This window comes from Saccostrea echinata, unplaced genomic scaffold, assembly GCF_033153115.1.
Source record: "Saccostrea echinata isolate AGI-Se365-2 ecotype Australia unplaced genomic scaffold, CSIRO_AGI_Sech_v1 ptg000008l, whole genome shotgun sequence".
NCBI lineage: Eukaryota > Metazoa > Mollusca > Bivalvia > Ostreida > Ostreidae > Saccostrea > Saccostrea echinata.
This window is the reverse complement of record NW_026889757.1, coordinates 4,379,860-4,451,948: the sequence shown is the minus strand read 5'-3', so window position 1 is coordinate 4,451,948 and position 72,089 is coordinate 4,379,860. Positions and strand designations below refer to the sequence as shown.

The following is a 72,089-nucleotide window of genomic DNA, read 5'->3' as shown; positions in this document are numbered from 1 at the left end:
TTCTGAGATATGACTGGGACAAAATATTTTTGAAAAAAACGGAAATCGGACATATCTGACGACCGGAAGTGAATTTTGATAAAAGGAAAAAACGCCTGGGGGTATTTTCATTTTCTATCATCCCTGAAAATTTCAAGAAAATCCGTCCAGCCATCTCTGAGAAATCGCCCCGAAAAGAAAAGGGAAAAAAAATAATAATAAAGAAGAAACAGAAGAATCACTATAAGGTCGTCCGTCTAAAACGGAAGACCTTAATAAAAAGAAAAAAACAGTAGAATCACTAAAAGGTCTTCCGACTGAAACGGAAGACCTTAATAACAGAATGCGGTGTAAGGTTCACGTCAAAACATGGCTGACGCAAAACAATTCCTGAATTTTCCCCTTCAATTCGAGCTTTTCTGCATTGGACAGGGCTGATGGTTGTTTATGAGATGAAAATCTATGTGTAAACTTTCTTAGTTTAGCGGAATCATGAACATTTTCGGCGTGATGAATAATTTGTTTACAGTAGTGATGAGGCTTTCGCGCACCTGCAGGAGCGGATCCAAGGATTTACAAATGAATAAAATTTAATAGAAATGAAGTTTTAATACTTTAAAATATTATTTAATGAACTTATTAATATGCAAGTAATAGATATACAAGAAAACGGCTAATGAATGCAGCTGACAATCACTACTTTCTAAAGATAAATTAATTCTAAATAAAATAATTATAAATTCTATTGACAAAACAGAAGAAGAATGAATGGTAGCAAAATATCAAACCACATCAGGGGAACTGAATTTTATTAGTGAACCTCTTAAGAAGTTCCTTATAAGTTGTATATTTTATATCTGCCTATTCCACCTGGCTGCTTCGAGTGGGGGGGGGGGGGTGTCTTAAACATAAACATGTAAATTACCAATTTTTTGTACAAAGAATGAAGCCTTATCATTTTTGAAAACTTCAAGAAGAGTTGCTTGTGATATGAAGGTCAAGGTCATTTTGTTTAGAATCCAAAACATAAAAGCGAAATTTAAATTCATTACAATAAAAGAGAAGGGGGTGGGGGGTGGGGGGTGGGGGGTCTGTAAAGATGACAATGTCTTCTACAGTTGACAAACTAAAAGAGGGGCAAATAAAATGCACACACATGATATATATCATATACAACCATTTTTATTTAATATAAACTCGTTTCCATGGCAACAGGAAGGTTTTTCTGGCCTATCCCAATCACCAGGTAGGTGTTACCTCTACACCTCCTCCTAGGTGAATGAGCACTGAGCTGTCCCCGCAAACTATATATATGGGAAAAAAAATCAATATTTTGTAGTGTTTAAGAAACGTTGGTCCTACGTTTTCGGAAATTCTAAGATGTTAAAAGATATTTGATTCCTTCTTATTCCTATCAAGAAACTGGTAATACGTAAAATCTTCAAAGAGGGGCCTTTACATACCCTATGAATATTACAGAAAAAAGAAGTTAGAAAGACGAAGAAATTGAAAAAATCGACTTTTTAATCCACTTTCTGTGACGACCGGAAGTATTAACGACGGAAAGAATATTCATGGTGACATCTACAAGTCATTATCTATGATATCTGACAAAGTTAACTTTCATATCTTAAGCTGTTCTGGAGAAATGGAGCGGACATAGTCCTTTACCAAACTTCGTCTATACAATAATATTAAGAATACTAGAAACTCATTACTAGTAATGAGAAGGTCTTCCGTTATACTACTTCCTGTTTGCATAAACATGTCTTTTCCAACGTCGGTATAAGCCTAAAACTGATGTAGAAACAAAATAACTTAAAAAAATACTTTTTTCTTCATTTCCTGTCACGACCGGAAGCAATGACGACAGACGATTTTTACACGATGCAAATGAACTAATGACTGACTATAAGTCCTGAAAGTTTTAGACTTCAGTCTTTTACTCTTACCGAGCAATTGTGAGAACACATTCTAATTTTGGGGACAGGAAAACACACGACCGGAAGTGAATTGAATAAAAATCTCTGAATTTTCTCATGACATTTGTAGTATCTACAGCATATGTATAAAAAAAAAACAATTCAAATACTTATCTGTAAGTGATATTTATGAGAAAGCTAAACATCGAAATAACGTAGTTTATCTCTTTAAACCGGAAGTTTACAGTTTTTGTTTCCGGTGGAATCTAACATATTTCAAAACACGAAAGAGATGCAACAAAGTGATGCAAGTTTTAATTTTATAAAGAAAAGTTGAAATTTTCGATTTTTTGATCACTTCCTGTGACGACCGGAAGTGAAGGCTGACGCTCTGAACCCTATGTGTTTTGCATACTCCTCAAGTTCTATTACTCATTTAAGTTTGGTGTCTTAATCTCATGCCGTTTCCGAGATCTCGCTCAGATAACTTTTCATTTTGAGGACAGGAAAAACACGCGACCGGAAGTGAGTTTTACTAAGATTTTTGACGTTACTCTAGACATTTGCAGTCTGAATAACATATCTAAAAATCATTTCAAATACTTTATCTATAAAAGATATTTAAGGGAAAGTAAATTACTCAAATTATGTAGTTTTCCTCTTCTAACCGGAAGTTGTCGTTTTTGTTTCCGGTGGAACTGACATATTTCGAAACTACACATAAGATGCAATAATGTGATGCAAAAAAAATTCCAAAAAGAAAAGTTGAAATTTTCGATTTCTTTGATCACTTCCTGTGACGACCGGAAGTGACGGCTGACACGCTTAACCCAAATGGGCTCGCCTACTCCTCATGATCTATTACTCGTATAAGTTTGGTGTCTTAATCTCTTACCGTTTCTGAGATCTCACTCGGAAAAAATATTTTTGAAAAAAACGGAAATCGGACATTTCTGACGACCGGAAGTGAATTTTGAAAAAATGAAAAAAACGCCTCGGGGTATTTTCATTCTCTATCAACCCTGAAAATTTCAGGAAAATCCATCCAGTCATCTCTGAGAAATCCTGCCGACAAAAAAAGGGGAAAAAAATAATAATAATAATAATAATAATAAACAGTACAATCACTATAAGGTCTTCCGTCTGGAACGGAAGACCTTAATAATAATAATAATAAGAAGAAACAGTAGAATCACTATAAGGTCTTCCGTGAAGACGGAAGACCTTAATAATAATAAGAAACAGAGTAAAAACAATATGTTCCCAAACTTCGTTTGGGGAACATAATAAGGGAAGTTGAAGAGGGTTGAAATAATCACACTTATCACATAGTTAATTTTTGGCCAAAAATGGCTTTCTCCAGTTATGAAACAGATGTGTGAGACTAACTGGTCTCCTTATGAAAGACACAATAAATACCCATGGAAATTCAAACAAATTCCTAGAAGATCTAGTCATCAAAGTCTCCATAGATTTGTCAATGGGGAACTCAAGCATCTTTTTAATATCATGCAACTTCAGAGTACCTGTGTATGGAATCATAATATGCTTTAACAAAAAAGATTGTAGACTTATGATCAATCACGATTTTTGTTGAAGAAAGCAGTTGTCTGTGATGCAAAAAAGCCTGGTCTCTAATTTATCATGAAGAATGTCTGCATAAAATGTTGAAAAGTCATATATAACGTATTGATGATATATAATGTATTGAAATATTGATGGTAATCAAGAATAGGCTCGTCATTTTTTCGACTTATTTTTGAAATAAGAATACTTTAAATATTTTGATATCATTCAGTTTAACAATGTTTTAAATTGTAAAAGACTTTTATTCAATATATATAAACCTCTTAATTTTCCTGTTACAATCAAATAATGCAATAAAAATGGGATTTTATTTTCAAAACTGAGGGAGATTTACAAAAGGACATTTTTAATGTTAAATTCGTGACTTCAAAATCTTTAAATGTCTTAACATAATTCAAATAAATCACTTCCCTATTTAAGTGCCTTTTCATACTGTTCAATTGTTTGATCAATTCTTAAGGAGGAAATACTTAATTGCTCCATGCTCATATTTGTAATTTTATCTACAACATTGTTTCTAGAAGAAAACTGACCAAGTGGGCATGAATAATTTTGGATTTAAGGTTTCCAACGATAAAGATTCTTTGACTTTCAAGTATTATTTCCATTTTGGTGATTCTGAAAATTTCAAATCTCATCTCCCAAGATGATAAAGTGAATTTAAAATACAGTTTTGTAATATCGTAAGTCCTAGCCATTTATCAGGTTTGTGGAAGTAACACAATGTTTGAGCATAAGGACAATGTTTGCTGATTACGCGTCGAAATTCTTGATGATTTTTTGTGAGAATATATGAGTTTCAAAAAAACCTGGACCAAATGTTTATTCACATCCCATTTAAAAATATTACACAAATGTAAGCCATATCACTTCAAAGCCTGTGTTTTGTTAACATATAAACTCCTTGTTCAATCTAACAATGTTAACTGTAAATTTTAACTTTAAAAAATCCTCACAACATGGAAAGTCCAATTTCTCTTCCCTTTCATTCATGGAGCACACCTGCGTTGTGAATATTATGAGCTGTGGCAGATAAGGAAGAAATGCAATATACATGTATGGTGCTCTGTAAGGAAACAAACTGGCTTACTTTAAATTAATCACAATGCGCATGATTTTGAGTAAGACTTTCCTAAAATCCCACACTTCTTATATTTTTAGCGACTTTGCAAAAATTACGCATATTACGCATATTTTTCTAGCTTTTAAGTTTTAAAATGTAGTAACTGTACAATGGAACAAGTCAAAATATATTCTTTATTTGTGTTATAACTTGAGCAGACCCATGCATGGCTTAAATAAAATTAATAAAATTAAAGGTTTATAAAATATAAAATGGGCTGTTTGAGCTACTTAATTTGATGGAATGCTTTAAAACGTAGATAAAACAGTAATCAGTGTATTTTTATATATTTTTATCTATTTATCTAAATTATATCTAAACCCCTTCGAAAAAATTTTCTTTATCAAATACTTAATTAGTAGTAAACACATAAATAATGCAATGTGCGATACGGGTGACGTTACAGTACCCCATATAAACGACCGGTGTGCAAAAATGCATATCAAACCGGAAATAAAGTGTTCATAAAGTTTTAAAAAGTTAGTTAACTTGATTTATTGAAATATACGAGTAATGCAATTAATGCACTAAATCTAAAATTTGTTGACTTAATAGTTTTAATATAACCTAGAATTGGGTTTTTTTTTAGATTTTAAAGAAAAAGGTCATGCATGCACAAAACATTATGAATTCACAAATTAAATATTTTAAAATAAACAAATGATAATTAGAACAGCTTATACTTAAATCCATATCATATGTCATATCAGACCCCGGGCATTTGGACCTTGGACTGATATGGGCCATATGGGCTGATATGATATGAGATGTGGATTTTAGTATGTAATATTCTCTGTATACGAGATTGTCTTAAAATTTCTCCGTATTTAACCATGTTTAATCTGAGACCTGGTAACATTTTCGCTTCTCCGAGTGCAAAGCTGCATGTTTATTGTTCATAAGCAGTCATAGAGAAATTTTTGTGAGAGAAATAAAATGTTTCAAGGAGGAAATTTTGACACTATAAAAGTTACCTTCATTCATATGTACATTCGATGTATCTCAGTGAACTTGAAATAAAAGACACCACAGAATATATCACATTTGTTTCATTTTTGGATGTTTAGTGACTATAACCGATAATTGTCAAATAACAACTAAACTGAATGACAAATGGGATGACTTCATTTTGACTTTACTGTTAATTCCTTTATTTATGTATAGTAATATTCCACTTTCATCTGCATATGGTATTTATATTTCCAAACTTATTCAGGAGCATGCTCTGTGACGTGTATGATCAGGTTTTAAACCCAGGAAGACTACTGAGAAATAAGTTGAGGTCACAGGGATTTCAACAATCTCACTTAGTTAAAGTTAGCGATTTTAGTTCTATGACCTTATTTGCATGTAAAACATATCGTTTTTTGACTGACGTTTTATGCCATTTGTTAGGTTATTTTTAATTCTAGAATTGGCGAGGAATTAATTTACCTGATCAAAACAACGGGCTCCCGGCAGAGGATTCTTACTCCTCCTTGGCACCTGATTCCACCTTTGGAGGTCCAAATGGTCCGTGTTTTATGACTTGTTTAGAATTTTGTATTGTTTATAAGATTTATTATATCGATCACTGTTCGTTATCTTCAATTTTTTTAATTGACTTTGAGTTCGTCCTGTTTAATATTATTTCTATCTCAACCTTGTTAGAAAAATGCCATAATACTGAACAGGTGTAAAATACTTTTTTTTGCATTTGCACTCTCATTAATTTTGCACATTCAAGTACGTGTAAAAAAAAAATCATATGATTAAAGGTTACTATATATATGTTTATTATACTTCATAGTCTGATAAATTCAAACACCCGCTATAAGGTATCAAAGAAAATTACTCCAATTTATGCATCTGTATTATTAACCTTCTAAATGTGCATACAGTATTAGAAAAAATACAATTAAGTGATTGGAGGGTTGTCCCCTGAATAATCACGTCAAGGTTATTTTTACACATGAAGTTGAAACATGATACAATGATTAATCAAAATACGCAAAAACATGTTAATAAAATTATGTTCTCTCCTTCTGTATCCAATAGGACAAGGTATAGTAACGGCAAAATCTGGCCTCTTATTTGATGTAAAAATCAGAACACAGAAAAAATTGTGATAGTTTGTAGATAAGAACTTAAAATGATGCTTGTTTTAAAACCAGCACTTATTTTGATTCAAAGCTTACACGGAGGCCACAAGAGGGTGCAGAAGTAGGACATTTTCCCGAATTTCCTCAATTCTGGTGGAATTTCATCAAATTTGAGATACCTTTTCACTTCGGAAACATAGAGCACAAGCTTGCCTATCTAAGATTTTTATATATAAGATGCATCTGATACTAATGTATGAAATATATAAATTTGGTAGATAGGCAAGTTTGTGCTCTATGTTTTCTGAATCAAAATATACTGTAAAATCGATGAAAATTTTCATAAAAATGAGAAAATTCGGAAATGGACATATTTTTCTGACCATCCTGTGACTTCTGTGTATCCCAAAATTTAGATCCAATACTCATTTTGTGGCAGGGGTGACACAGGTTTCCATTGATAAACTGTTGCATCATTCTAAAAGACATCCCAAACCAGGGGCCAAAAAAATTTGTTTCTTTGAAAAACTGTTCTTGGATGACTATGGCCTTTTCCCTGTCACGATACTGTCTACAAACCACCTTGAAATGTTCATGAAGAACATGCAAAGAAAAATACTGTTAGCTTTCAATAATCTCATACGAACAGATCTCAGTTTAAACGTAGATCTACTAGTGTAGATTATAAACATCGTCTGTACCATAGGGGCAATTGTTTGAAGAATTTTATTCAGAAAACAACAGAAGGCCTAAAACCGATTTAGCAAGCATCAGTCCAGAAATGCATCCAAATGTTTCGTAAGCGACTGCCCCAGCAGTAAAACGATTAGCACGATCTGATTATTGGGTGCAGTACTTCTTTCCAGAACTTCCAATTCATAAACAATGCTTATTATTCTGAAAATCATTGCTGTGTTTGAAGTTTGCAGGTAATTAAATATAAAACCCGTTAAAAAAGGTAAAGAAAGTATCAAGCCAGTCCCGATCAGCGGAAAAAATGAAGTATGTCTGGTTTCCATATTCTTATTTTCCAAAGTATCATTTATCGACTATTCATTACCGTAGAATCTACCGGTATGTTCAATTCCTTCAGACAGTTTCTTTGCTTCACTGTCAGATATACCCAACATTTTGAGATCTATCGCGGTCGAAAGTAAACTGTATTCGATGATGAATGGTCTAATGTAAGGATGTATATTTCTTCCGATAGAAGAAATGTTGGATGTCAAGAAACAATCTTCCGGTAAAGTAACACTAGCATTCCATGGCTTACTATTGACATTCATAAAGGAATCTAAAATACATTTTATTGAGCATTTAATGATTTTAATATGTGGTTTACTTTTTTGTGAATGAAAGGAAAAAATTTCATCATTACTTTCTATTTCCATTACTGGAACTCTTCAAATTAGAGGCGCGTTTGGTCGTCTGACTGGGACATCAATGACGTAGCGGAGAATACAAAACATGCCGATCTCAATCCAATTTTGAATGTTAAATATATTTGTCATTCCAGTTAAAGAACAGAAGAACTAATAGGCATATGTGAGATTATGAAATCCCAGAATTTATCATCCATCGATAAACATTACGACGTTTCCGAGGCATGTACATTGTATTTAGAGACGAACCGACAATACTAAGTCTTAATTGTTAGCAATTTTCTGTGGTGAAAAAAATTGACATTGTTGTTTCTACTTCTGATGCATGTTAGGTTTACAACAATACAGTGTCTCGTTTTTTTTGTTAAGCTTTTTTTTCATCGACATTCAATATACTGTTTACATTTTGTTACGAGTGTCCCTGAAATCCCGCGAGATTTGTACATTTTCCGACTTTTTCACAAAAGAGCGCACTAAGAACTTTAACTCTTCCATGGTGAAAATAGAACGTATTGATAAAGTGCGATAAATTGCTCGTTAATTCTTCACGACAAGATCACGAATATAAAGAAAACTGGCTTCGTATCTTTTACATTGATGATAAACTTAATTTGATATGAATTGAAACCACAAACATCATCACGTGACAACATTGCAACTTTTACTACGTCCTAAGGTTGTTATAGCAGATAATATATACATCTTTTTGTGTTATGTACAGGTTTATTTTTCTCAAAATATTGTTAAGAATATACATTTAGAGATTTTGCAACAACTTATACTAACTAAAATACTACAAACCGTCTTTAATTTTCAGATTCCATATAATCATCCATGAATTATAGCGAAAAAAACTAATCTTTCTTTCAATCAGAGAGATGACTGTGGCTCGTACTTTCTTTTGAGTAAAATATTATTGTTTCATATCTTTTCTGCTTAAGGATACGGACGGAAGAGATGGAAAAAAAATTAAAATAAGACAAGAACATTGCAAACATTTATTTATACAAAATTACAAATGCATACATGTTGATTAATTCATGTGTTCCTTTGTCATAAAAATATCATTGATGCTTATTTTCTGTCACGTCTCTGGAATAATGTCAACAATAACAACACAATCTGCTATAACATTAAATTAGAAAAAATGACATCAAAGTTAGCCAAGAAGATTTTTTTTTCATTTTACAGTACTGATTTAGTTTGAGAAGAAAATAAATGCAGATGGTTGTTGTGGACGATAAATTTCTCTTAATTTTCTCTATTTAGCCAACAGTCATTTAAAGCTTACATACATGTGTAGCTGTCTGTCAATAGGAGTGAAATCATAATTTTATAATCTGAAATATGTACGAGGGTTGTTCGAAAAGTTCGTGGACAACGTCAATCCTCGTTATACTACTTTCAAGAAATATAATAAAAGCACATTATGAAATGTAAAAATATATATTTTGTTGATGTGTGAAGTTTCATTCCATTCGATTTGATAGAAATCAATTTACTTTATTTTAAAATCAACATGTTTGATCACCCCGGAGCAAACTAAACAACATTATAACGTCAAAAATACAGCGTCTTGAGGTTCTCAAAATATTCTCCCTATACATTTCACACAGTCTGGTCCAAAATCTGCCCAGTGAAAACGTGTCTCTATCAATTGAGATTCGTTTTGTTAACAATTGTTCCAGTAGCATAATTTTGATTGTCAATGTTTTCTTTTTTTTTACCGCTTAACTATACTTTCACAAGATCAGCAACCGTGAAACGCCTTTCTCTTTCCAAGACCTTACTAACTAAACGTATTTGGGCTGATTCTTTACAGATAATCCGTTTTCTCACAGATCGTCCTCGTCTGATACAGAGTCTCTATCATTCAAATACCGCCTGGGCCATTTACACACAAGTATGCATAAACCGCTTTTGAGATATTTCATGCTTCCTACAACATTTTCAGATTTTATTCTGACGTTTTCCAGACTACAACAGAAAATTGTATTGTAAACTTGCTGCTTCGTGACGTTCTACGACGTCACCTTTTTTGCCTTTTTCATTGAGGACTACCTATCTTCAGAAATTGATTTCTTTTCTATGACGCAAACTATTAAGTCATAATTTGAAAAATGAAACGATGTAACAATTCTTAATTTGATCGTCTAGATTTATTTTGGTTTTGAGCCATTTTACAGACGATATAACTACATATATTAATTAGTGTATTGTTTGTAAATTACTAAATTTTGACTTGCTCCGCGAACCAATTTTCGCAGTTTTTAACCCCTAATTAGTTTGAAATAAATCAAGATATTTTAAATTTTTTTAATACAAATCATTTGAAGCTTTTGTCAAAATATTTCTACCAGATTTGGATATAATATGACGTTAAATAAAAAAGATATGACAGAAGTCCACGAACTTTCCGAACAACCCTCGTATTGTGTATATATTTTTTAAACAAAAAAACCTTATCTGCACTTTTTATAAAATTATTCTAAAATTAGAATTGAAGAAAGAAATATATTGACAATTTGAAACATTTTTATCATGAAAGTTTCATTCCTGTTTTGCTCTCAGCATATTTCAAATGCAAAAATGAGCATTCGAAGAAATCTGGCACCAAGTACTTCTTTGTGGGCTAGGAACTTAAAAAAATGGAGATTCGAAAGAAGCAAAATAAATATATATGGCTGAGTATAATATATTCATGTCACATTTGCAGATTTCAACTTTACAACAAATTACAAATTACTATTCTAAAATATTAATAGTGCTACAAAACATGATTCACAATATTCAACAAAATCAATATGACAGCGATAATGTCCAAGGAAACAGTGTTACCTGACATGTGCAAACATTGACAACCACTCACCACATTACCACATGGATGAGGATAATTAGGATCCTACCTTCAATTAAAAAAATAATACTAGTATTACTAACAAATCATGAAGACACCTGAAGCAACAATGTTTGCAACTCGTGACAATATAACAATTATATTACTCTTTCTTAAGAAAGGGTTGACACAGATAAATGATATTTTCCATCAATTTAATGAATATACCAGAAATCGACGAAACTATCCAATTCGTTGAATTATCAATCTCTGGTTTGACAATCAATTTGTTCTAAGTATTCGCAGTTAGTCTTTTTTTCTGATATAAATTGTGTCAGATTATTCCAAGACATGTTTGCGTCCTTTAAACGTCTGAAAATTTTTATTTCCAAAATTTAAAATAAATGATGATTCCCTGTTATATAAATTTACCAGAAACATCCTGTTATATAAATTTACCAGAAACATTTTAATCGTTTTGCTCATAAAGTACATTTTGAATTTAAACTTACTTATAAAAGGTTTCACATCCACTGCATTGTTACTGTTTCCAGGGCTATAGTTCTGACCTAGGATAAAAAATATGGTTTTTATAATAATTTTATGCATACGGTTTTTTGTTTTAATCTACATTCCAAATAAAATACAATTCTGTTTATATTTTATAGATTAATGTTTATAATATTTCACAATCTTACGGATTGTGAACACTCTATTAACAAAAATCTTCTATAGATTTGAAAAAAATACGTTAGCGATAAAAAACAAAAACGTTACAAAATTTATATCATGCTGAATTGATTGTGATAACATTGTATTTTAATCTTCCATTCATTCCATTCATAGAGTGATCCAGCTTTAAAGCGGAATTCGTCAGCTGATCATTTGCTTCATTTGCTGATCACCAGGTTAAATAAAAGAACATTGAGCCTATACATATAAAGAATATCGTAGACATACAATTATTTTTTAGAAACAACTCACTACCCTCTGGTTCCCAGCATATTGGATATCCAGATGGTGTTTTTGGATAAAGATCCGGTGATTCATGGAGAACCATTCCCATACCATTTGTATTGTGAAGATCAATATGACAGTGAAAAAACCAAGCTCCTGGATTATCAGCCTTAAATCGTATTATGACATATCCTCCGGTAGGAACGATAATGGTGTCCTTCTCTGGTGGGTTTTCTTCTTTAATATCAGGAATCAGTTGAGGATTGGAAGTCCAGCTGCTATTTCTACAGTTTGCAGAATTACAATAACCTCTATTACCCTGACAAACAATGTCGTCTGTTTCCTTGATAAATTTGGCTGATGTTTTGTCATAAGAACCAAACCCTATTTTATAAACGAAAAAATAGTGACCATGAAGGTGAACTGGATGGGACCAACCTCTTCCATTTCCAATGTTAGTAAGTACAAACTGATAAACTTTTCCGGCCGATAAAGTTATTGAGTAAGTGCATTCACATATTGAATTAACTCCACATCTGGCACTTGAACATGGAACTTCAATACCGGAAGACTGGACTAAAACAGGGGTGATGGGAAATAGAAATTGATGCCCATTCACAGACCCAGGTGTTTGGCCAGGCTCTCCGGGAAACGCAAAATTAAAAAACATTGTTTCAGAGACACTTTCCACTGTTGAGTAATCAGAGTTCTGTTCATTGCTGTTTGCATAGTCGTATGGAAGACATTTTTTATTATCTGTTTCAGGATAAAACATATATGGACAGTTGAATGTTGTGCAAGGACATGGGTTAGGCGTAGCCTTGGTGTTCGGATAATTATATGGGATATTTTTATACTGAAGTATTGCTTCTGCAGCATGGTATTGATTGGAGGAAAGAACCTCAATGCTTTCTGCAACAATAAGGTAAGTTCCTGGTCTTTGCACTGCGTTCAAAATAAAATCGTATCTTTCCCCGGGATGAATAATGAAGGATTCAACAAAAATATCGTTTTTATCATTGCCGACACCCTGGGCGATTTCAAATCCGTCAGAAGCACGTATACTTATATTCGGATGGCCTTCAATGAAAACTCGAAATGGATATAATGTTGAAGCACTGATTACGCGAAACCGGTATGTTTTTCCGTGTTCTACTTCAAAAACATCAAGGGGAGCGCCATTATTTGTCCTAGCGTTGTCATAATATCTACCCTTACCGTTGATTAGACCTGAATGAAACTGGAATCGACTGAAATTAGCCCCATCCACTGATTGTGTAGGCTCTATTAAAACTCTACTTTGAACATTGTACACTCCATTAAGCATTCGCTGATATAACGTTTCTGGCTCGTCGTCGTGATTCCAGTCTTGTAAAAGAATAGTAAACCCCTTCTGTGGTTGTGAGACAGCTTGACTTCCTGGATAGATGACGAGACCTCCATATAATCCCATGCTGCGCTGGTCTCCAATATGTGCATGATAGAAACTGGACCCATGTGGACTTGCTATGAATCTGTAAGTAAATGTTTGTCCCGGTAAAATTGGACACTGACTTATGAAAGCTACTCCATCAGAATGTGGAGTTCCACGCTGATGCATTCCGTGCCAGTGAACAGTAGTTGAGTCTGTGTGCATCAAGTTACGAACGTGTATAATCATGTTCTGGTTTTCGTATGCTTCGATTGTTGGACCTGGAAATCTTCCGTTGACTGCTATGACAAGACGCGATCCGTATCCATCAGCGGTTATTACGTTTTGTGTAATTTCATCATTTATTTGAATGTTGTTACTGTAGTTATATAAACCTCCATTTTGTGGGAAAACAAGAGAGGCTGATGGAAGTGGCGTCATCATTGTCAGTCGGTGATCAATGGTAAGAGAACACTCTCTCTGCAGGTATTTGCCTTGCATGTTGGTCCTTCCTCGGGACTTTTCCAGTAACCTTGTCCTTCGCATACAAGTATCAATGATGTTAATATGATGATAAATCTGGAAAATAAATCCTTGTAAATTAGCTGAAAGTTACATTTACGAGCAATACTTATTCTGTTTAAGCAATGGAACATTTCAATTCACAAAAAAGACAATACAGCAATAAACCAAGATATCAAAAGGTAACAGGTAATATTCTATTCTCTCTTTATGTATTCAAATCACGTCTTTTTCTCATAATGCAGAAATCCACCCTGATCATTCTATGTTGTCACTATGTTAACGTCGTTAAAAAGCTGTGTTATGGTCTAAAAATAGATAAGCCTCGTTTTGAAGAAGCTTCCGCTTTTTTAAAAAAATATGGAAATCCTATAATATAGTTATTTTATTTGAAATTTCGGAGATTTTTCTGTTTTAAGGGTGTATTTCTGGTGTTCATCGTTTGTTTTCTTGTAGATAAGGAAATTACAAAAGCTATAGTCTAGAGGCCTTGGACAGTGTGCTTATGGAAAAGTGTTGTGTCTTTGATAGACTGGAGCCTGAAGACTTGAAGTTTAAGCCTTATATTGAGTTTGTTAGGTTGGGGCAATCTCAATGTGGACACTGGGTACACCTGTCCTACTGTGTCAAGGAGAAAGTTATCCGAAGAGACACACAAATGAAATGCCCTAAGGCTTATTGTGTTTGACATTCTTATTTCAGTCAGTAATTCCTGACTTGAACTTTTAATTCCATAAAGAGTTGAAGAAATTTTAATGTTATGGTTAATTATGATTAATTTGTTGTTAGGATCGGTAAAAAAAACCATATTAATTTTATTTAATTTTTTATGCCACTAACTGCGCGCCATACGTGCTTTCGAAAATAGGTGACGTCATTCAAAACAACTTGTATTATGGTGGATCCAAAGAAAGTCGAAATACTACTGAAATTCTTATGATTTCAAAAACTAAGGTAAAATATACTTATGTATTATTGACTAATAATACATAAATAATCAAGGTGAGAAAACCACCCATAAAGGTGAGATGCTCAGATTAAATTTGTGATAACGCAAGGATATACCAAGGTTCGAAACGTAATTTCCTCCTTTCTAATCTAGAAGACGAACAAATTAGTAGGTGAGTTCAAATGATAAAAAATTTTCCGTGTTGTGTCGTTATTTAAAGCTATGTATGGCGTATCTGAGCTAAAAATATAAATACGAGATTGAGTGTAGATAAACATGACATAATATGTTATTTTCGTGATTAAAATTTTCACCGATTTTGAACTTCATGTTTCCAAAGTTAAACTGATTTTAAACTGTGTCTGTTAATTAAAATTTCTAATATCTTTAAAACGTAACTGATTTAAATTGTGTAATTTACAGGAAAGTCCTATCTTTATATAAAGTAATAAAACAAATAGAAAAATCTTTTTAATTTTAGTTAGTCTGAACTTATAAAAATACGCCATATATGACTTAAAAAAATGTGTTTGATCTTGGCAGTGTCTACCCATATCATATAGAGAATGTTTGGCCATTATTACTTAAATATTTACTTCGATTGCGCATATTTTCATTGGATTGAATGTTATCTGGTAATAATTTTTAATTGATGCTGTTCGCTATATTTACATTTATTGCCTTGCGTTGTTAAACTGGATACGCAAGATATTATTATAAAAATATAATTATATTGTTTACAGTTCCTCGCATCTTGAAACAGCTTGTTGCAACGACAAATTTGAATTAGATTTTGTGACACGTGCATACAAAACAACGGGCACAATGCCAAAGGTGAACCCGATGTCAGGAAGGGTGGTCACGGATAAGTAGCTTTCCTAAGTTAAAAATGTTATAATTACGAAGGATGTTAGAGGATGAATTGCCCATATGTTCACAGGTGCATGTAACGACATGCATCCGTCTAACACTTGCATAAAGATAACAGCACTGCACAGGAATGCACATCATCCATTTCCATTTCTTAATGAACACCTTTGGTCCCTGGGAAACACACCAATTATAACTCAGATGGTCTCGCACTACTAGTATCTTTAAGACTACCTAAACGATCAGTCAGCTAGAGTTTTGGAATGGTTTTAAACTGGGCTTTAACTTGCTGTATGCAGGCCAAAAAACCCCTCTTTTTTCGAATAACTTGGTATCGGCAAATCAGCACGGGGATATTTTGCAGGCTGAAATAAAGTAAGAAATAGGTGAGGGTCGCATGGGGGTTCCATTTTTAGACCCACCAACGCGTAACCATCATTTATCTCCCATCGGAATTGTACCCAAAAGTGATGGCGTCTGGCTAATGATGTCGCACTTGTCCTACCCACCGCTCTCTAGCATTAATGCATACATAGACCCTAGGGGCACAACAGTTTTTAAAAATACACAATTTTTGACACAGCTGTGGATACCATAAGCAAGTTGGAAAGTGGGGCCCTCTTGGCTAAAGCAAACATTAAAAGTGCATTTTGGTTAATACCAGTACAACCAGGGGACTATGAGCTACTAGGACTTTATTTTAGGGGTGCCTACTTCATAGACAAAATGTTGCCATTTGGCGGTTCCATATAATGCAAAATTTTTGAAACATTCTCTACATTTCTGAAATGGTTGGTTAGAAAACAAGCAGGAGTAGATACATTACTATTTTGACGACTTTATTTTGCAGGAAAGGCAGGCACTAGTCATTGTAAAATCGTGGTCAACAAATTTCAAAGTTTGTGTGTTGAACGGGTATTCCCCTAAACCCCGATAAAGCCCGGGATCCACCACATGTTTGGTGTTTTTGGGATTTAGAAACAGACACAATGAAAACGCAAATTCGAATTCCAGCTTCGAAATGTTGTAGAAATCTCGCAAACCTTAGAGCACCATATCCAGAAAAGAACAATTACCTTAAAAGCCCTCCAGCGCATAGTGGGTAAACTAAATTTCTTTTCCAAGGCCATTCTGGGTAGCCGTGCATTTAACAGGCGTTTCTATAATGCTATGTATGAGGCGCCGTTTTGGTATTTACTGCCAAAAAGTGATATCACCTATTCGAATAAGTGATATCACCTATTCAAATAGGTGATATCACTTTTTGGCAGTAAATACCAAAATGGCGCCTCATAGCTATGCTAGGCAAGTACAAACCTTATCATCATGTGAACATTACTAATGCTATGAAACTAGACATGCAGATGTGGCTGGAATTTCTAGATAACTTCAATGGGGTTATATGAATTTCCCGGATACTGAATGGAGTTCTCCATAAACTCTACAGCTTTTCACCGACAGCTCGGGGCACCAAACTCTCCTTGACATTACATTTTAGCTCACCTGAGCTGAAAGCTCAAGTGAGCTTTTCTGATCACCCGTTGTCCGTCGTCCGTCCGTCTGTCCGTCCGTCTGTAAACTTTTCACATTTTCAAGTTCTTCTCAAGAACCACTGGGCCATTTTTAACCAAATTTGGTATAAAGCATCCTTAAGTGAAGGGGAGTTTAAATTGTGAAAATAAAGGGCCAAACCCCCTTACAAGGGGAGATAATCAAGAAAAGACAAAAATAGGGTGGGGTCATTAAAAAATCTTCTTCTCAAGAACCACTGAGCCAGAAAAGCTGAAACTTATGTGGAAGCATGCTGGGGTAGTGTAAATTCTAAATTGTTAAAATCATGACCCCCCGGGGAAGGGCGGGGCCACAATAGGGAATCCAACTTTTACATTGAAATATATAGAAAAAATCTTTAAAAATCTTCTTCTCAAGAACCACTGGGCCAGAAAAGCTGAAACTTTTGTGGAAGCATCCTGGGGTAGTGTAGATTCTAAATTGTTAAAATCATGACTCCCGGGGGAAGGACGGGGTCACAATAAGGAATCCAACTTTTACATTGAAATATATAGAAAAAATCTTTAAAAATCTTCTTCTCAAGAACCACTGGGCCAGAAAAGCTGAACCTTACGTGGAAGCATCCTGGGGTAGTGTAGATTCTAAATTATTAAAATCATGACCCCCGGGGGAAGGGCGGGGCCACAATAAGGAATCCAACTTTTACATTGAAATATATAGAAAAAATCTTTAAAAATCTTCTTTTCAAGAACCACTGAGCCAGAAAAGCTGAACCTTACGTGGAAGCATCCTGGGGTAGTGTAGATTCTAAATTGTTAAAATCATGACCCCCGGGGGAAGGGCAGGGCCACAATAGGGAATCCAACTTTTACATTGAAATATATAGAAAAAATCTTTAAAAATCTTCTTTTCAAGAACCACTGGGCCAGAAAAGCTGAAACTTATGTGGAAGCATCCTGGGGTAGTGTAGATTCTAAATTGTTAAAATCATAACCCCTGGGGGCAGGGTGCGGCCACAATAGGGAATCCAAGTTTTACATTGAAATATATAGAAAAAAATCTTTAAAAATCTTCTTCTTAAAAACCATTGGGCCAGAAAAGCTGAAACTTATGTGGAAGCATCCTGGGGTAGTGTAGATTCTAAATTGTTAAAATCATAACCCCTGGGGGCAGGGTGCGGTCACAATAGGGAATCCAATTTTTATATTGAAATATAAAGAAAGAAAAAAAATCTTCTTCTCAAGAACCACTTGGTCAGAAAAGCTAAGACTTTTGTAGAAGCATCCTGGGGCAGCGTAAATTCTAAATTGTTCAAATCTGTCAGGCTGAAACTTATATGGAAACATCCTGGGGTAGTGTTGATTTTAAATTGTTAAAATCATGACCCCCGTGGGTAGGGCGGGGCCACAATAGGTATTACAAAAAGATCGTCTGGTGAAGAACAGCAGGGCCAAAGTTATTCAGGTGAGCGTTGTGGCCCATGGGCCTCTTGTTAGAATTAATACCAATCATCCTGGCATTCACTATTTGGGCAGAAGCATTACAGAACAAAAAGATAATCTTGCATAATGATAACTTAGCTCTGGTTCACATAATAAATAAACAATCTTCATTATCTGAGAGTGTTATGTCACTCATTAGACTAAGTATGCTTGTCACATTAACAATGTATAGTTTAAAGGTACAGTCCTGGTAAACATAATGCCATAGTCGATGCTCGTCAACAGTGGGCCGATTTCGAGACTTAGCCCCAACAGAAGTTCACCAGCTTCGGGTAATTCAGCTTCTTTCTACAGTACACTTTTACAGATTAAATAGAGATGTGTATGTAGGGAAGGTAGAGTCTATAACATAACCCAGTCACGGTTTTCGGAAAAATTATTTCCGGTATGGTTTTTTGTAATATAAAGCATATTCGATCCCGATGCAATATAGTTTTGTAAACACTATGGTGTGTGGTAAATAATACGATCAATAGCCATAATCGGAGTCTTAATATTAAGACATTCAGGCGAATGAACGACTTTCACGAAGGTTAGGGTATTTAATAGTTATAACATGATAAATTAATAGATTGCGTTTAGCCACTGGTAGAACTAGTGACCTAGTTAGCATGTGTGTATGCCATCTAGTGTATGCACAGCAGAAAAGACTTGAATTTCTCAATAATTATTTCTTATGCTAATCTTCCGAGGGTAAAAGGAATCCCGCCCATAAAGACAATCACATACAGTGAAAAAACAAAAATCCCTAACTTGTTGACTTGCAGTTTTACAAGAAGTGATGATTCTTTAATATGACCCTGGTTTATAGCCATTAGGTCACAGAAAAAAATTCCCCAGTTACAAACCAATATAATCTAGTCTTTGAGCAACATAACCTAGTCTTTGAGCAACATAACCTAGTCACTGTGAAACTTTACTCAGTCACTGGAAAGCCTAACCTAGTCACTGTTCAACATATTATACCCAATCAATAACATAACCAATTCACTGTTCAACTGTGAGATAATGAACACACATAATTTAGTAGATATTTATGGTTTTCTATATTTATTTAAATCCCATTTTAGGTTTGAAATACACTGTAAAAGATGATAAAAAAACTTACTGACTATAAAACTTTCTGGCAAAATAAATGGGTTGTTATATTTTAATATTTTTTTTGGCAATCACTTCAATATGTTACAAGTGAATCCCTCAAAACTGCACTGTTGTAGCTTTTCCTTCTCTTTTTTTCTTTTTCATTCTCAATTGCGAGCTTATAAATGAAACAGCATAACCCAGTCACTGTTTAACAAAACCAAGTCACTGTTTAACAAAACCCAGTCACTGGACAACATAACCCAGTCACTGTACAACAAAACCCAGTCACTGTTTAACATAACACAGTCACTGAACAACATAACCCAGTCACTGTACAACAAAACCGAGTCACTGGGAAACCTAACCCAGTCACAGTTCAACATAACCCAGTCTCTCAACAGCATAACCCAGTCACTGAAAAATATAACCCAGTTACTGAGAACCAAATCCCAGTCCCTGCGCAACATAACCCAGTCACTGAAAATCATCACCCAGTCACCGAGCAACATAACCCTGTCTCTCAACAACATAACCCAGAGAGAAATATAACCCAGTCACTGTACAACATAACCCTGTCACTGAGAAACATAACTTAGTTTTTGAACAACATTACCCAGTCACTGAGAAACATAACCCAGTTACTGTTCAACAAAACCTAGTCACAGTTCAACATAACCTAGTCACAGAGAAACATAACCCAGTCACTGAACAACAAAACCCAGTCACTGTTCAACATAACCCAGTCACTGAGGAACATAACCCAGTCACTGAGGAACATAACACAGTCACTGTTTAACATAACCCAGTCACTGTAAAACATAACCCTGTCACTGAAGAACATAACCCAGTCACTGTTTAACATAACCCAGTCACTGTTTAACATAACCCAGTCACTATACAACATAACCCAGTCACTGTTTAAAATAACCCAGTCAACCTTCCACTTAACCCAGCCACTGTTAAACATAACCCAGTCACTGAACAACATAACCATGTCACTGTTTAACACAAGCCAGTCACTGAGGAACATAACCCAGTCATTGAACAACATAACCCAGTCACTGAACAACATAACCCAGTCACTGTTTAACATAACCCAGTCACTGAACAACATAACCCAGTCACTGTACAACAAAACCCAGTCACTGGGAAACCTAACCCAGTCACAGTTCAACATAACCCAGACTTAACAGCATAACCCAGTCACTGAAAAATATAACCCAGTTACTGAGAACCAAATCCCAGTCCCTGAATTACATAACCCAGTCACTGAAAATCATTACCCAGTCACCAAGCAACATAACCCAGTCTCTCAACAACATAACCCAGTCACTGTACAACATAACCCTGTCACTGAGAAAAATAACTTAGTTTTTGAACAACATTACCCAGTAACAGAGAAACATAATTCAGTCACGCAACAACAAAACCTAGTCACAGAGATATATATAACCCAGTCACTAAACAATATTACCCAGTCACTGAACAACATAACTCAGTCTCTGAGCAACATAAACCAGTCCCTGCGCAATATAACCCAGTCACAGAGGAACATAACCCAGTCTGAGAAACATAACCCAATTACTGTACAACAAAACCCATCATTGGGAAACCTAACCCAGTCACAGTTCAACATAACCCAGTCACAGAGAAACATAACCTAGTCACTGAACAACAAAACCCAGTCACTGTTTAACCTAACCTAGTCACTGAGGAACATAACCCAGTCACTGTTTAACATAACCCAGTCACTGTACAACATACCCATGTCACTGTTTAACATAACCCAGTCACTGAGGAACATAACCCAGTAACTCAACAACATAACCCAGTCACTGTTTAACATAACCCAGTCACTGTTTAACATAACCCAGTCACTGTCCATTATAATCCAGTCACTGTTCAACATAACCTAGTCACTGAACAACATAACCCAGTCACTGTTCAACATAACCCAGTCACTGAGGAACATAACCCAGTCACTGTTTAATATAACCCAGTCACTGAACAACATAACCCAGTCACTGAACAACATAACCCAGTCACTGTTCAACATAACCCAGTCACTGAGGACATAACCCAGTCACTGTTTAATATAATCCAGTCACTGAACAACATAACCCAGCCACTGTTTAACATAACCCAGTCACTGAACAACATACCCAGTCACTGTTTAAAATAACCCAGTCATTGTTAAACATAACCCAGTCACTGAACAACATACCCCAGTCACTGTTTAACATAACCCAGTCACTGTTTAACATAACCCAGTCACTATACAACATAACCCAGTCACTGTTTAAAATAACCCAGTCACCGTTCCACATACCCAGTCACTGTTAAACATAACCCAGTCACTGAACAACATAACCATGTCACTGTTTAACATAAGCCAGTCACTGAGGAACATAACCCAGTCACTGTACAACATAACCCAGTCACTGAACAACATAACCCAGTCACTGAACAACAAAACCGAGTCACTGGGAAACCTAACCCAGTCACAGTTCAACATAACCCAGTCTCTCAACAGCATAACCCAGTCACTGAAAAATATAACCCAGTTACTGAGAACCAAATCCCAGTCCCTGAATAACATAACCCAGTCACTGAAAATCATTACCCAGTGACCGAGCAACATAACCCTGTCTCTCAACAACATAACCCAGAGAGAAACATAACCCAGTCACTGTACAACATAACCCTGTCACTGAGAAAAATAACTTAGTTTTTGAACAACATTACCCGGTCACAGAGAAACATAATTCAGTCACTCAACAACAAAACCTAGTCACAGAGATATATAACCCAGTCACTGAACAATATTACCCAGTCACTGAACAACATAACTCAGTCTCCGAGCAACATAAACCAGTCCCTGCGCAACATAACCCAGTCACAGAGGAACATAACCCAGTCTGAGAAACATAACCCAGTCACTATACAACATAACCCAGTCACTGAACAACATAACCCAGTCACCGTTCCACATACCCAGCCACTGTTAAACATAACCCAGTCACTGAACAACATAACCTAGTCACTGTTTTACATAACCCAGTCACTGAACAACATAACCCAGTCACCGTTCCACATAACCCAGCCACTGTTTAACATAACCCAGTCACTGAACAACATAACCCAGTCACTGTTTAACAAAACCAAGTCACTGAACAACATAACCCAGTCACTGTTTTACATAACCCAGTCACTGAACAACATAACCCAGTCACCGTTCCACATAACCCAGCCACTGTTTAACATAACCCAGTCACTGAACAACATAACCCAGTCACTATTTAACAAAACCAAGTCACTGTTTAACAAAACCCAGTCACTGAACAACATAACCCAGTCACTGAACAACATAACCCAGTCACTGAACAACATAACCCAGTCACCGTTCCACATAACCCAACCACTGTTTAACATAACCCAGTCACTGAACAACATAACCCAGTCACTGTTTAACAAAACCAAGTCACTGTTTAACAAAACCCAGTCACTGAACAACATAACCATGTCACTGTTTAACATAAGCCAGTCACCGAGGAACATAACCCAGTCACTGAACAACATAACCATGTCACTTAGGAACATACCCAGTCACAGAGAAACATAACCCATTCACAGAACAGCATAACCCAGTCACAGAGAAACATAACCCAGTCACTGAGGAACATACCCAGTCACAGAACAGCATAACCCGGTCACAGAACAACATAACCCAGTCACAGAACAACATAACCAAGTCACAGGACAACATAACCCAGTCACTGTTCAACATAACCCAGTCACTGAGGAACATAACCCAGTCTCTCAACAGCATAACCCAGTCACTCAACAACATAACGCAGTCACTGAGGAACATAACCCAGTCACTGAACAACATAACCCAGTCACTGAGAAACTTAACCCAAGCATTGAATATGAATTAATGTGTATAATTTGGTCTCCTTATATAAGGCATATATACAAAAGTGGTAAGGAAAATTTATTTGACACAATCATTATTTGGAACATAAACTAATGTTAAGCCTTTTTCTAGAGCTCTGCTCCCAATTTTTATACAAATTGGGTTTAGTCACTGAGGAACTTAAAGATAAAAATTACGTAGATCAATTAATCCTAGGGGAAAAAATGGCCACACAATATTAAGACCATACAAATGTATTACAGGTACTATTTAATAAATAATGCATGGCTGCACAAGTGTTCCTTTTAAATTACACCCAAATCCAATGGTATGAATTCTGCATGTGAAATTCATTTCACTTGTCAGAAAAACAAAACTTTAATAGATATTTTCAAAGTCAAATTACATCATATTTTATCAAATTCTTCCTACATTTAAACTAATGTTTCTAGTAGGAATTAATGATAAAACAGCTTGTTCTGGTGTGGATTTGATTTGAATGAAATCACAATTATTAGAGTTTATGAGTTCATCTAGAGTAACCATGTACAATTCATCATGAGCCCTGACAGAGTCCATTTTACATTATAACAATATTTCATCAGATGGTGATATATAATAACTGTAAAGAATCTGCAAACAAATATTGTTCAACATGTCATAGAGCAATTGATGTAGAACATCTTTTGCAATGCTATCACAATCGAAATATTCCAATATATATCAAATTTGCAAACTCAATCAACCGGAACATAAATTTGTTATTTCAATGGATAGAGAAGTTCTTCAGCTTCTCTATATGTTATGTTCTTGACAACAGAAGCGATAATGATTCTTGCTTCTACAAGCAATACATCCTTAAAGTATCTAACTCCTTCATTCAATCTCTGTCCTGTCCTAAAAAGAGAATGAAAATAATTAAGAATAAAGTTGTCTATGGAGATCAATCAAATCAAGAAAAAATCAGACATGAATTATGATTAAATTATGGATATGAAGAGACATATGGTTTACTTTAAAAGTTAACAATTTAGTTACAAAAATAACCCCTGATTGACATTACACAATATGCCTCTCCATTTTCTTCAACAAGGATGAATAAAAAAATATCATACTCATCTTCCAGTGTTGCCATAAGCTTTCCATTATTGCAGTTTTTCAAACTAAGGTAATATCCTGGAGGACTGAAGAGACCACTAAAATCGAAAAAAATTTTTTATTAAAAAAGTACAATGAAGAATGCTGAACATGACTTAGTCGTCTTTAATTTGTTGAAAAGGGGGAGTGGATTTAGCTTGGTGCAAAATGTGTGCTTCTTTTATTTGATATTTACAAGCAAAACAAAATTTTCACAACTTTTGGTGTCTGCCCTATATAATCTTTATAAGAGGAATATTATGTGTGAATGAAATTTTCCCCTACAAACAGTCTCGCTAATATGCAAAAATAAAGTTATCACCAAAAAAAAAAAAATTTTTTACAGTACATACAATATTCTTTAATGGGTACATTATGTCTACCTCTTGAAATCAATCCTTAGTAAGCAGATGTACTGATGATGTATGTCAAGAAATTTATTTATAAATCTTAGTCGGACTTATATGAAGGCTTGATGACAATTTACATCACTCCAAGAGTTAAATATTCACAAAGCTCTGAAGGTGACAGGTTAAGATTCATCTTCCGTGGTAAGTTTATATAGCTATATAATATAGAATAGCAAATTAAATTGAGGTATAAACTTACATGATTGTTTTTGGTTTAAACAAGCCAAATTCTTCTAAAACAAGAGCACTCATTTCAGCCCATCTCTATTGGGAGGGAAAAAAATAGGCAAATAAACTTGTTTCCTTCTCTAACACACACATACACACCCACACACTCGCACATATATATATACAGTCAAACCTCGTTATCTCCAACTCAATGGGACCGAGAATAAACTTCGAGATATCTGAGGGTTCGAGATATTGGGGGTAAAATACTTAAAATATTAAGTGTTTGGGACTTCCAAATCACACTTCGACATATCCATAAGATTCGAGATATCCGTGTTCGAGATACCGAAGTTCAACTGTATATATATATATATATATATATATATATATATATATATATATATATATATATATATATATATATATATATATATATATATATATGTATACGTACTTGACGTGGTTTGCGGGTCATGTCACATAAACATGGTTTATGGGACCCTGCATTTGTAATAGGCTTATTTCAAAAGGAAACACATTTTTAAGAATAGTTTTTGATGTAGATCCCAAATATAGAAAAATTATAAAGTTAACTCATATTTGGTTTCAAAGCTATAGATAACGTTGTGGGTCATTACATTGTGGGTATGAGTCCCACAGCGATCTATAGTAGATAATTATATATAACATACTTGTGGGTAGGGACCCACAAACCATATCATAGCAATATATATATATATTCTTTGTGGGAGATATCCCACAAACCATGTATGGATTCAAAAACAATTATATATAGCATACAATTGAATATGATTTGTATCGGAGCTCAAAAAAACACATATCATTTTATCAGACTAGTATATAGGTTTTTTCTTTGAGGTAAATTTTCATCAAAGCACCTGTGAGGACTAGAGGTGTTTCCTAAGGGGTAAAGTGCGGCATACTTGTGGGTAGGGACCCACAAACCATATCATAGAAATATATGTATATATATATATTCTTTGTGGGAGATATCCCACAAACCATGTATGGATGCAAAAACAGTTATATATAGCAAACAATTGAATACGATTTGTATTGGGGCTCAAAAAACACATATCATTTTATCAGACTAGTATATAGGTTTTTTTCTTTGAGGTAAATTTTCATCAAAGCACCTGTGAGAAGTAAAGGTGTTTCTTAAGGGGTAAAGTGCAGCATACTTGTGGGTAGGGACCCACAAACCATATCATAGCAATATGGGGGAGATATCCCACAAACCATGTATGGATGCAAAAACAGTTATATATAGCATACAATTGAATATGATTTGTATAGGAGCTTTAAAAACACATATCATTTTATCAGACTAGTGTATATATTTTTTTTCTTTGAGGTAAATTTCCATCAAATCACTTGTGAGAACTAGAGCTGTCTCCTAAGTGGAAAAGTGCATCCTGTGGGACATACTCAAAGAGAATGCAGATTTGTACAAATGCATTAAACAGAACATCCAGGGATGTGCTAAGGAAGTTTGCTTTGTAAACTCCTTGTGATAAGACAAAATTGAAACTGTTCTTAATGAATCACGGAAGCATGAAATGTAGGCCAGATGAAGCATGCAAAGCACCCATTGAAATGATCATAGATATGTAGATACACCTCAGGAGGAAGTTTGGTTTGTGTACCCCTTTTTATAAACTGAAAACAGACTAAAAAGTTGGCCTGACCTGTAAAACGTCTTTTAAAATATATGCATCGTATATCTTAAGATTAGTTTGTAAATCTCAAAAGATAAGCTGGTAACAGACCACTTTCCTTAACTGAAATTATTGACGCCTGGTCAAACGCAGCATAAAAAGTGGGAGAACATTTCATAGTCATATATGTGTAGTAATATATAAGCCTAAAAGAAACCCTATAGAATCACAGGTTCCTTCCAACTTCAACTATTTAGACCTGACATTAATTGCTAATCTGTCATCTGTCTCCTTTAACATTTCTAAATTGTCTGGAAATTAAGATATCGTTTTAGATTTAGAAAGTATGGTGGGTTATTACAAGAAAAATAATACCAAATTTACCTTATATGGTTAGTTTAGAGAACACATGAATAGCAATTGACTGAACTTTACATGATTATAGATGCTGTCGATGGAAATTCAGGTCTTTTTACAATATATTATTTTAGATTAAGAAATTACATGCTATAACAAGTAAAACAACAGCATATTTACCATGTTTCAATGAAAAATAAGAGAAAAAGTTATGGTCAATTACGAGAATACAACCATATGGATTGATTGACCCTAAGATGATGATTGTTGGATCCATGCTTTCTATGAAAATTCAAGTTCTCATTAAATATCAGAAACTCTATTTTTCTAAATCAGTAGCATTAAGAAATTTAGTTTGATTATTCAGGCCTGTAAATACATATTAAAAATTAAATTTAACAAGGACACCGCAAAGAGGAGCATCCCTCGCAAAGAGCTTCTCTATAAATGCAAGGGAGCATTCGAAATCGATCCCGATGCAAATTACGTCACTTCCGTTTCGCACAGGACATAACCCACACACGATCGATTGCGTTACTATATCCCTCCAACTCCGTTGCGAGGGGATAATCAGATTTGCAAGGTGTGTACCAAAGCTATTAGAGGTATCCCTCATCTTCCTCTATCGCTCAAATGCAATATGGCTCAGATATTTTTATATACATGATTTAACTCGTCTTTTATACATTTCCAAGTTGCATATTATCCCAAAATAACATTTAAATTTCCAAAACATAAACATTTTGGTTCTGAAAAGGAAAATGCCAATTTTACTTCAACTGAATGGAGTATGTAGCTACAATTGTTAGTCATCTATACCCCACCCCTCTAGATAGCTGATGATAATTCAGATCATGTTATATATGCAGAAATATTAATTTGACTTTTCTAAACAAAATGAGGATGGATCATTTACTTTTTTCATTCTTTAAGGTGTTGGACCAAGACTTTTTTAAAATCAATAATTATTATTTTTTGCACTGGTCCCACCCTGGTGATAAATATTGCCTGGACCCTGAGTTCGAAGGTCAAGGGCATACTGATTTTGTCATGTCTGTTATTTTTCATAAATTTAATCTTTCCTACATTTTTATGAGAAGAACAATAAAGAAATTTGAAAAGATCTTTATGAGATCTAATTTCCTTAGCAATCGCCCATTTGTTTCATGAAGTTTTATTTCGGTAGGGTCCAAATGTTAACGTTAACCTTTCTTATAACATCTGAAAAGAAAGGTTTGAGACTTTATTTTGGATTTTTGGCTTTTTGCACATTATTTACCCAGAGCTAAATCAAAGAGGATTACAATTATGGAAACTATACATTCTCTATTTAATAGGTTTCTCTTTTTGACACCAGCTAAGAAAATTATCTTGATTTTTTAAATAATGACAACTGTGAAAACTTATTTATAATATGTGATAAAACGAACCTAAGAATGCACAAACTCTTGCTCTAATAGTCACAGAACATGTTTTCCTTTAATGGGGATAAAACTTTTGTATCAAAGATGAAAGATACATGTATAGTACAATAGTATAGTACCTTTTAATTTTTGTTACTTAAACTTTAAAACTTTTAGAAATGAACACTTCATATCAAAAGCCAACAATTACCCGGTACTGCTGTTTTACCTCTGCAGGCATGCTTATAAAGCTATCCTTAAATTAACGACTACGAGATTAAAAAGACATGTCTATGGTAATTTTAAATTGCAATGTTGCCAGGAAAACAACTTACAATTATGAAATTAACATTGTCTAATTAAATCCAATATATTTGGTAAAATTTCATTTTCATTAATTGAAGTATTAAAAAATTTATGCATCTAAAGGTTAAAACGTACGAAAGCCGGATAGGCTCATTTTTGATAAGACAAAAAAAATTAGCTCGTTATAACGAGATAATTATCTCGTAATAACGAGCTAGTATCTCGTTATAACTAGTTAGTATCTCGTTATAACGAGTTAGTTATCTCGTTGTAACAAGATAATTATCTCGTTATAACGAGTTAGTTTTCTCGTTATAACCAGTTAGTATCCCGTTATAACGAGTTGGTATCTCGTTATAACGAGTTAGTATCTCGTTATAACGGGTAAGTTATCTCGTTATAACGAGTTAGTTATCTCGTTTTAACGAGTTAGTTTTCTTGTTATAACTAGATGGTTATCTCGTTATAACGAGTAAGTTATCTCGTTATAAAGTGTAAGTTATCTCGTTATAACCAGTAAGTTATCTTGTTATAGCCAGTTGGTTATTTCGTTATAAAGAGTTAGTTATCTCGTTATAACGAGTTAGTTGTCTTTGTTATATCGAATTAGTTATCTTGTTATTACGATATAATTATCTGGTTATAACGAGTAAGTTATCTCGTTATAACGAGCTCGAGTTAGTTATCTCGTTATAAGTAGACAATTATCACTTTATAACGAGTTAGTTATCTCGTTATAACGAGTTAATATCTCGTTATAATGAGTTAATATCTCGTTATAACGAGTTAGTTATCTCGTTATAACGAGATAAAAATTGATTTAAAGTGTTTAAATATCTAAGTAAAGAATAGACCATTATTATAGGAAATATACAGAAGCGAGTCGATCAAATTTGTTTGAAGTGTGTGTGTTTTTATGGAACAACAACATACTAGTTTTTTTGTGTTATGCCTTTGATTATTATTGTTTATTGAAAAGACCGAAGAGAAATATACGGAAACATATGACCGCCTCATGTTGTTGTTTTATACCTTAAAATTGCAGAATTATAGTGTCATCTTCAAATGGAATGTGTATAACGTGAAAATTTTGTCAAGGAGATCAAAAACAAAAAGATATACTCTGGCTGCTTTAACTGCCCTGTTCAAGTTTTGTTGACTTTGTTGAAATTATAATTTTTGCGTAACATTTGTCGCTATAAAAATGCAAAGAAATAATCCCATTATTTTATATATTCCGGATTAAAAATGTCGATATACCATTTGTAAGGCTTTAACGTCCATATTTTGATAATTCCTTGCCTGTTAACAAGGAATACAGATCAAAATTCAATGTCTGACAAAAAAATAAATCACGTTGTTTTTATCATCAATTCCTCCTTCCCCTCAATAATAAATATGATGAATTTAATTTCAAGAACTAATACTGTACTTATCACTTAATAATTTATATATTTCTTTTGTTTATTAAAATTATTAATATTTACCAATTTGGCATGAAATCTCATGTACAATATGTAATTTTTGCCTTATTATCAATGTGGTAGAATAAAAAACTTTGGGGGCTCTTTATTCTACGGAAGGCAAAATAAAAAGGTGAAGGTCAGCAGGCTGAATGTAGTGCATGTAGGAATTCACATGCCTCACTTTGATAGTAAAAACAGTTGACATGTTTGTGATCCTTTTTGGGTATAGAATGAAAGTTTAATATCTAAAGTTTACAATATGATACGCTTTATTTAAGGTGTATTTCAAGCATAAATTATGCCTAGAAATATGTATTGTATCGTGAGAAAGAATTCTTGATATTTTCACTCTTGCTTTGCACTCATGAAAATAAAAAAAAAATTCTGTCCCACTCGTGAAATAAATTTCATATCAACTACAAAACATTGAATATCCTCTATTTATTAACCCCCCCCCCTCCCCAAAAAAAAAAAAAAATCACCAATCTCTTTTTGAAATAAAAATTATATGCTTGCAAAGTATACATAATAAATATTGTGATGAGGAAAATAATTAACGGCAGTGTCTCAATGTTGTATTAATAATATACATGTAGTATTAGGCCTATTCGTTGATCAATCCTAAGTAATAATCGGAACTGGCTTAGTAAAATCTGTAAACTTTTTTTTTGTTTTGTAAACTCTGGTTTGATGTTTTGTCACCATGTGGTAAACATAGGATCCGCCAAACAGACGTGAATCTCATATAGGTTTACGTGAATCTCTACAGTTTGACCCCCCCCCCCTCCCGCAAAAAAATTTAAACAGTGAATCATGACAGAATATTAGATAAAATGTCAATATCAGCAGATCAGATCTAACGTCGTATTACGTAGAAAGGATGTTATATCATTTTTGCTTCATCATTCCTCATCATCGTGGACAATCTGCATAAGCTTGATCACAAAGTTCAATTGGGAGAGGAGGGGAGGTAAACCAAGCAAAATATTTGACAAGCAAAAAGAAATTTGATATTTCAACTACGAGTATTTGCCTTTATTTTCGGGAGATATTTACTCAGGTAAAAAAAAAAATCTGGAGGAAGGGGCACAAAGATACTCTTGTCCGCCCCCTTTTCAAAAGTGGTGGTTGGGACATTAGCCCCCTATTAAAACGCCAATGATCTAACTGCTGATGTCTCACCATACCCCTTCTTCAAAACAATTCTGAATTTAAAAATAACATAAGTATCACACTGTAATCGTATATATTATTATATGTTGCATGAACACCTGCGATATGTTGCACTTGTATTGTCTCTCATATCTAATTTTAGCGGTATAGAAATTGATATATGAAAGTGTATAAGTCGTCCAAAACATGTCGAAATAGTGTCATTCATCCGAAATAGCTGTCATGAATAAATTGACAAAGTATGAAGCAAGTATATTCGGTAATATTATTTTAAGAAAAATATCGCATCCTAATGCAACAATTTGAGTAGACGTTCACGAATTAATGTGTAAATGTGTTCGCCTTAGATTTGCTATACGTATCAAAATATGATTATTGACAACGAGATAATTCAAGATATAATCATAAGTAAACCCCAGAGCAAATTAAATTTTCAACCATTTATTAATTGTTCAAGTTAAATTTGATTGATAATTACTAGCTAATAATTCAATGGCATTAAAAACTACAGCCATTTTTACTCCTATATTGCTATTAAATCTCGAAATAACGAGAAAACTATCTCGTTATAACGAGATAACTTACTCGTTATAACGAGATAATTATCTCATTATAACGAGATACCAACTCGCTATAACGAGATAACTAACTCTTTATAACGAGATAACTATCTCGTTATAACGAGTAATTTTTCTTTCTTATCAAAAATGAGTCTATCCGGCTTTCGTAAAAACGTTCTGAAGTAGGTTCAATTAAACCCTTTTAAAATATATACAAAAATATCAGTAATTAATTAATTGTTCTTTTTTTATTCGGAAGGGGGCGGCGGTAGGAGGATGCAGTCATGTGCTACTTTTAATATGCCCCCTGACCTTTTACATTGTAAAACCTCGGGTATCAATCGTGAATCCAAGCATTTTTTTCCAATGGGGGAGGGGACACGCTCATCAAAAAAAATCTGATTCAAAACTCGGGGTGACTCCATGAGCACCCCTTCCCCTCCTGATCATCTGGACATGCTTATGATGGAATCTGGAAATAGGAATTTTAATGAAACACTTGTTTTCAAAAAAAAAAAAAAAAGATAAATGCTTAGAATTGAACTACAGACATCTTTACTTAAGGCCAGACGACACTTTACTCAATTATATGTGTTGTATTGTATACCTTGGTATTATATCAAAAATTATTCATAATTGTCATTGTCTTATGATTTCTTAATTGTTTTCAATATGTTTAAAAATAAGTACACCAGTAATTGTAACATTGGCAATTCAAAAGATTACCTATATGGATTATATAGGAAATATCACCCTCTGGTATCTTGCCCAAATGCCTGATAGGGTACCTCAATTTTTGGTGAGGAAACTTGTTTAAGTAGCAATACTTCAATGGCAAATTCTTGGGAAAAATTATATATTTTTGAGAAACGCGTCGTTTGACCTTAAGATATTCCTATGACGTTTTTGGTTTACACACTAAGACGTATCTTAAGATATTCCTAAGATACATGTATGTCCTAAAAAATATCCTTAGACACGTCTTAAGACAAATCTAAGGATTATTTTTTTACATGACATGAGCAGTATGTGCACTGATGCGATGCGAAATTTCGTTCACAAGTGCGTGACTAAAAGAACAACAAACAAGTTGACAAAGAAAACGCAAGGCATGCCCATTGCTAAATTTGAATTATCTTTTCTCCTCTTCAGAAAGAAAGGTTGAAAATGTTGATAGTTCCGAAATTTGAGAATCGCCAAGTCAGTTTATAATGGTCGCCAATTTCGCGACTTATAGAAAATTTTAGGCGTCAATCAAATATTTTAAGCCCCACGGCGACTAAATTAGAGCCCTGAAGACTAAGGTTTGTTTTTCTTGCTATTAAATGAATGAGTCAACCATTGTTTCGTACATGTTCTCAATAGTTAGATAGATGAATATGAGAGAGAGAGAGAGAAATTTTCACGGTATGGAAAAATCATAATTGCTCCCTTTTCCTTAAGACAAATGCGATACTCTGTCACATTTCGACCCCTACATCTATCGTATTCTGAATTCTATTGTCTCTATATTTTTTTGAAGATTTTTTCTTTTGAAAGGGGAAAAAAATCATGAAATTCAATTGATTTCTTTGACTACTTTAATTAACTAAGTATAAAATTAACTAAAGTAGTCAAAGAAATCAATTGAGTTTCATGATTTTTCCCCTTTCAAAAAAAAATCTCGAAAAAAATATAGAGACAATAGAATTCAGAATATTATGGTAAAAAAAATACAATTTGAAAAAAGTTGATGACCCCCATACAATTCCCCAAACTGACGTTCTGCACGTCTAGTTGACTCGTGTCAGGTGCAGGACTAACCCTCAAATCACAAGCAACTATGGTGTCCATAAGATTATTAAATTTCTGTAACACAAAAATGGCCCACACACAGTTTATCACATCCCACCCCGACCCTTATCAAATGAAAATGATCTGATTGACACAGCATTAGGTTTTAAGTAAACTCTGTGTCTAGTTAGATTTTATCTCTCTAATACAGCTATGGCTCACACCAGAATTCCAACATTTTTCTTTGTCTAAATAATACCTGATAAAAGTCATAACACAAAATATTTTCTCTGGAGACTGTGTTCAAGTAATACCAGGTCAAGGTCATGACAAACCCATGGTCATGTCCATCTCTGTGTAAGATATAAGCAGAAGCCATATAAATGCTTTTTTCAAAGTTATGGCCATGACATGGCAATCCCTCCTCATAACATAAACAGACAAGGCAATTCCTATATACCAGGGCCAAGCTTAAAAAATTCTTGGTTTGCAGTTGTCAACCTAAATTTTTAGAATGGGCGGTATTTTTTTTTATTTTTCTAAAAAAATGTAGTTTTCAAATATGTTTTAACTAACAAAAATAGGCTTACTTAACATAAGCTCCTCTTGTTATAAGTCACTGATTGATAATACCAAAAATCGAAAATGAAACATGCAGTTTCACTATCCTGAAAGCTTGAAGCTTAAAAAAAATAATACAAAATAGCTGGAAAAAGTTTGGGTCAGGTGCATTTTCAGTGGGTCACTAGGCAGCTGAAAAAATATATTTTAGTCCCAGGCTCTTCATTTGCAGGGGTAAGATAACATTGATAAGGTAACACTTTTATCAGTTAAAGATTATGTATTTATTTCTCAAAGTGAGGAATACACACATAATAGTATTCACAATCAAGTATTTTACGACAGTGACCCACAAACACGAACAGACAAATATCTATATCACATATTTAAACTGATACTGATCCAAAAACCATAATCAGACACATTCTAATACAAAAAATCTTAAAACAGTGAATCACATTCTATGAAAGTAATGATTACTCAGTGATCAAGAAACCATAAACACATGCATAATTGAACTGCCATAACCAAACTTCTACAATGTTTTGAACAAACATTCTATGACAGTGACCCACAATCCATGAACAGACACATACATGTATATATGACAGTGTTCAACAAAGCATGAACATTTTCATATATATGTATTCATGTACACAACTGTCTTAACTCAAAGACACAAAAAAGTCATGAACAAACTACAGGCAAAATATTAGAACAAACAACCTACGACAATGACCTACAATCCATGATAGAACAAACAATTTATGACAGTGACCCACAATCCATGAACAGACTCATACATGTATATATATGACAGTGATCCACAAACTATGAACTTTTCATATATGTATGCATATACACAAATGTCTTTACTCGAGGACACAAAAAGTCATGAACAAACTACAGGAAAAATGATAGAACATATCATGATATTACAACAATATATATCATGATATTACAACAAACAATATATGACAGTGACCCACAATCCATGAACAGACACAAACACTTATATATGACAGTGATCAACAAACCATAAACATTTTTATATATATGTATGCATATACACAAATGTCTTTACTCCAAGGCACAAAAAGTCATGAACAAAATAAAGGAAAAATGTTAGAACAAACAATCTATGACAGTGACCCACAAACCATGAACAGACACATACATGTATATATGACAGTGTTCAACAAAGCATGAACATTTTCATATATATATATATTCATGTACACAACTGTCTTAACTCAAAGACACAAAAAAGTCATGAACAAACTACAGGCAAAATATTAGAACAACCTATGACAATGACCTACAATCCATGATAGAACAAACAATCTATGACAGTGACCCACAATCCATGAACAGACACATACATGTATATATATGACAGTGATCCACAAACTATGAACATTTTCATATATGTATGCATATACACAAATGTCTTTACTCGAGGACACAAAAAGTCATGAACAAACTACAGGAAAAATGATAGAACAAACAATATATGACAGTGACCCACAATCCATGAACAGACACAAACACTTATATATATATGACAGTGATCCACTAACCATGAACATTTTCATATATATGTATGCATGTACACAACTGTCTTAACTCAATGACACAAAAAAGTCATGAACAAACTACAGGTAAAATATTACAACAAACAATCTATGACAGTGACCCATAACCCATGAACAGACACATACACGTATATATGACAGTGATCAACAAACCATGAACATTTATATATATATGTATGCATATACACAAATGTCTTAACTCAAGGACACAAAAAGTCATGAACAAACTACAGGAAAAATGTTAGAACAAACAATCTATGACAGTGACCCACAACCCATGAACAGACACAAACACTTATATATGACAGTGATCAACAAACCATGAACATTTTCATATATATGTATGCATGTACACAACTGTCTTAACCCAAAGACACAAAAAGGTCATGAACAAACTACAGGCAAAATATTAGAACCAACAACCTATGACAATGACCTACAATCCATGATAGAACAAACAATCTATGACAGTGACCCACAATCCATGAACAGACACATACATGTATATATATGACAGTGATCCACAAACTATGAACATTTTTATATATATATGTATGCCTATACACAAATGTCTTAACTCAAAGACACAAAAAGTCATGAACAAACTACAGGAAAAATGTAAGAACAAACAATATATGACAGTGACCCACAACCCATGAACAGACACAAACACTTATTTACATGACAGTGATCAACAAACCATGAACATTTTCATATATATGTATGCATATACACAAATGTCTATACACAAAGACATAAAAAAGTCATGAACAAACTACAGGAAAAATGTAAGAACAAACAATCTATGACAGTGACCCACAATCCACCATGAACAGACACATGCATGTAAATATGACAGTAATCCACAAACCACATATACATGTATGCATATACACAAATGATACAAAAATACATAAAAAAACTACAGAAAAAAAATTGTAAAATGTTAGAACAATAAATAACCGTGACCCACAATCCAAGAAGTTGAACGGATATGACAATGACCCACAAACTATACACAAACTACGGAACAACCAATATACCAATATATAAAATATTTACCTCCTGGAGAATATTGATATACAATTCAAGCTTTGATACTATAATTAACAAGCATTTTGACAATCTAAAAATAAATTATTTATTTTTAGAACTAAGATTTGATTTTATTAACTTTGTTAGTGTAAAAATCCTTCAAAAAATCACACAAAATACGAAATCTGATGTACAGGTTCTAGACAGACATTACTTGAAAAATTGATGTCACTTTATAATTCTTTTTTTCCTATAGAATAGATATATATTTTATCACCTCTGGCTTGTGAACATGACTGTTTAGTCTTTATTTATCATTTATTGCATAAATATTTACATTTCCAATGTCTTTGTCCGAGATAAAATTACAAATTGTAAAAATACTTTATTTCTACATAAATCTACTGGTTCATCGATAGGCGCGGTTAAAAAAAAATCATGTGCGGGGCGGGACAAATAGAGACAGAAGCGGGGCTATTAGCACAGGAATTTGCAGAATCAGGAGCATGTAAATATAAGGAATAACTGTCAGATTTTTTGGATTCATGACGATGATCAATCGATTGGCTTGCGTGATAATTTTATGCATAAACGCCTTTGGCGTTTATGCAAATTATCACGCAAGCCACTCGATTGATCACATCATGAATCCAAAAAATACGACAGTTATTCCTTAAATGAGTTTTAATAAAACATAATTTCACCACGAGAATTTAATTTCTTGTTCGTCGCACATCTGGTGAAAAAAGTAAGAGCGGGCAAGAGATTAAATAATAATATTATTACTTTTTTGTATGCAAAATTTTTAGGCATAACATGAAAAAAATTGAGTGACAATTATATTTTTTCTACTTTTTTCTGATTTGTAGAGTAAACAGATTTAAATTATCAAAAATAGAGCGGAAATAAAACAGAAACTGGCACAGAATTTCCCAGGTGCAGGAGATTTAAATTAATATTATTTGTATAGCTTTGTTCAAATAAGAGCGTGCGGGTCCGACAAGCAAAACATTAAATTGGAATGGCCTTTGTATTTGATTTTATTTATGAAAATTGATAATGGCACATGTCACATATTCACATCAAAACTTATCACTTTTGGAATTGCAAAGCAGTGTATCAACAGACTTTTCATATTTGAAACTAATTATTTTTTTTTCTGCATAATAAAGCATAATTCAAAATGTACCGGTAGTATTTTCAGATTAAGATGGACTTAACTGTAGAAAAAGACAGTTTTATATTCAGTCCACATATCAGCTTCAGAGCAAATAATTAACCACACACACATGAACACCATTAGGGTCTTGGCTTATCTGCGGAAAAAGTTTATATTCTGCAAAATGGTCTTCACTGGTTTGTGGAACATGTGCAAGTTTTCCATCAGGGTCTGCCTCAATAATCCACTCTAAGGAACATGCAAAGAAGAACTGACAATGTAATATAAGTTATGCTACAAGTCTTGTATTGAAATTTCCTCCTATATTTCAGAAGAGTTACACATACCTGTATTAAATTGCCTAAGCTGTTGAACATGTGAATTTACAAGGTCCTGACTAGTCTGTACAATCTGTGGAACATGTAGAAATGCTGCAACAGGGTTTGCCTCCAAAATGCTTCCTATAATATATGTGCAAAACAAAATTAATTGTGATTATATTTATGCCTGCAACTACATTCAGATACCTTTAATGTAAGCTATTTCGATGCATTTTGAATAGAAATTTAACATGCTATTAAATAAATGTTTTTAACATAAAATAAATTAATAAAAAAGTATCAAATAAACTAATTGTTTTTTTATATATCACTAAACAGCAAGGGCAATGGTCACCCAGGTGTAAATTGTACAATCAACTGAGAAGTCCTATTAGGTAGACCCTAATTGTAAGGGTCATTATGACAATTTATCAAAGGATTTTGGATCAGGCTAAACAAGAAATATACTAAACTTCAAAGTTCGCAGAAATGTTCTTTCTATAAATATCTACTTGATGGGTTTTACCTACAGTATTATTTAAGAAATTCAATTCTGACTAAGTTTCAAAAATGTATATCAAAGTTAAGATTATCTTCACACCTTTTAGCTATTGAAACTGGATATAATAAAGCAAACAGATCCCACTGGAAATGTTTTTTTGTGTCATACTTGTGTTGAGGATGAATATCACTTTCTACTAGTATGTCCTGTTTATCGAGATTATCAATGCAAATTATTTCTTTTTAAAAAAACATCCATACGTATAAATTACTGCAATTGTTCAATACTAAGAACTTTAAGGATATGTGTAACCTAGGTAAATATATTTATTATAGCATGAGGCAAAGAGGTGATCCTGTACATATAATCAAATATCAGCTGTCTCATTTAAAGTCATCATTTCGTAAGTTCTATGGTCGATACAATGACCATGTCAGCAAATACAATTTATCATTGAGTCAAATGCTGACTGATGTTTTTCATACTAATTGTTAGACCATTATTTACACACTGAATTGTCGACGGATTTTTCTGTTATTTCCCAATCATGACAAGGAGCACACGGCGGGTGTGACCGGTCGGCAGGGGATGCTCACTCCTCCATGGCACCTGATCCCACCTCTGATGTTTGGAGGTCCGTGTTTGCTCTGCTCCTATTTTGTATTGTATAATGGACTTTTGAGCTTGAATACTGTTCGTTATCTCCATATATTTCATATCAAGGTGATCTTGTAATCCAATAATAATAATCACTCTAACCTTGTCTTACAGGTATTATTTTCAATAATTTACTTTATTTAGGCAAAAAAAAAATAATAGTCTTGTTTTTTTTTAAATTTTGGAAGAAAAAAATCTTGAATTTCCGGAATTTCATCGTTCTGTCACCATAATCGTTTTCTGTGATAACACAAAACAAGCATTTCATGAAATTCTTGTTTTAAATGTGGACTTTCATAGAATACCACTTGAGTTTAGTCAAAAGACATGAAATTTGATTTTAAAAGACAATATTGACCTGTGACATGTTTACAGTCCCTGAAACGTTCTACTTTCCCACTTGAACGGTGAGCGAACGCTGAACGAACGGTGAACGAACGCAGAACGAACGGTGAGTGAACGATGTGTGAACGCTGAACGCAACTTGGTGAACGATGTGTGAACGGTGAGCGAACGCAGAACGCGAACGGAGCGCAAACGCGAACGCAAAGTGAACGGTGAATGAAAGGTGAACGCAAGATGAACGATATATTCGGAATGCCTCTGATATTTTCCCTGCGTTGAAATTATTTTATTGTATTAAAATGTTAGGTGCCAAAAAAATAAATAAATAAATAAATAGTAAATAAGTAAACCAATAAATGAATGAATAAATAAGTCAATAAAATAAATTCTCCAAAATTGTCCTAAGAAAGACGATGCATGCACATAAGTTTTTAATCACATGATTCTTATCGCATTAAAACATTGCAATTGTTGCCGAACGCTGAAGTATAAACAAATCAGAGAAAACTTCTGACTTATAGAATGAATTAAAGCGGCTGTAACATCCATTCATATATCTCCGTGTCAGGGCGATTTCGTGTAAAGTAATGAAAAAAAAAATAATTACAAAGGTCAGTGGACGTTTTGCATTTATACGCTCGTATTTTAAATTTTTAATACAATAATATATTATGTGTCATTTCTATTTTTCATGATGATTTATTGAGCAGACTTCTACATGTAAATGTAGATGGCCGTGGTTATACTCGGACAAGATAATACAAAGATACATATTCATATTATTTGTTATAAATTCAATTTTCCGAACTTGATATTTATGTAGTATGCTGTTATAGTTTTTATTAAACAGACAAATGAGAGAGAAAGAGAGAGAGAGAGAGAGAGAGAGAGAGATTCCGTTTTAGCCCCCCCCCCTCCTTTCAGGCTTCACTAAATGTTTGTACCCATATTAAACAAAAACTCTGAAAATTTTTTCTAAATATATCAGACAGTGAAAGTAACTTTTTTTTCTGTCAATCAAAATCATTCGACACTGTGCAGGTGTGAAAGTTTCGTCACATAGAAGACGAAGTGCGAGTATTTCCAACAAGATATAACATTTATTTTTATCATTTCTAGATTTGATCCCAACATTTGAATAATAAATGAATAAAATACATTGGGCATTAACACTTGAATTTGAAACATACTCTCTGCCAATTTCAAATACCACCGCCGACACGTGTACATTTTAAACTACTATTGTTTTGTGACTTTTTTAGATGCATGTTTGTTTTGAGACTGAAATTTTTGTTCTAAAAAAGACCTTAACTTATTTTAAAAAAAAAATGTTGATTAAATTATTCTGGAAGTACAGTACTGACTAAGTAACCAATCTAGGGGGAAAATAAGGGGGGTATTAATCATATCGAATGGCAAACATATAAAGTTACGTTGAAGAAAGATTTTTTTTCTCTATAACTATAGACTTTACATATTATATTACAGAAAATTCTGTAGTGCAGTACATTTCAAATAAATATTTCCTTTAACCACAGTATCAATTTAATTCGCTCCAAAGATAATAAATTAATAGGATATCCGCAGTACTATGTATAACTCTCAGAACTAGTTCTATCATATTTTCTGTAGTAATTGAAAAAAAAAACGTGTTAGAAATAAATATTTTCGTAATTTTGCTGCGTAATTATTTGACTTAGATACATATGTAATTATGTCACCATTAACGATTTGTCGTCTTTAACAAAATAACAAAATGTTGCAGTGCTTGAAGTATTTGCACATTGCCCTTAATAATATATTTAATATTTCAGCATCGTTCTACATAGGTACAGAATGTGCTTATAACAACATTTATTTTCCAGAGTGATTTAATAAATAATCTAACAGCTAAGTTAGAATAATAAAAATATATATCGTAGATATTTTTCAACATGAAATAATGATTCTTCAAACACGATATGTTAGTTATTAAATTAAAAAACCTGTAACTCATTCCCTACAAAAAGATAAGTCCTTTCACTTCGGAGTTCCGAATGACAATGAAAACTGAACGAAAGGTGAACGCTGAACGCAAGGTGAACGCAAAGTGAACGGAACGAAGAGCGAACGCTGAACGCTTTGTGAACAGTTAACGCGAGCGCACCGTGAACGGTGAACGCAAAACTGTGAACGGAGAGCGAACGGTGAACACACGGTGAACGAACGGTGAACGCACGCTGAACGAACGGTGAGCGAACGGAAAAATGGGAAAGTAGAACGTTTCAGGGACTGTAATTTTATCTTTTATTAGTTCATATCCAAAAAATGTTGTCTAAAAAAAAAAAATAAAATGAAAATATACAATAAAATAATTTTCCTACCTACCTACCCTATTTTTTTTCAGGCTGGTAGCAGGAAACTAGACTATTTTTTTTGGTCTTATCTAAAATATGGATCACAAAAAGATGTTGTTTTTTCCCCATCAATTTAATTAATTCATCATTTTCACCAATTGCTATTTTCCTATTCTTGGAAAAAAAGATCACAAATTAATATATTTCAATGTACGTGATGTAAACTTCAGAAACTTGCATCTGCTGAACATCAATTTTAGTGCCCTTGTAATCGTAGATTCGGGGGTATATAGTTTTTGCCCTGTGCATCCATCTGTCTGTTTGTCCGCAAAAAAAATCATTAATCATCAAGTCGTAATGTTATGACAGCATGCTTTAATAGTGACTACTTATACAGTTTGATGGAACCACGGACCTATACTATACATCCCTGACAGAATGGCATCCAAACGTCATAAACTTTTTAGAACCTGACCTTGTTATTGAAACATTTGGTCAATTGCTTGCATATTACAACTAATTAAGTGTTTTGGCAGCATTAATAATGACTATTTAATGGGTTAGGTACGTACTATGTAATAATAAGTAAACATGACAAACAGCTGGCAAAGTCCTGTCTCAATAAGTGTCAAACTTGGTATTTTCTTTTGAATAAATTTTAATTCTAGGATCAGTCTTCTTGTGTTCCTCTGTGTACTGTACAACCATAAGGGTGGTTGTATTAATAAAAATATTTCTTTAAACCTAACAAATTGTTTATAGTCACAGTAATACCTTACATCTTTGATTTAGTAAAGACATAAAACATACAGGGTGTTAGTTCCTTGTTTTACTAGTGTTATTCACAAAATATTTTCATTATGGCAAGTGAAATATTCTGAAATGGTGGCCAAAATTTTTTTTAGGTCCTCATTTAGTGACCTGAAAGTAAGTGTGACTTGGAACACTGTTGGGTAAAACATTTTTCATCTCTTGACCTCTCAAGAACATTAAAAAAAAAATGCACTACAAAGAGGATGCAGCGTATCAAATTTGAAAATCCATTATTCTAAATATTTACCTGATGAGTGATGAACTCCAAGGAAGATTGTCCATTGGGCATGGGATCACCATAGTCATATCTGATCTCCTTCCCTCTATCAATATCCCTTCTTGCAAAGAAAAAGCCTGGAGTAGTTGTTAAACACTTTTAACTTCTCATAACATGCATAAGATGGGGTTGTCTATAGCTGCATCATTAACCTACTTTCCAAGCCTTTGGAAGCTGTCAGATGCATCAATGCTTGTAAAATGATAATGAAAACCATAAATTAAAAGTTTAAAGTTACATATAAACAAAATAACATATATGATGAAATATTAGGACTGCAGGAACAATACAGGTTTTATGCAACAATCACAATATAGTAGTCACAATATATGAATCACAATGTATTTTTCCAAAAATAATTTTTGTTTCATACAATTTGCAAGAGTAATAAAAATCCCTGCCACTGCATGATATTGTTCAATTATCGTACACATTTTAGAGTGCAAGAAAATTATGTTATTCTTTACTCTAAAAAATTGTCATCCTAGTGAGACATGACACTCTGCAATTTGTTGTAAAGATATAAAAATCCAAATAAAAAATATAACGCACCAAGGTTAAGGATGCCCACAGGAAATAATACGCCTAAAAATATTCCGAGAAAATAAATATAGTGTTGATTTTTTTTTTTTACAGCATGAGTTTTGATTAATGGGAATTCTACTATTTGCATATGTAGGAGGGTTGTCCCAGAAATACGTGAACATTTTCAATATCTTTTGTTTCACTAATACTGTAAAGTTAAAAATAGGCATAGATCATGATCAACATTTTTGTGAATTTTTTCTGGAAATGTGCTTCTGATAAAATTAGTTTATTTAAGCATAAATTCGGCACAGTATTTAATTTTATTTTATTTACCAAGTAATGCATCTCAAATACAGCGTGTGTTGCTAAAAGATTGTGGAATTAATTCTTTCAATAGACAATTTCTCAATTCCGATAATAAACCTAACAGTTCACATTGTTTAACGATGGCCTTGGCTTAGGCTTATGACGTAAAGCTCAGGACTTTCAGTTTGTCTTCATTTCTTTTGGTCTACAAAATGTCTCTTCCAGCACTAATATCTCTTTCATCGTATGGGCAAGAGTCCTGTCCCATTTTAAAGACAGTGCTGCTTAATAATTTGTGCTCCAAATTATCACTAAACGTCACCATTTTTAACAATATCTAATTAAAAGTGTTCTGGCATATAACGTCATATATTTGTCATTAATGATATCAAATTAATGAATTTTCATACACAAGTATATCAGCTAGATCAAAGAGTATTTATGGAGGTAAAGTTTGTGACATTATATTTCCGTATAGCCTGGTAATAAAGAAAAATTCATTGACAATGCTACTTTTAAAAGTCAATAAACTGCAGTGTGCAGACCACCGATATTTAACACCCTTTAAATGCCGTTTTTACATATTAATGACATCACAAGCCTAAAATATTTTGTCATAATACTGAAAATATCATTTTCCAACAACTTGCAAAAAATTATTAGTTCTGGTCAAATAGTTTCTGAAATATACAAAAAGTTTGTGTTTTCTGGGACAACCCTCATATATATGAGGTCTTTGCCGAGTTCGGCCAAAGCAACTTTACTTACATCAGCTGTTTGTCAAGTGACATGTTTAAAATTACAAAAAATATGTATGGCTACAAAGATCATAAAGTACAACGATATATGGATATCTTTTCACTATGAAATTAATTTTGTTTTCTTTAAGACTAATTCCTTAACCTGAAAAGTGCTGGGAGCAACTTCCCCATGCCTGAGAATTATGTAAAATTTTTGATAAACTTCCTACATTGACATAATATGCATTGAAATAATGGTAAAATACGAAAAAAAGCAACAGCGCACAACCAGCTCCTGGCACTTTTCAAAGTAGTAGGGATGTTACTACCTTTGTATAATAAAGTGCCCCGCCACAGCATGATACGCCCGTCAAATATTGTTCAATTATCACGAACAGTTTAGAGTGCAAGAAAATAAAGTCAACCTTGATACAAGGATTTCCAAGATTTTTCCATTTCTTACAATTTTTGTTTATACATTTCCTGTGGTGTAGGCATTATAACAAATATTACATTGTAGATCCTCAACTGGTAGTGTTAGAGCTTGACAAATGCCCATCTGCACCCCCCCCCCCCCCACACACACACACACACATCTTTCATATTTGTGAGACATGATTCTCTGAAATTTACTAGTTGATATTTTCAAAACATAGGTAATCAAAGATTACTAAGCTCACCTCGACGAATGTTATCTATAAGTAAGGTAAATCTCACATCATATTTTTTTCCTAGTTAGTGTACATTCCAAGATTAATATCCATCAATATTAGATTCAGAATCCAAAGTAAGTCTGGAACTGTCCATCTCTAGATACATCATCATTCATGTTAATTTGGTTAAAATATGGCTAAAATTCACTCATGTGGAAAATCTAGGTCAGATCCAGAATCCAAAGCAGGTTAGTTAGTGTACATCCCTAGATGCATCATCCATGCAAGTTTGGTCCAGGTAGGGCTTATATTTACTTGGGAATGGACCTGCTCCAAAAAAACTTTAACCTGATCAATCATCTGGAAAATCTAGGTCAGATCCAGCATCTGAAGCAAATATGGTAGTGTCTATCCCTAGATGTATCATCCATGCAAATTTGGTCCAGGTAGGGCTTTTAGTTACTTGGGAATGGACCTGTTCCAAAAACTTTAACCTGGTCACTCATCTGGAAAATCTAGGTCAGATCCAGCATCCCAAGCAAGTGTGGTAGCGTCCATCCCTAGATGCATTATCCACGAAAGTTTGGTCAAGGTAAGGCTTAAATAATCACTTGGGAATAGACCTGCTCCCAAACCTTTAATCTAGTCACTCATCTGGAAAATTTAGGTCAGATCCAGCATCTGAAGCAAGTATGGTAGATTCCTTCCTTTGATGCATCATCCATGCAGGTTTGGTCCAGGTAGGGCTTATAATTGGGTACCTGCTCCAAAAACTTTAACCTAGTCACTCATCTGGAAAATCTAGGTCAGATCCAGCATCTGAAGCAAGTGTGGTAGTGTCCATCCCCAGATGCATCATCCATGCAAGTTTGGTCAAGGTAGGGCTAATAGTTTCTTGGGAATGGACCTGCTCCAAAAACTTTAACCTAGTGACCCATCTGGAAAATCTAGGTCAGATCCAGCATCCAAAGCAAGTGTGGTAGTGTCCATCCCTATATGCATCCTCCATGCAAGTTTGATTCAGGTAGGGCTTATAATTACTTGGGAATGGACCTGCTCCAAAAACTTTAACCTGGTCACTCATCTGGAAAATCTAGGTCAGATCCAGCATCCGAAGCAAGTGTGGTAGTGTTCATCCCTAGATGCATCATCCATGCAAGATTGGTCAAGGTAGGGCTAATAGTTACTTGGGAATGGACCTGCTCCAAAAACTTTAACCTAGTGGCCCATCTGGAAAATCTAGGTCATATCCAGCATCCAAAGCAAGTGTTGTAGTGTCCATTCCTAAATGCATCCTCCATGCAAGTTTGATCCAGGTAGGGCTTATAGTTACTTGGGAATGGACCTGCTCCAAAAACTTTAACCTGGTCAATCATCTGGAAAATCTAGGTCAGATCCAGCATCCGAAGCAAGTGTGGTAGTGTCCATCCCAATCTGCATCATCCATGCAAGTTTGGTCCAGGTAAGGCTTATAGTTACTTGGGAATGGACCTGCTCCAAAAACTTTAACCTGGTCACTCATCTGGAAAATCTAGGTCATATCCAGCATCCGAAGCAAGTGTGGTAGTGTCCATCCCTAGATGCATCATCCATGCAAGTTTGGTCCAGGTAGGGCTTATAGTTACTTGGGAATTGACCTGCTCCAAAAACTTTAACCTGGTCACTCATCTGGAAAATCTAGGTCAGATCCAGCATCCGAAGCAAGTGTTGTAGTGTCCATCCCTAGATGCATCAACCATGCAAGTTTGGTCCAGGTAGGGCTTATAATTCCTTGGGAATGGACCTGCTCCAAAAACTTTAACCTGGTCAATCATCTGGAAAATCTAGGTCAGATCCAGCATCCGAAGCAAGTGTGGTAGTGTCCATCCCTAGATGCATCATCCATGCAAGTTTGGTCCAGGTAAGGCTTATAGTTACTTGGGAATGGACCTGCTCCAAAAACTTTAACCTGGTCACTCATCTGGAAAATCTAGGTCAGATCCAGCATCCGAAGCAAGTGTTGTAGTGTCCATCCCTAGATGCATCATCCATGCAAGTTTGGTCCAGGTAGGGCTTATAGTTACTTGGGAATTGACCTGCTCCAAAAACTTAAACCTGGTCACTCATCTGGAAAATCTAGGTCAGATCCAGCATCCGAAGCAAGTGTTGTAGTGTCCATCCCTAGATGCATCATCCATGCAAGTTTGGTCCAGGTAGGGCTTATAATTCCTTGGGAATGGACCTGCTCCAAAAACTTTAACCTGGTCAATCATCTGGAAAATCTAGGTCATATCCAGCATCTGAAGCAAGTGTGGTAGTGTCCATCCCTAGATGCATCATCCATGCAAGTTTGGTCAAGGTAGGGCTTATAGTTACTTGGGAATGGGACTTGCTCCTAAAACTTTAACCGGGACGCCGACGCTAACGCCGACGCCGACGCCAACGCCGGGGGTATAGCATAAGCTCATCTCGACTTCGTCGAGGTGAGCTAAAAATTAAATAAAAATATCATATTAAACAAAATCAATTTAGTCTTAACAACTTAATCTATACCAATTTAATTTTAAAATAAAAGACTGGCCATCAAATGACATATGCTATAAAGTGACCAGCAGTTCTTCTGTCTAATTCCCAAAGGATACAGATAAGAACTGCTTGATCAGAGATGCTCTAACAGAAATGATTGAGAACAGCTAGCCTTCCTACACTGAACTCATTAATTAATCTTTAACTGGATGCATGTCCACTCATTACTCCCAAGGGATGAATGGATCTGTGCTATCTGCTTTGTAGTGCAATTAAAATGAATATTTATGTCATTCTGAAATTAAATTTGAAAACAAAGATTTTTTTTTTTCAATTTGTTACAAAGATTTATAAAAAGAAAAAAAAATTGTAATCTTGATGCAACATTTTTAATAAGGTTTCTGCTTGACTCTTAGATTTGTAGGGACTATCTATTAGTTTATTATACAATATCAAATTAGTTTATTATACAATATCAAATTAGTTTTAATTACTTTTCACCAAATTCATTTTAAAAGTTAGGCTAGCCCACAAAAAACTATTTAATCCAACATGGCTGATTCCTCTGCCCAATTCCCAAGAGATATAGATAACACCTGCTTGATCAGAGATGCTCTACCAGTTAGCTCCTCACACTAAACTCATTAATTTCTCGCTAATTTGACATGCAATTTTCTGTTATCAAAATTCTCCTTGACCAGTGCTTGATAATTACACCCATGGGAGAGGTGGAATTTCTCTTGTAACATTATATTTGTTATAGATTGCTGTAAAGTATATAATGAAAAAAATAAGTATTTCTTGATTTTAACATCTTTTTAATAAGGATACTGCAACACTTCTACATTTTTTGGGATTGTGTAATTTAATAGTAAAAAGACAGTTTTTTTTTTAAAAATTTCACTTAAATTAAAGGTCACAGTGACCTTGAAATAGGTCGAGACACACCTTCTACCTAAGATGCATAAACTGGCCAAGTTTGATGATTCTAAGTCTAATAGTTTTCTAGTTATGAGCCGGACAGGATTTTTCCATATTTGGCCATAGCATCTTAATTAAAGGTCAGAACGAGCTACTTTTAGTGCACGACACACCTTCTACCAAAGAAGTATCAGCTGACAAAGTTTGATAATCCTAGGCCTAATAGTATTAAAGTTATGAGCCGGACACGAGAAAAGCTAACAGACAGACAGACGGACATGAACGCCATAACATAATACGTTCCGTCTAAAGACGGGCATATAAAAATTCATAAATTATAGTGAAGCAGATATCGTTGAACTTTTGAGATTTTCGAGGGGCTGTGCCTGTTATTCTAGATTGTTAATGTATAAATGTGCCTTACTGTGGCTTTATATGAGGTCTACACATTTTCAATTTAAGGCCTAAAAAAAAAATAAGTTTGTTTCCTGTAACCCGACCGACCCATTCAAATTATACCCCGGCGGATTTTTTTTTTTTTTCTGCCAAATCTGCATTTGCTCTTTGGTTCGATCGATCAGCTGATTCCATTTATTCAAAAAATATTAATTGTAGCTTTATTTGAGATATAAAATATGTCATCCTAGTCAACATTTACCTTGAATACAAAGAGTAATCATTATTGTAACAACAATTTCCACCCGAAACTTTTTGAAGTTTGTTTTCTGCCACTAGGCAGCCATGTTGGGTGTCCACTTTATATGTAACACCTGGTTAATTCAGTCTGGGGATGTTTGACCCTTTTATCCATAAGCAAAAAAAAAAAAAAAAAAAAAAAATCCTGACCTACCGACCCTTGATTTTTTGGGAATGTTACAGGAAGCAAACAATTTTTTTTAGGCCTAATTAAACTATAAAATATTGATTAATACATTCAAAAATATGACTTAGTTTTGGTCAGATCACACTTATTTTAATTTGATATTTACAAGCTACAATAATAGCTTGATCTACGCCTCAAGTACAGAGAAACTGTCTGTCAAACTAGGGTGTGACGTCATCTTAGTCAGTGCAGGAAGGTCAAGATGGCTTAAATTCTACATTCAAATAGTGTTATTATGACATGATAAGTTACACATCAATTTATGTTTACAATATTTATCACGTTATGAGAAAAGACTGTATTTGAGTGTGTATGAAAAAGAAAACATTAGTATTTAGGATTTATTTGTTCAGTTTCATTGTGACGTCATAATCGATTTCCCGAAGCTCTGCATATAGGCTGATGTAAGTATGGGAGTCCTAAACCTAGCTGCATATACAATATATATATATATTTTTTTATATATTAATTAGTTTTGATTACTTGTTAAATATACAATATCAAATTAGTTTTAATTATATTATATACTAAAAGATTAGTTTTATTTACTTTACAACAAATTTATCTTGAAAGTTAGACTAGACAAGAAAGTCGACTTTTGCACTCGGCGAGCAGAGTTTTGACACTGTTTACGGAAATAAAAGAAAATTAATAAATAAGACAAACATGTCATAGATAGTTGTGTAGATAAATTATCGTAGAGGACAATGGTAATAAACAGTTTGCCAGTGCATTTCCTCTGAAAGTGTAAATAAGTTCAATTTTGGGGAAGGGGGGGGGGGGTACTCAATGTAATATGGAGTTGGATACCTTGTGTTATCATCATACTATGGGTTGAAAAATTTATTACCAAAATAAGTGCCTGTAATACCAGCTGTTAAAAATCAGTATGGGCCACTACCATTATAGAACTAGTAGCCTCTTCAGCGACCAGTTTTAAAGGCTGATGTTTTTAACTGAACAGTTTTCTCTGAGGAGGGGAGGGACTAAGATTTTCCCAGAGGCTGATCGTGTATGGTGTTAATACCTATACACACACAGTATACACAGGAAGTCCTTGTTACCTGTGGGAACTTTTATACATATATTTCTAAAAGATGATAATTTTTTTAATTGTAAGCTAGCTTATTGTGAGAAAATATAGCATTATAACTGACAAACTGTCAACTTTAATGCATTTAATTATCAAACAAACAGCATATGGACCTCTTTAAATACAGCGATCTTTACAGCAATGTGTTGACGCGATCCTTGTCATGTTAAATATGGGAAATTCCGAAAATATCAATGTACCTGTATTTAATTTCAATTATTTATAAGCATAAAAAAAGTTGTTATACAGTGCCTGGGAAGGTAAAACAACAGATGCAGGCAAATGGCCCTGTTATTTATAGCCACTAACTGGGGTCATTTTGAAATTTAAGGGGTCTAGAGGAAATATATTCAGGTCATTCTAAAATATGTCATAGTTTTGTGCTAATAATAATGCATATACATGTATCTTTGACACCTAAATTTAAGTTGCTAAAGAATGCCATAGGAATTGACAAATCATTCGACATTGACTAGCATAAGTGATTTTTCTGTTTCTAAGAAATTCATAAATCATTCGTCATCTACCACAGCAAGTATTTAGGAAAATTACATTTAAACCAAACACACACTTTTTTTAAATTGTCGATTTAGAGATCAAGGGACAGGCAAAGATAAAAAACTTTGATGATGTGGTTTTTCATTGTAAGGTAAAATTTTTTCGTAAATCTGTGGTAAGCCATCCAAAATGACTTAACATTTCTTTGCCAATGGATGTAAAATATGTTGAATGTCAGTTCCAATTTTTTAATATGATACAATACAAATTCCATCTACCTTCGACGATGAATACTGTACCGATAGAGCAGACTGATATGAACTTCACAAAGTAGAAAACAATGTGTGTTGTGCTGCATGGCATCAGTGCATCAATGCATTGGGCCATTTTTCGGCAGTATGCACATATAGCACATGATATGGCCCCTTCCCAGGTCCTGGTCATAAAAATTTTTATGATCACGATCAAAATGTTTAGAAAACCCTGTTTGTATGAAAAGTTGTGCAACACTTCTCTTAGCAATTGAGCAAATGGCAAAAGATGCAATGTGGAAAAGCCACAAATATCTAGAAATAACCGTAGTGGGAATTGAATCATGCCAATCTCAAACAAATGCAAAAAAATGTTTTATAACTGAGGTTTTTCCTAATGCTTCTGTAGTAGGCCCTATATTATGTTCTCCCTCCTTTCTTTCATCAGAGGTAAGGCATAATAAAAAAATATGTTTGTTTACAGTTACCCGACTGACCCTATATCTAATAGGCAACCCAAATTTTTTTTCGTCGTAAAAATCCAAAAGTCACTCATTCGTCGGTTTAACTTTTACATGCATCTTACTCAGTCAAGCGTTTGAAATCGAAAGTACTAGAAATAGTTAGTGCAACATGGAATTAAAGAAGAAATACAAGACAGTTTTTTTCATTGTGTGGTAGCTGTAAGGCAGTTGGCAAGAAAGATATTGCCATATGGCAAGCCCAAACAAAAGTAAAGCACCACACAATGGTAAAACTGTCTTGTTTTTCAACCAATTCATTTGAATTTGTGTATAAAAAAATTCAATAAAATAAAAAAAATCCTTTCTATCGGCCCTATTTTATTTCGGCATGTAACAGTAAACAAACATATTTTTTTGTTTGGCCTAAACATGTATGGAAACTATAAACATAAAACTAACACCCCAAGTATGCCATCTGCATTCAGAATCGGTGCATGTGCTTTTTTGAGGTTGACAAGCTGGTAATTATGCTTCACAGCTGCTTCAGGCTGAAGCATCCGTCATTTGTAAGGTAGGTCGCGGGTTTGCTTTTGTCATCAATTACGGTACACAATTTAGACAATTCGAGTGGTTGTTTTGTGCACATTTGATTATGACGTGAGTTACATCACAAAGGCGATGTTGCATTGCTTCCTGCTTATTTCTCTGAAAATTACTTTAATTAGCAATAGAATCTAGTCCATAAGAGGCGTATGTACAGTGTGCGAAATTAACGCCTGTCCGATGGTCCGAATCTATCTCAAATTGAATTGGTCTACCCTGATTCGAATTGAAACAGACCGAATTCTCTATCCCAATTTTGGCCATGGGTAAAATGAGATTGAACAAGAATGGCCATTTCGTATTTTTAACACATAATTATAAACAAAATAATTGTGAAAAAATAATTTAATACTTTTATATTTTACATGGTAAAAGAACTGTTGTTAAATCTCTTTACTTATTAATTTATAACATTGTGCATCTTTCGATGAATTAGTGGTGTACAATTTTTACCCAATGCTTGCTGTTTATGTATATCAGGCATGCTACAAATCCTGACTGCAGGAAGCACTGCATTAAAACACAAATTGAATCAACAAAAAGACAACCAAAAAAATTGAAAATAAAATAATGAATCCGAGAAAAGGGAAAGCTATAAAGATGAAATTAGAGTTTGTGTCTTTCACAAATATTAGCTGGTCTGCAGAGTGAAGTTCATATACGTTGAGTCTGAATAATTGCACAATTTTTTGGGGTGTGAAATGCATGAACACTGCATGATTTTATTTAATTTTCACTAGATAATCATGAAAATATATAGCAGATACTTCAATAAGAATATAAATGAATAAATTTTAAAAAATCTAACAATAACAAGAGCACATTTTTTCCTAATGTACTTTCTTTGGACAGTCCTATTTGTCTACGGTCTATCCCAATTTCAAATGAGATAGTCAAATGGGCTATTTCATTCTCCAGATTAGTTTCGCACACTGTATGTATGAACCCAGAGGATTATAAGTTAATTCTGCTCTGATTATATGTGTAATGTATAAGAACAAACTTATAAAACATAATAAATGTGATGCAAAATGCATGGAATTCATTTTATATTGAAAATGATACTAAACTACTAAAGGTCAATCAAATTGATTCAGTGTTAAAGATATATGGCATGCAAAATGAAAGTAACGGTTTTTCAGTAAGTTGCTACATTGAAAAATTGAAAGGCTGTATGTATGCACATAAATTTGCAATGAAGGGAAGGTGTGTAATGCACCATGTTTGCTCATCACAGCCAAAAAAAAAAAAACACATTTGTTATTTTAAGGATAACATCAACCCTAAACACTAAAAATGGATGAAATTTAATTAAATGCATTTTCCTCTTTTTTAAAAAAATATTTTGTATTTGAATCTAATAAAGTTGTTCTCTATTTATAAGCAGGCTAGCAAGGAATTGATTTATCAGTGAAATGCATGTTAAACATGTTATAATAAGGAGGAGAAGGACCTTGAGCTGAAAAAATACTTGTCATTCAATTTTTTTCATATTTTGTATATTTCTAATTAAGTATGTCCCACATATCTTAAAGCAGTTATATCATTAGGTTTCTTACCTTATTTTGGAGATATTGATTGACAATTACTATGCCCTACTGTATCTAAGTGGAGTTTTAATTCTCCATGTTTCCGGGCTAATTACTCTGTCCTTAATGGGATTTTTTAAGCATATGTAAAAAATATCAAAGTGGACATGTATCTTTTAAATTATTTCAGAGTATAACTAGGATTTAAAATTCAAAAAAGCAAGTTTTGTCTATCACACTGCATCTGGATAGGGAAAATTACGTACTTTTTAAGACAACTTAAACAATAAAAAACGTAATTTACAAAAAATTCTATCATTCAATATTTTTTAATTTACGTTGAAATGCGAATTCTTCAAATTATTGAATAACTGTAAAAATTTCAAATGATGAAGCTGACCTCATTATTTCACAGGACATCGTTAAAGAGGACATAAGCATGACAAAAATGTGTCATGTTACATTTCTCGACTACGAGAAAAACCAACTATGACGTCACAGGTAAGCTAAATAAGCGAAATAAGATATACCTACATATGATTTCCGTCATCAGCCATGCAAAAATAATTTTTGTGTTCCCCATTTCTCAAAATATTTCATCATATACTGATTATGAACTGTTTTTACATAATACAGTGGCTTCCATTTTATCGGATAGCGGTTTAACGAATATTTCGGCTATTTCAATATAATATCAGAGCACAAAACCATTTCTTATATATTTATTAATAATTTCACCTGATATTCTGATGAAAAAATACTGGAATTTCGTTTTATCCCATACAAAAATTTGGACTATCATAGTGTGTTTTGATAATCAGCACCTTGTTCACACCTCCACAGAGCTCGACATTAACGCTTGTCCGGTACCAGCGAAAAAAAATTACGGACAAGTGAATATTGCTGGGCACTTGTCCGATTGGACAAGTGCATTTTAATATAAAGAAGTCTTCAAATAATATAAAGAACGACTACTGAAAGTTCATCAGTAAAGACGTAAGCAGTACATAAAAAAACGAACTTCGAACCCAATATGGATCGCTATGTAATTGAGTTCACACTCGATCGGGATCGAAGTTCACTAATTGCATACTACTGCAAAGGAGGGCATGAAGTTACGTCGAGTTACGAAGTTTAGGTTCTGTTTGATGTTTGTGAACATTTATGTTGTTGTCAGGATAGAAAGTCTAGATAAAAGTTTGTTTTTATGTGTTTGTTGTATTTATCAATAACATCACGAATGAATCACATGTAATGGACTTTATATTAGTTTTCAAGTTGACAGTATTGTATCTTTATTGAACAAATTTCGGACCAGTGAAGTTGAAGTTCGGACAAGTAAATGTCTTGGTCACTTGCCCGATTGGACAAGTAGGGGAAAAAATTAATGTCGAGCCCTGCTCCACCTTCGTATGTGAAGCCTTTGTTTACACAGTTTGACACCAATTACCTTGACTGGCTTGAGTACGACAATGAGGGGATTAGTTACGCCTGGACGCACACAGGCACCTTACCTGTGTCAATAGTGGGCATAGTAAATAGATATGTTTTGATTACAGTTGTGGTGATCAGCTTGGGTTCAATGATGCACTTGTTAATTATGACAGTTATTTGCAATTTTTTCAGCGTGAAATTTTAATTATTGAACTGATAAGCTTGTGTATGACAATTTGCTTGGATAATGAAATAACCCTATTCAATCGTTTAACTTGGTAAATTGGCTTAATGTTTATTCACTTTTCAGTGCAAAATTTATGGTAAAAATCACAAAAGGCTCGTTCTATAAAAATACGTCTCAAAATTCATACCAACTTTCTCGACATGGCTCTCAAAATCTCTCTTCAGCAGACAAGAACGAGACTGGTAAACTCAAACACAGTATAAAATACGTAACCGTATTAAAGAAACAAATCAAAAGGAAACAATTACATATATTTAACATTTTTGTTCATTTTTAATTTACAATCTATCCAGGGAAAAATAGTTTACGGTTATTAGTCAAGCATTTAGTCTACTTCCTTTTCCAAAATGGCGACCATCGAAGAAGGAATGTAAACATGTGCTGAAGAAAGATGGCAATAACTGTCAAAGAATATACTCTATACGTCAATTTATTTGAAAAAAAATTTCATATTAAATTCATAAGTAAGTGAAATAAATTATTTTTAGTAAAGTCATTAAGTAAACATGTCAAAAGAAAACAAAAGTGCAAGCTTGAAATTTGCTAGCTACGATGTATTATCAATACATGTAGCTCTATACATCTATCTTTGGACTCGGTATGGAGCAATCGGCTATTCTAATTTTCGGCTATTCGGATAAAACTATGCTGACAACTTGACTATTCGATAAAACGGGAACCACTGTAATACCACCCCTGTGTTCACCGAGTATGATCTTGCTGTACTAACAGATCATGTATGACGTCACCGACTTGTTGGACACGCAGTTTAGGGAAACAGAGGAGTGGATCAATCTTTTTCATAATTTGTTAATGTTTACAAGAACGTAAAAACTTTTTAATTTTTTTATATAAGATGGTAATTAAAGTTAAAAAATTGTCAAAAAATTATACAAGAATTAATGCTTTACACATATTGCACTTATATAAACGGAGACTATAATGATGTAGTTAAACAGAGTCATGTGACCATGTGTCCTTCATCCCCTTAAAATGAATTCATACAAACACCCAGCATATCGGACCTTTATGGCACTCTAAACAGATATTAATATACTGTACATGTATTACGAAATACAAGTATCAAGACTTCAAGTACAATTTTTTCTATAACAAAATTAAGCTATCTGTGTTTAAGCTGAATGCAAGTATTTTACATTTTTTAATGATGAAAAATTAATAAAGAAAAAAAAAACAAGAAAGAACAAATGTTTGAGAGTTCTGACTATATACTGAATTGCGATTGACTTAAAAAGAACATTACCGATAACCCCCACCCCCCTTCAATGGTGGACTTTTTTTTCCCCTTTACCGTGTTATACTTGAATTCTTAATAATGAACTTGAACATCCTAACATTACTTGTATTATATTATCTATCCCAGTGTTACTGCTAGTGGTGTTCCAATCATCGATTATAATCGAAAATCAGTCGATTGTTGGCATAATCCAAGCGCTCGATTACAAAATTTCTATTCCGATTAATCGGGTTATTTATTTTATTTTACAAGCGTAATAGTTTTCAAGCCAAATATTCCAGCCGCGACTTTTCTATTAACTTATTTGTGTATCGTAATGGCGCAGACGAACAGACATTGTATTCATACCCGGGTAACAACGCTAATTCCCGGGTATGGACATACTTTGGATTCTACAAAATGAATGAAGAACCAGCTGGACTAGATCGAACGTTCTATTGTTAAAATATTGTCCTAAGGACTAGGGCTTGTCCCGAAACACAGTTAGATTATTCTAACTACAGCTGGACCACCACAGAAAGTAGTTATTCATCCATTCTTACCATTTGATAAACTAAATTGACAGACTTTGTAAATGTCCGATTATAATTGATAATTAGTTAGTTACAGTAGCCCGATCATCGATTATGAAATTCTTACCGATTCCCACCACTAGTTACTGCATATTAATTCTAATGCACGAAGAATGTTTACATCAATATACCGTTCATTCTGACTTTGTGAGCAGAATTATGAATTTCATAATACTAGAGGAGATATGCTACTTATCTTCACGTAGGCAAATTTAATAAAAATTTCAGATAATATGCCGCAAATTCTAAGGAACATTATGTCAAATTTTTCTGAACATGTTTTCCCGTAAGAATTTTTATGCAGTAAACCCGCGACCAACTTTAAACTGTGCTTACGATCAAACAAGTTCGAAAGTCCCTCGTTCTCTCGTCTAATTATCATAAATATGTGTTATATTCAATTGCTCTACAAATAATAACAAGATACTTACTGTCTTACAGCTCTTTACCCCTGCTAAACGCCGCCATTGTCCTCCCACAATGCATTGCGTGTATCGCTACACCGTATTGTGGGATATTCCAATTGACATTTATAGATACACAAAATGTTGAAAGCGAGGGACTTAGACCGACTGTTCTAAAAATAGATTTTGCGTTGTGGGACATTTTTCTATATATCCTTATGGGTCAAAAAAAATATTTTTTTTTGTTTTTTATGGTAGGAATAGCATTTCCAACATTTCTGTGAAGTTTAGACTACATGGTTTATGGGTCAAAATATAGATGACCCATAAACCACCTAAGGATCCCACAACGTGAGTCTGAGATACGCCAAATATCCCATAACACGCCTCTTGTATAACTATATATATATATATATATATATATATATATATATATATATATATATATATATATATATATATATATATATATCATGAGTAGAGAAAGACTCAATAAAAAAGAAAACAATCATGTTATAAATCAGTATCCATAACAACACCTGCACATGAGCAAGAATATGCAGGACTAGCCTTGTAAAATACATTGTATGCTTATACATTAAAATCTACAGAGAGTACATATGGATGTTACCTCTTTATGAAAAAGTTTATTTCTTTCTTCCATTCCTTTCACAGAGTTATTCATCACATTATGGTCGGTCAAGTCATTCCTGTCAATCCATCGCAGATGTCTCCAGTGTGGTTCATAACACCTGTAAAAGGAATATTATAACACTCGATCAAGTTAATTTAATTTTAACCAGTTGTTACGGTACATCTTGTAAACCAAAGTGCATGAAACAGTGTTGACTTAAACTATGAAAGACATACCATAAAATCTCTTTAATTTCCAATAAATGGAATATCATTTTATTGCCCATAAATTTAATGAAGACAATTTAAAGGTAAATAGGCTGCTTTCAATGTTTATTATTTACCTCTTATCACCCTCTTCTAATTCCAATATTTCCTTCAGCTTTGTTTTGATGTCTTTTGCAAACTGTTAAAATTTTTAAATAATTATAGGCAATTTTTCTCCTGAAAATCTCTCTGCCATAAACAGGTAGTGTTATAGAACTATTACTAATCACTTAGAGCAGGCTATACTATCCCCTTTTTAACTATAATCTTCATTGTTGAGCTTTTATATATATATCATGCTGTTTATATATCTAAACATCAATTCTTAATAAATTTCTCAAACTTGACCTGAAGATTGAGTCAGTTTCAGAAAGTGTTGATATGGATTCAGAAAACTGATCAGAAAGTCAGATCACACCATATGATTGTGTGAAATAAACAGTAAAATTGAGTGATAAATAAGACAGAATTAAATTCTGAACCCAGGGCTGTTAGATAACCATGCATGCAATAGATACTAAAAATTACCATCGTTGCTATATTGTAGCCTTGTATAAAATTCCTGTTCCCTTGTTTATGGGAAGATCCATCCTTGGCCATTCGCACAAAATGTTAACCAGTTTCATGGACTGTTCAGTCTATAAACAAAAAATGTTAATTTTTCATGAACAATATAGACAAACCTTATTGTTATACTTTTATGTTAAGTCAAATTTGATTGGTTTAAAAACATTTGTTAAAAAGTACTGCTACCCTACCGCATGTGTAAACTATGCCCTCCACGTAACATTACATAGCAACGGTGACATTGCATGACGACGGGTAACAGTGCAAAATTGGGCAGAATGTATGCCCGTACGGTTTACTGTGGGTTCTTTTTTTTAAATGCTTTATTCTAAATAGATTTGGTATAACAAAGGAAAATATTTAAATTTTTAAGGTTATCCCTTGAAAACCATTACTGCCTGGTGTCATCATGATATCTTTAAACTATTTACATTATAAAAACTGGAGGCCCATGGACCACAACACTCACCTGAGTAACTGTGGCCCTGCTGTTCTTCACCAGACTTTCCCCAATGTTATACCTATTGTGGCCACACCCTACCCCCAGGAGTATGATTTTAACAATTTGTAATCTTCACTACTCCAGGATGCTTCCACATAAATTTCAGCATATCTGGCCCAGTGGTTCTTGAAAAGGAGATCTCCAAGGATTTTTTCATATATATTTCAATGTAAAAATTTGATTCCTATTGTGGCCCAACTCTATCCCGGGGATCATGATTTTAACAATTTAGAATCTACACTACTCCAGCATGATTCCACATGAGTTTAAGCTTTTCTGGCCCAGTGGTCTTAAGAAGATTTTTTAATGACCCCATCCTATTTTTGCCTTTTCTTGATTATCTCCCCTTGTAAGGGGGTTTGCCCCTTATTTTAACAATTTAATTTCCCCTTCACCAAAGGATGCTTTGTATCAACTTTGGTTAAAATTGGCCCAGTGGTTCTTGAGAAGAAGATGAAAATGTGAAAAATTAACAGATGGACAATGGGTGATCAGAAGAGCTCACTTGAGCTTTCAGCTCAGGTGAGCTAATAATATGTTTTTAGGGTAACATGTGAAATTGTTATCCCTTGAAAACCATTGATGACCTCAGCTTTGCATCAGTCAGCAATGGTTTTCACAGGATATCAATTTAATGTGTTACCCTAAAACATCATAACAATGTTTTATTTCTATAATGTAAATAGTTTAAAAATAGTATGATGGACACCAGAAGAATTTGTTTCATCAGATATTTAATGGGTCAGGTGACATGGAAAGTAACAAGAAAGACATTGGAATGCGTTTATATACTAAAGGTGTGAATTGCATGTATATTAATTATTATTATTATACTCACTTCAGCTTTTACACTCTTGTGCAACCAGGCATTGCATTCTGATATCTGTTCTGAAGCTTTCTGTTTAGTGGAAAAAATATGATGAATTAATGACTAGCACATTTAATAAGAGTTTTCATTTGTATCATCTATATCGCTATGACCAAAATACAAGGGTTGCATGTCCAGTAAAATTATAAAATGACTAGATGTAAAAAAACAAAAAAACAAAACAAAACAAAACAAAAAAAAAACAAAAAAAAAAAACAGCACTACACTCTTAAATTTACACTACACTCATTAACACAATAATTTCCTAAATGTACATATACAGCTGTAGCAATTTTTATATAGATATATGTGTAAATATGGCATTATATGTCATATATATGGTACATGTATCACCTTACAGAACATGGATCATATCGTCAAAATGTCTTAACAATCTCAAGTTTCATTAATTTTGATAATCTGCTAAAAAAATAAAAGTGGATCTGCTTGCATCGATACACTGGATTTTCATTCATTAAATATGCAAGGGATTAATCTCTCTTGAAGTTTTGCATTAGCCTGTTATTGAGGTACTTACAAAATTTAACTAAAGAAGCAATCTGACAAACCGGCCGTTTTCTGATAGTATGTGTTGACAGCATCTTTCATTACTGCCTGAGTTACTACAACTGTTTACTCGTATATGTTTTGGTCTGTGACTATAAGTCCAAAGTTCTGCTTAAAAAGTTCATAGGCCATTTTTATATCAAAGATCAAATAATATTCTATTTTTTTTTTCCTCTGCTTATATTGTTAAAAGGTCTGAAGAAAACATTTTTGGCAGTTTTCTATTTGTCAGCTTTTGATGAAAAAAAAATATTTGGATGAAAGATATTATAATGGGTAAACCTCATTTCCCTCCTAAAACACAGATTTGTTTATCAATTAAAAAAAATTATCAAACCTAGCTCTACATAATCAAAGGGAATTGCTTTCTCTTATAACTGTGTATACTTACTGTAAGAACTGTAGAACTCTCTCCCAAACGCCTCACCTTTGAACAAGGCATATATCTAAAATAAAAGAAAGATATATTTACCTACAAAAATGAAATGACAAAATAAAACTGTATGTACACATGCTTCTAATAATTATTTAATAATAATAAGAATCTTCACCAGTTTCCTTTGATGATTAGGTGTGTTTTCTTTACTTGAAAGCTTTAAATTATATAAAAGTAAATTGTGTCTTGTATTCATTTAAAATATTAAACAGCAAAACGTACATCAACACATAAACACTGAACATATTTACACATTACATTTATCGATACAATTTTTAGTGAGTCTATAATACAAATTAATACATACCAAATAGCTTGAAAACTTCACAACATGACGAATCTTTATTCGAACAGGACAAGCTTTCTTCTTGCTGTTCTGCACCAATCTACGCTTTCATCTATATGTGTGGTCAGACTACAAAAAGAGCTAAACTGAGATAAAGGTGCAGTGACTGCGTTATGTTGTTCAGTGACTGGGTTATGTTAAAAAGTGACTGGATTATGATCCTCAGTGACTGGGTTATGTTCCTCAGTGACTGGCTTATGTTAAACAGTGACTGGGTTATGATCCTCAGTGACTGGGTTATGTTAAACAGTGACCAGCTTATGTTAAAAAGTGACTGGGTTATGTTGTTCAGTGACTGCAGGGTTATGTTGTTCAGTGACTGGGTTATGTTAAACAGTGACTGGGTTATGTTGTTCAGTGACTGGGTTATGTTGTTCAGTGACTGGGTGATGTTAAACAGTGACTGGGTTTTGTTGTTCAGTGACTGGGTTATGTTGAACAGTGACTGGGTTATGTTCCTCAGTGACTGGGTTATGTTGTTCAGTGACTGGGTTATGTTGAACAGTGACTGGGTTGTGTTAAACAGTGACTAGGTTATGTTGTTCAGTGACTGGGTTATGTTAAACAGTGACTGGGTTATGTTGTTCAGTGTCTGGGTTATGTTAAACAGTGAATGGGTTATGATCCTCAGTGACTGGGTTATGTTAAACAGTGACTGGCTTATGTTAAACAGTGACTGGGTTATGTTGTTCAGTGACTGGGTTATGTTGAACAGTGACTGGGTTATGTTCCTCAGTGACTGGGTTATGTTCCTCAGTGACTGGGTTATGTTGTTTAATGACTGGCTTATGTTGAACAGTGACTGGGTTATGTTGTTCAGTGACTGGGTTACGTTGAACAGTGACTGGGTTATGTTGTTCATTGACTGGGTTATGTTGTTCAGTGACTGGGTTATGTTGAACAGTGACTGGGGTATGTTAAACAGTGACTGGGTTATGTTGAACAGTGACTGGGTTATGTTAAACAGTGACTGGGTTATGTTCCTCAGTGACTGGGTTATGTTGTTTAGTGACTGGCTTATGTTGAACAGTGACTGTGTTATGATCCTCAGTGACTGGGTATTTTGTTCAGTGACTGGGTTATGTTGAACAGTGACTGGGTTATGTAAAACAGTGACTGGGTTATGTTCCCCAGTGACTGGGTTATGTTCCTCAGTGACTGGGTTATACTGTTTAGTGACTGGCTTATGTTGAACAGTGACTGGGTTATGATCCTCAGTGACTGGGTTATGTTGTTCAGTGACTGGGTTATGTTGTTCAGTGACTGGGTTATGTTAAACAGTGACTGGGTTATGTTCCTCAGTGACTGGGTTAGGTTAAACAGTTACTGAGTTATGTTGTTTAGTGACTGGGTTATGTTAAACGATGACTGGGTTATGTTGTATAGTGACTGGGTTATGTTCCTCAGTGACTGGGTTATATTAAACAGTGACTGGGTTATGTCAAACAGTGACTGGGTTATGTTGTACAGTGACTGGGTTATGTTGAACAGTGACTGGGTTATGTTTAACAGTGACTGGGTTATGTTGAACAGTGACTGGGTTATGTTGTACAGTGACTGGGTTATGTTGAACAGTGACTGGGTTATTTTAAACAGTGACTGGGTTATGTTGTTCAGTGACTGGGTTATGTTGTTTAGTGACTGGGTTATGATCCTCAGTGGCTGGGTTATGTTGTTTAGTGACTGGGTTATGTTAAACAGTGACTGGGTTTTGTTGTTCAGTGACTGGGTTATGTTGAACAGTGACTGGGTTATGTTGTTCAGTGACTGGGTTATGTTGTTCAGTGACTGGGTTATGTTGAACAGTGACTGGGTTATGTTGTTCACTGACTGGGTTATGTTGTTCAGTGACTGGGTTATGTTGAACAGTGACTGGGTTATGTTCCTCAGTGACAGGGTTATGTTCCTCAGTGACTGGGTTCTGTTGTTTAATGACTGGCTTATGTTGAACAGTGACTGGGTTATGTTGTTCAGTGACTGGGTTATGTTGAACAGTGACTGGGTTATGTTGTTCATTGACTGGGTTATGTTGTTCAGTGACTGGGTTAGGTTAAACAGTTACTGAGTTATGTTGTTTAGTGACTGGGTTATGTTAAACGATGACTGGGTTATGTTGTATAGTGACTGGGTTATGTTCCTCAGTGACTGGGTTATATTAAACAGTGACTGGGTTATGTCAAACAGTGACTGGGTTATGTTGTACAGTGACTGGGTTATGTTGAACAGTGACTGGGTTATGTTAAACAGTGACTGGGTTATGTTGAACAGTGACTGGGTTATGTTAAACAGTGACTGGGTTATGTTGTACAGTGACTGGGTTATGTTGAACAGTGACTGGGTTATGTTAAACAGTGACTGGGTTATGTTGAATAGTGACTGGGTTATGTTAAACAGTGACTGGGTTATGTTGAATAGTGACTGGGTTATGTTAAACAGTGACTGGGTTATGTTCCTCATTGACTGGGTTATGTTGTTCCCCAGAGAATGGATATACCATAGGCCAACTGGTCTAGTTCTCATAAAATGTAATGTGAAACCCTAGACAGTGGGTTATCCTTCTCAGTCCTCATCTTTGCCTCATTATTAGTTTATTAGAAGTAGAATAAATAATGCATACTTACATCTTTTCTTGCTTTGCTTTGTTTCTTTTTGTTGTTTCGTTTGTCTCTGTTATATCCCTGGTGACATTCCAAGATTTTTTTGCCCATAATAATGAAAGGGATAGCATCATATTCTATATGGGGTTCAGCATTTTCCTGTGTGTCCACAAATCTGATATGGGATTTATCAATCTCTCCTACATCTACAGTAATTGCAAAAGAATTTTCAGTGTAAATTGATATTAACAAATGTGAATCTGATAATGGGGGAGGGGGGGGGGGTGTTACTTTGAACAAATACATAAAAAAGTTTCTAAGTTCAACTTCTCATGACAACTTTTCTGGAGAATAAGTTGAGAAGTTTTTAAAATGTTTACAACACCCAAAACACCAACAACACAGACAATGGACAAATTTCAATCACATAAGCTCAACTGAGCCTAGAATGGGGATGGTTACCTTCCTATTACTTGTTCGACCCGCGTGGTTTCGACATAAATCCATGTTCAACACAAGTGGTTTCGTTCTGAAGCAATTAATTAACACTTGAAACAGTTTCACATTTTGTTTTTGTCTACATAGGATTTTTTTATCGACAATGCATATTTTAATTATTAATTTAAAAGCTATTATGTTATCAATATACAGCTACCCATGTACTTACCTGTGAGCAGGTCAAAACCACTTGATAGGTCGTAACCATGCAGGTCAAACACGGAATCAAAATGTAACCACCCGACACCATGAGTCTATGGTTCAGGTGAGCTTAAAATGGTTACAATAATGAGAAGATTCAAGAAATTATTTTGCTAAAGTTGCATTTAAAAATAAAATATCGCAACAAGACCTTACCAACATCCTTTCCAAATTGTTTGGAACTTTTTAAACAACGGAACCTAGAGGAAGTTGCATAATCATACTCCTGTAACAACCTGTCCAATTTTGTGGAAGATGTCACATACCCAGATAGTGATGTTGATCTTACATCGAACAGATCTTTCCAAGTGTCACTATGGATAAGAAAAAATAATAATAATAATAATAATAAACTGTTAACACTAGACTAAATTTGGCACCCTCTCTCTTTGAATCCGGTTATTATCAGTGATTATATCTTTACAAAACTTTATCCAGGTGTTGAGAATTTCTTGAATACCGCATATTCACTATATCATAATTATCTTCATACAACATTCCTACCTTGTTTCTTCATCCATTTCATACAGTTGCTGAGATGAAAGGATAACGGCATTCAATACCTCGAACTTTCCTTACTTGGATTTCCCGCCTCAATGTCACGAAAAATACAATCGGGTTCGGTGTTAAAGCAAATTGTACATTTGAAAACCATACCGGAAATAATTTTCCCGGAATCCGTGACTGGGTTATGTTATAGACTCTACCTGTAGGGAAAGTGTGGTTAATGGGCTTGCAATTTGTTTAAATTAAGACCAAAGTGAACTTATTGTTGCCAACACCACATGAACAGATCATAATCCTTACAGCAATTTATAAGTGCCTCAGTCAGATTCAGTGTGGAAGCAACCCACATCAATCGCTTATATCTGTGACCGGTTTTTAGTATGAAGCGTTAGAAGAAAATCACATAACAGAGGGTATGAAAAGATTAACCTGGGAAGGGGAACTATACACAAGTGGCATCTTGTTACAGCTTGCCTCATAAATGCAATTAACTGATTTAACTAGACTAGAGGAACTATATCCCCTTATTAAATGACCCTCTATACACTGCACACTAATGAGTTATGATTCCATGGTAATTTTAAGCAGTTAGATTGTGATCTGCTCGTAGATATATTATAAAATTTAATAAATTGAAATCTACAGCATATATACCTCCATATGTAATCAATTCAAACATTTCTTACATTTTATTAGGCCAAGATAAATTAATTGATCACTTTATTTGCATGTATTTTTTTTTCATTGAAATAAGCAACAGTGATTTATGTTCATCAATAAAAAGTTGTCTTTAAAATTTTTCCTGGGGGTAAATGGCAGGTAGTTTATGTTGAAAATGAAATAGATAGACACAGCATTTACACCTTTATATATAATTTTCTCAATGTCCAAAAAAAAAAAATTCATTAGTGAATAGAGGTTCCTTAAGAGTAACTCACTTAAAAATCATTCAAGTGGAGCACATTTTGTTTAAGATTTATTCAATAATTTGTTATATCAAGTCTTAGACACACACTGTCTACCATTGGCTCATATTTACCTCTGTCGTTGCCTTGCGTAATTCACAGTGATAAACATGAGAAAAAGTTCGTTTGTTTTAATTCGTTAATTAAATGTCTGTGATAATGTTTGTCCTTTAAGGTATATATTTACTGTATAGATCTATAACTAATAGTTTAATTTGAAATAATCCTTGGAATATATCATATTTTTTTATTTTTATGTCAATTATCTTGACTATTGCACAGGTGACTGAGAGGAACGAATGACAACTCTGCAAAGGAGATTGCAAGTCTAATTGTTTTGTTAGGTACTCCAAATCTAACTGATAGGGAACCACCGGTTTCAATTGATCATTAAATAGATGCCCTGTCTACTAAAAACAATATACATGTACAAATATCAAAAGTTCATCTTGTGGAACAGGCACCCTGTTGTAATTCATCGTTCTGACTCATAAAACCTTTCATAATCCATTTCATACTATTTTTTAAGTTAATTAACATACAGGGCATTTTTCATTATTTATTGATTAGTTGATAAGATTATAAGAATTGAATCCATGCATATCGAAAAAAAACAACATACAGGACAAGTAGTTAGATGATTTAAAGTGACAAATTTATCTGTAGGTGAAATGACCATAAAAAACCTGCACTGTACTGACATGACTGGATTGAATTTAATGAATCGGTTTCTAACTCTTAAATAATTATTTTTCCTCTTTTGACCTTGAATGTCAGAGAGACATTATGAAAACAATAATCAAATATATTTAACTATCCATTATTTTAGAATATATGCATGTACTGTAATTCGAAGTGTTTAAATCATGCTATATTTGATTTTTATTATTACTAAAAAATATATAATTATGTTAAAGGTAGTAAAAGTCGTCCATCTATATTTCACATTTTTGAAGTTGTGACTCATTTTAATTATTCATCCATTGTGAGAATTTTTTCATCAAAAATCTACATCTTGCACAAATCATATGGAAGTGATAATTGTACTGTAACAGAATTGTTAACATAATTAAGAAAATTTATTTAAAGTTAACGTTTGGCGTATCTGGTCGCGGATTTATAATTTATGACAAATTTTGGTACATCCACCGGGTCGTCTCTCCAACAATCAACAACGAAAGTGGCGACCAAAAGTCCGCTAAATTGAAGTGCGGGTAAAGTTCACGAATGCACAACGCCACACAATATGGATACAATGGGACAATATATCCCATTAACAATTTTTTCAATGTCAAATGAAATGGGCCAATACCCAACCAACATTATCAATTATCAACATTACTCAACCAACATTATCAATGTCAAATCAATATAATATGGTTCAATTGCCAATATCCCATTAACAATGTCATCAAGATAAATCAATGCAATATTTTTCAATGGGCCAATATCCCATTAACACATCCAGGGAATTTCAATGTTGAAATTCGATTCATTAGTGTTTAAAATAAAAAGAAATGCGCTAGACGCTCCTCAAGAATTATACGAGTTAAAAAAGCACTCGTCCTTTGAGATGGGGTTGAAGATAGCATTGTCCCACATATTGGTGATGACGTCACTACCCCACCTCAGTCACCACTGACCAGCGCCATGTGGAGTTAGGCTGATTTATTGCCATAACCACCTAAGTAGCTATAGTCGTGATGAAACCTACCATTTTAAAACTCGCCTCGTTTACTTTTCTTCTTTATGAATAAAGATAGCAATAGTTCTTGCAAACCAGAATGCCTAATGAGTTTGACCAAGGCAATATTTTGCGTCTGTTGCTGAATTAAGGCATAATGATGTCGGGCTTAGAGAGTTTAATGTACTTCACATGACAGCCTTGATAGCGTGAAAGCATACTGCATATTTCTCAAAGTATTTAATATTTTCATGGGAAAATAGTTGTTTTTAATGACATTTCGATAGACAATTGGGACATATACGATTTTTCATCAACTAAAAAAGAGTTATTTTTAATAACATCCGAGATAATAACCCATATTCAAGCAGCGTCTAAGAATATAGGATTTTCTCTCAGTGATACATGGCCCTTTTTTATTTTGTGTATGTGCCTCGCGGAATAATGCAGGTTGCACGTATCAGCTAGATTCCTTTATTTAATACGATATACCAAGGTCAATCGTAACTTCTCGGCCATTTTCCGAGGGAGAAATATATCGTTCACGGAAATGGCCGGGTAGTTACGATTGATACCAAGGTCCGAAGCGTAATTTCCTCCTTTCTAAATCTAGCAGACGAACACATTGGTAGGTTGGTTCATGTGATAGAAAATTGTCCATGTTGCATCGTTATTTAACCCAACCTCCCACCGCGACCTTTTACAGTTTACTGAGTCTATTGTAAATTATAGGTGGTTTTTAATATCGTGATACTGCCGTGTCTTTGATTATATATTTCAGGAAGTGATTTCATGCATGTTGCACAATGATCATCCAACAACGTCGTGGTACAACTATACATATGCCTTGAAGGACCTTTGAAGTTGTCAGATTTTTTTCATTTTTGCACCTGAGATTTCTTAAATAACTGTCACTAACATCCTGAAGTCTGGGGATCTAATTCCCATTATTGCTGGAGATATGATGCATTTATCTCCCTTACTCCAGAGCTGTCAAGAATACACACTGAGCACTCTGACAGAAGTTTTTTGTGCATATTTTGAAGCAGAATTTCATCCTTAATAAACTAAGCCTGGCAACCAATTTTGTATCCATGGAGAGTATATGCACTGTTCTTCACAACAAACAAAAAATAATTCACAAGTCTGAGACCATTATGCAATTATTACATAACAAAATTGCATTTTACCCTCCTAAGAATGACAGAATTTACAGAAATTCTTAAATATTAGGCTGATAATAAAATCTGCATCTGGTCAATTTATGTTCCAAATAAAGCCTAGGTACTTGTCTACAACCTGCTATGCAGAAGTTTGTCTAAAAGCTGTGTTGTAACACAGGGCAGTCCAAATGATATCAGCATCTGGGGAGGTTCTGGACAGCTCTGACACTCCATTAAACTTGCTTTGATGATAAGAAAATGGAGAAAACAATTCAGATGTAATTTATTGTTGTGATTTATGTAACTGGCTTTCTCTGCAGACACAAATTAGCCATGAAATTCCAATTGAACATACATAATTATTCTCTTTTCATTCAATTACTCAGGAATTTCAAAGATGTTTGATGAATTTGCATGATTAATTCAAGATTACAGCTTTTTGTTTCACCAAATTTACATAAAAATTCAACATTTAAATTCAAAAATATAAATCTTAAACATTTTTATGGGTCTTAACACTTTTAAATGTGAATAAATGCAACAAATAAACTAATATCAGGCCATCCTCCATGATTCTTGGAGGTGGGTGGGTGTACAAAAACTGCTGATAAAATTTATAAGAAGTGACAAAAGAAGAACAGGGCACTTTATTAGCTGAATTATGGTTATTCTGATATTTTGATTGTGTAAATATGTCAAATTTCTTCATCACTTTAATTTGTAATTTATTAATATTTCAGTACATTAATGTGCTTGACAAATCATGCTAAAATAAACATCCTGACTGAGACTTAATTTAAAAGAGAGGGTCAACACCTACATAAAAGTGGTAAAATGACAAAAAACATTCTCCGGCAAACTGAAAAATCTTGAATGTCAGCTGCGAAAGCATGGAAAAAGTCTAGAGAACCATAACAGGCATACCATGGTGCTAAGTGACATTCTGCACTATATGTGTGATGCATGGTTGGGACTCAGAATAAGTATTCACTCTCATGCCCTGACAGTATTTATGCATTTTTGGTCATAAGCTTCTTATTTTTGAAAAATTCTTAATAAATTTTATTTGTACTTTACTTTTATTAGACAAATTTAACTCATTTCATTATTTCTATGCCTCCATTCCAGTAATAAATGAATCACTTAAGGTGAATAAAATGAAAGTAAACCCAGTCTCTGTAAAATTTAACACTTTTTAAAAACATGTTTTACTTCTTCACATTTTATCGCAGTTGTTGCTTTTGTTCAAAACTCATTCGCAAACCCAGAATTAGTCTTTTCTTGAAAAAATCAGCCTAAAGCGCTTTTACGGCAAAGTCTGTAGACACTATAATTGACTGCGGTCAGGTGGTGCACAGAGTTTAAAGTCATCTAAAATAAAAAACCAACATTTTCTAACTTCTTTCTACATGTCAGATGCATAATCCTACTTTGAAAGTCATAATTTGGAGTTTTGAGGGTAAAACATGACATATTATTAGTATTTTACATAGAAATCTGTATAAATTAATGTCAACCCTGCTTCTAAATCTAAAAATATGTGCTTTCACACAGAAAGTTAATAAAATGACATATTTTGTTGAAATATACCTTTATAAAATTAAAATTGCCTTTAATATGGGTGTAGATGATTTTACACAATCACCTTCAAGGTATCACACCGGTAATTGTTTTCACTATGTAATTCTATATAGAATAAAAAATCATTAAAAATCAGGTATTCGAATTCATG

At 33.8% G+C, this 72,089-nt stretch overlaps 2 protein-coding genes, 3 long non-coding RNA genes and 1 pseudogene across 5 annotated transcripts; all 6 read right to left on the bottom strand.

The window, feature by feature from the left end:
* Positions 1-7,234: 7,234 nt before the first annotated feature.
* On the bottom strand, positions 7,235-7,978 carry LOC133181104 (uncharacterized; annotated as a pseudogene).
* A 2,872-nt stretch (positions 7,979-10,850) lies between these two features.
* On the bottom strand, positions 10,851-13,617 carry LOC133181279 (uncharacterized). The gene is made up of 3 exons (XM_061315807.1): positions 11,898-13,617; positions 11,423-11,479; positions 10,851-10,980 (listed from the first exon to the last, which is right to left on the bottom strand). Exons 1-3 carry the CDS (start codon positions 13,525-13,527, stop codon positions 10,940-10,942), a joined length of 1,728 nt encoding a protein of 575 aa, XP_061171791.1. The 5' UTR covers positions 13,528-13,617; the 3' UTR covers positions 10,851-10,939.
* Positions 13,618-38,778: 25,161 nt separating this feature from the next.
* LOC133181276 (uncharacterized) lies at positions 38,779-58,640 on the bottom strand. The gene is made up of 3 exons (XR_009720449.1): positions 58,584-58,640; positions 43,638-43,859; positions 38,779-38,878 (listed from the first exon to the last, which is right to left on the bottom strand). It is a non-coding gene; the product is annotated as an uncharacterized LOC133181276 (long non-coding RNA).
* A 546-nt stretch (positions 58,641-59,186) lies between these two features.
* On the bottom strand, positions 59,187-60,012 carry LOC133181278 (uncharacterized). The gene is made up of 3 exons (XR_009720451.1): positions 59,985-60,012; positions 59,534-59,595; positions 59,187-59,308 (listed from the first exon to the last, which is right to left on the bottom strand). It is a non-coding gene; the product is annotated as an uncharacterized LOC133181278 (long non-coding RNA).
* Positions 60,013-60,015: 3 nt separating this feature from the next.
* On the bottom strand, positions 60,016-62,805 carry LOC133181277 (uncharacterized). Its single transcript, XR_009720450.1, has 4 exons — positions 62,704-62,805; positions 62,352-62,406; positions 61,364-61,423; positions 60,016-60,094 (listed from the first exon to the last, which is right to left on the bottom strand). It is a non-coding gene; the product is annotated as an uncharacterized LOC133181277 (long non-coding RNA).
* Positions 62,806-65,333: 2,528 nt separating this feature from the next.
* Positions 65,334-66,732, bottom strand: LOC133181160 (uncharacterized). The gene is made up of 3 exons (XM_061315699.1): positions 66,543-66,732; positions 66,195-66,352; positions 65,334-65,545 (listed from the first exon to the last, which is right to left on the bottom strand). Exons 1-3 carry the CDS (start codon positions 66,557-66,559, stop codon positions 65,334-65,336), a joined length of 387 nt encoding a protein of 128 aa, XP_061171683.1. The 5' UTR covers positions 66,560-66,732.
* Between the last annotated feature and the right edge of the window lie 5,357 nt (positions 66,733-72,089).

Bases quoted from the DNA above. Each gene is read 5' to 3' on its own strand.
- LOC133181279 (XM_061315807.1), bottom strand. From the start codon at position 13,527: ATGATTATACACGTTCGTAACTTGATGCACACAGACTCAACTACTGTT. The intron at 11,480-11,897 runs GTAGTGAGTTGT...TTTTTATCCTAG, and splicing joins AATATGCTGGGAACCAGAGG to GTCAGAACTATAGCCCTGGA. The intron at 10,981-11,422 runs GTAAGTTTAAAT...TTTTAATTGAAG, and splicing joins GGATGTGAAACCTTTTATAA to GTAGGATCCTAATTATCCTC.
- LOC133181160 (XM_061315699.1), bottom strand. The intron at 65,546-66,194 runs GTAAGGTCTTGT...CAATTACTGTAG, and splicing joins ACAATTTGGAAAGGATGTTG to ATGTAGGAGAGATTGATAAA.